General features: G+C 57.1%; 3 protein-coding genes across 7 annotated transcripts; 2 read left to right on the plus strand and 1 right to left on the minus strand.

Moving 5' to 3' along the window:
* Window positions 1–4,693: 4,693 nt before the first annotated feature.
* On the plus strand, window positions 4,694–22,596 carry ERCC2 (ERCC excision repair 2, TFIIH core complex helicase subunit). 4 transcript variants are annotated; one of them, XM_023244940.2, is made up of 23 exons: window positions 4,694–4,829; window positions 5,149–5,248; window positions 6,580–6,657; window positions 6,742–6,804; window positions 6,976–7,089; window positions 10,190–10,306; window positions 10,400–10,516; window positions 10,737–10,860; window positions 10,943–11,039; window positions 11,226–11,359; window positions 11,440–11,608; window positions 13,294–13,412; window positions 15,687–15,756; window positions 15,840–15,909; window positions 16,003–16,104; window positions 17,645–17,708; window positions 18,335–18,456; window positions 19,576–19,668; window positions 19,769–19,841; window positions 20,080–20,150; window positions 20,266–20,409; window positions 20,540–20,683; window positions 21,025–22,596. In XM_023244940.2, exons 1-23 carry the CDS (start codon window positions 4,825–4,827, stop codon window positions 21,115–21,117), a joined length of 2,283 nt encoding a protein of 760 aa, XP_023100708.1. In that variant the 5' UTR covers window positions 4,694–4,824; the 3' UTR covers window positions 21,118–22,596. The 4 variants fall into 4 exon arrangements, 3 of the variants coding, with proteins under 3 accessions (XP_023100708.1, XP_023100709.1, XP_023100710.1); XM_023244941.2 differs by lacking the exon at window positions 4,694–4,829 and adding an exon at window positions 4,917–5,053; XR_006590314.1 differs by lacking the exons at window positions 4,694–4,829; window positions 20,540–20,683; window positions 21,025–22,596 and having other exon boundaries at window positions 18,292–18,456; window positions 20,266–20,338.
* On the minus strand, window positions 21,213–29,411 carry KLC3 (kinesin light chain 3). Of its 2 annotated transcripts, none has more exons than XM_023244943.2 (13): window positions 29,284–29,411; window positions 25,723–25,988; window positions 25,000–25,230; window positions 24,626–24,695; window positions 24,026–24,245; window positions 23,595–23,682; window positions 23,420–23,521; window positions 22,809–22,982; window positions 22,194–22,284; window positions 22,078–22,118; window positions 21,888–21,994; window positions 21,635–21,698; window positions 21,213–21,450 (listed from the first exon to the last, which is right to left on the minus strand). In XM_023244943.2, the coding sequence occupies exons 2-13, from the start codon at window positions 25,978–25,980 to the stop codon at window positions 21,379–21,381; spliced, it is 1,518 nt and encodes a 505-aa protein (XP_023100711.2). In that variant the 5' UTR covers window positions 25,981–25,988; window positions 29,284–29,411; the 3' UTR covers window positions 21,213–21,378. The 2 variants fall into 2 exon arrangements, with proteins under 2 accessions (XP_023100711.2, XP_044901870.1); XM_045045935.1 differs by lacking the exon at window positions 29,284–29,411 and adding an exon at window positions 28,885–28,901.
* Window positions 29,412–39,248: 9,837 nt separating this feature from the next.
* On the plus strand, window positions 39,249–49,104 carry CKM (creatine kinase, M-type). The gene is made up of 8 exons (XM_003997644.6): window positions 39,249–39,397; window positions 41,715–41,925; window positions 42,687–42,841; window positions 43,225–43,357; window positions 45,708–45,879; window positions 46,891–47,014; window positions 47,918–48,107; window positions 48,624–49,104. Exons 2-8 carry the CDS (start codon window positions 41,733–41,735, stop codon window positions 48,800–48,802), a joined length of 1,146 nt encoding a protein of 381 aa, XP_003997693.1. The 5' UTR covers window positions 39,249–39,397; window positions 41,715–41,732; the 3' UTR covers window positions 48,803–49,104.
* Window positions 49,105–51,638: the final 2,534 nt, after the last annotated feature.

Here is a 51,638-nt window from a genome sequence, read left to right on the forward strand (position 1 = left end):
TATGGAAAAAAACTGAGTCAGGAGAGGCGGATATATTGCACCTGCTTGGGTGATATATTCATTTCCTGTGGCTGCCTGCAACAACTCAGTGGCTTAAAGCAACACACATTTATTTTCTTACAGTTCTGAAGGTGGGAAACCCAAACAAAAATCAGTTTCACCGACTGAAATCAACCATTGGCAGGGCTGCCGTTCCCTGAGGCTCTGGGGGAGAATCAGTTTCCTTGCCTCTTTCAGCTTCTGGAGCTGTGTTCCTTGTTTTCTTTGGCTCTGCCCCTTTCCTCCTGCAGTGTAGCCTACATTCTGTGTTACATTGTCTCTGTTTCTGTCCTGCTGTTGGATCTCCTTCTTGTAAGGACGTTTGTGATTATCCTTGGGGCACACCTCGGTATCTCAAGTGCCTTAACTTCATCACACTTGCAAAGTGTGTTGAACCCAGAGATCAAGGGCTCAGAGGTCTTTGCAGACCATTTTCCAGCCTATCCAAGGAGTGTTGCCAATTTAAGTTTTATTTTTTTACTTATTTTTGAGAGAGAGAGAGAGACAGCATGGGAGGGGCAGAGAGAGGGGGAAAGGGAGAATACCAAGTGGGCTCCACACTGCCAGTGTGGAGCCCGACATGGGGCTCAAACCCAGGAACCATGAGATCAACCTGATGCTGATCAAGAGAGATGCTTGGGGCGCCTGGGTGGCTCAGTCGGTTAGGCGTCCGACTTCAGCCCAGGTCATGATCTCACGGTCCGTGAGTTTGAGCCCCGCGTTGGTCTCTGTGCTGACAGCTCGGAGCCTGGAACCTGCTTCAGATTCTGTGTCTCCCTTTCTCTCTGCCCCACTCCTGCTCATGCTCTCTTTCTACCTCAAAAATAAATAAAACATTAAAAAAATTTTTTTTTTTTAAAAAGTGAGATGCTTAACCAACAGAGCCACCCAGGTGCCCGGGGAGTATTGCAGTTTGAATCGATGAAAGGAACTTTATGGAAGGTTTGAGGGAGAGGAGGGAGGAAGCCACACAGAGATCTGGGGGGAGAGCCTTCCAGACAGAGGGAGCAGTGACCAGTGACCGCAGGGGCTGAGGAGGCTGGAGGAAGTCATTCTGAGGTGGGACCTAATTATCCCTGCCTCCTGGTGTTCAGCCCCTTGAGTAACCCCCTCTCCTTGACCGTGGGCTGGATGTAGGGATGTATTTTAAGGGATGGAGTCCAGCAAAAGTGATGGACTGTCCCTTCTGACACCAGATTACAAAAAGACAGTGACTTCTATCTTCTCTGCACCTCAATCCGGCGCCTCATGCTTCTCCCGATGAAGCCAGCTGCCTTCAGAGACGCCCGTGTGGCCGGGACCTGAAGGTGGTCCCCGCCACCAGCCCCCAGAGAAGTGAATCTTGGCGACAACCACCTGGTGAGCTTAGCGGTGGGTTGCTTCCGAAAGAGGAACTGGGCTATCTGCAGCTGCTTGCAATTCCTGACCACAGAACCCGTGAGACGAGGCTGTTGTCGCCCGTTACATTTGGGGGTGATTTGTTGTACGCATTGGCCAACAAGTGCAGGTCCGGCACCTGCACGGAAAAGCCAGGAAGCCAAAGTGTGTCTGGGAGGGGCGCTCGGCGGGAGGGGGCGGGGTGCAGGGGGAACAGTGGGAAATGACGTCAGGCAGGTTAGCAGAACACTTAGTAGGATGCCTGGCTCATGTCGGTCTGGTACTCAATTTCCTTTCATCATAATCTCAGTTTCATCATATTCTTGGGTGGCTCGGTTGGTTAAGTGTCCCTGTCTGATTTCAGCTCAGGTCATGCTCTCACGGTTCATGGGTTCAAGCCTGCTTGGGATTCTCTTTCTCTCTGCCTCTCCCCCATTTGCGCGCGCTCTCTCTCTCTCTCTCAAAATAAATAAATAAATAAATAAATAAATAAACATTAAAAAAGAGGTATTTTATTAAAAAAATAAGATGTCCTTCCTCCTTTCCCCCCACTTGAATAAAGTAACCAGGGATAGCATGGGGGAGGCCAGAGATGGGGTCTGACCCAGTTGTTGGGGGGGGGGGGAGTCAGGGAGAGCTTCCTGGAGGAGGGGATGTCTCTGAGACCTGGAGGTGTGTTGAGGAATAGGAATGAGCAAGGGTAGGGTGGGGGAGATGGCATTGTAGGCAGAGGACATCGCTGGAGACAAATAGGAAGCAGGGGAGTAAGCAGCGAGATGGGGCCAGTTGCTGCGTGGAAAGGCACAAGCCTCTCGGAAATGGAAATGGAAGGTGATGAGGGAGGTGGGGCAAGCTAAGGGCAAAATACAGGCTGGCACCCCCCCCCCCCCGCAGGTGGAAAATGTGTGATATTCCCCAGACCTCCTGGCTCCCCATGAACAAAGGAAAGGGGTTTAAGTGCTTGCCGCGGTGATTGTGGGGAACTAAGGCAAATGAAAACTTAAATTCCCTTACTGCCTCCAGCCCATTGGCACGTCCTTGAAACCGACAGAGTGACCTCCCTCCAGGAGCTCAGCTGCCTGGATGATGACACTTTGCTGGGGGCAAAAGGGAATCTTGGCTTAACATTATCCTGACCCCCCAGGATCCTGTAAATGTATTTCTTTTATCTCAACTGCCCCCAAAATATGCTGGCAATCCTACTCCAAGTTTATGCCCCCCCCCATATACATCTGAAGGGTCTCATGACTGAGTTTTGTTGTTGTTGTTGTTGTTGTTTACAAAAGGTAATACATGGCGTTTCCCTAGCAACAGCTAGCCCCTCAAGGTCCCGGAAACCTTGCTTCCGGGATTCCTTTAGAGATGTACTATCCCTGACCCCCTCCCCAACCTGAGGGTAAATAATGAGTTACCCCTCACTTCACGACCCCAGTGCAGCTCTTCCTGCCCACGGGTCTTGTCCCGGCGCTTTAATAAAATCACCTTTTTGCACCAAAGACGTCTTTAAGGATTCTTTCTTGGCTGTCAGACGCTTAACCGACTGAGCCACCCAGGCACCCCGCTTCCCCAGCCTTAGCCACTGACTGGCTCTGTTTGCCAGTCTCAAGGCACCCCCACGTGACTTATGGGTTCAGAACGCACATTTGACCGTTTCCCTCCCCCCTGCTTATTTACTCTTTCCACAAATATTTATCGATGTCCTACTTTGTGCCAGGCACAGTAGCAAGGACTGCAGTATGGGAGTGAACAAAATGGACAAAAGTCCCTGTCCTTATGGATCTGACCTAAACGAAATAAATAAGTCAAATATTTAGCATGTCGGGTGGTTACATGGGCTCCGAAGAAAAATAAAGCAGGAAAGGCAGATATGGTGGGTAGTGTGTGAGGTGTGTGTGTGTGTGTGTGTGTGTGTGTGTGTGTGTAAGGGGTTAAGTTTAATTTGGTGCCACCGAGAGCAAGGACCTGAAGAACGTGAGGACGTCCAGACATATCAGGGGAAAGAACATTCTAGGCAGAGGAAAGAGCAGGTGCAAAGGCCCTAAGGTGGGATGTGCCTGGAGTGTTCTGGAAACAGCAAGGAGGATAATGTGGCTGAAATAGAATGAGCTAGGTGGGAGAGGAGGGGATTAGAGAGGGAAGGTGGGTTGGTGTGGGGGTGACCGGGGGGGGGTACAATCGTTACAGTTCTGTAGGCTGCTATCAAGATGTTTGGCCTGGCCCTGCCCCCTCCCTCCAGCTGCATTCTCTCTACTCTCTCTCTTTGCTTCTCTCCTTCCAGCACGCAAGCTTCCAGTGCTTTCTTCTGGCCACAGAGATTTTGTGTACAATATTCCCTCTGGTTGGAGCACCAATACCGTTTCCACTTCTCTCACGTATCCCCTTTAGTACTTTCTCGTACTTCCTGTCTCTATTCAAACCTCATTTCCTCCACAAAGGCTTTTCTGACCACTCCACACCCCGTTGTCAACAGCCCATTTTCTGTATGTAGCCCCTATGGTTTCCAGAATGTTTCCATCACAGCGCTTGTCATACTTGTAACCATATATTCCCTTGTAGGTTTAATCTTTGTTCTTTGAGGACAGGAACAGGGGCTGTCTTGGCCACCTTTGGGTTTCCAGGCCCTAGCACAGTAGAGGCCCCATTTCTATTTGTTGAATAATCACACAAAAGCTGCTAGCATTTACTGAATGCTTAGTATGAGCTAAACCCAGTTTTAACTGCCTTATGTGGGTTTATTTAAGCATGATCTACATTGTAGATAATCTAATTGTTCCTACTTTGCGGGTGAGAAGTTAATTTGACCAAGGTCACACAGCTAATAGACAGTGGAGCCAGGATTTGGACCCGGGCATTCTGATTCCAGAGTCCACACCTTAGCCGACAAGCCACAGTGCCTTTGCATTACTGCCTGATGGCAAACAGTAGGCGGTCACTAAATGGGAGGAGTTATTTCTCCCCAGAAAAATCTAGGGCACAGCAGGGATTTTATAGATGCATGTTTTGTCTCGTGCGGCGAAGACATTCCTTAACCGTGGGGTCTGTAGGGGTCCCCAATTTTCCTGTCATTTCCTTTCGACTATTTGCTAGATGAACTACGTAGATGCAGAGAGACCAAACAGTAATGAATGGGATCGATTATCTCGGTTCTCTCCCTTCATGTTTTGTTCTTGGCACTCTGCGATCCTCAGCGACGCCTCCGACACCTCCTCTCCCCGGGTCCGCCCCCCTCCGTCCCCGCATTGCAGTGCGCACGCGCATTATCCCCCGCCCCAGTAGAGTGACGGGCGGCCTCAGCCAATGGCGTCGTGAGAAAGGTGGAGCGACACCTCGTGGACTCCCCACGGATCCCGGTCTCTGAATATTTATGAGGGAGGCGGGCCAACGCCGCTTCTCGCCGAGGCCGGCGCCATGAAGTGAGAGCGGGGTCGGGGTTCGCTGCTCGCCGGGGTCTAAAAGATGGGGGGGACCAGTGGGTGCGCCCGGGGCCCGGGCGGGGTGCGGGGGTGCGGGAGGAGTGGGGTGAAGTTAGCCGCGGGGCCCCACGGGGCGGTAACGAGGACGGTCAGCGAGGAGATGCCGAAGGGACCCGCGGGTCCTGGGGAAGCGGGGGATGCTCGGGGGGACCGGCTCCCGGCAGGTAACTCCTCTCGGCCGGACGACAGGGGAGTGCGGGGGCTGGAGAGGGGCCCAGGGGGCGGGGGACTGACCCTGCCCCCCACCCCCCGCCGCCAGGCTCAACGTGGACGGGCTGCTCGTCTACTTCCCCTACGACTACATCTACCCGGAGCAGTTCTCTTACATGCTGGAGCTCAAACGCACACTGGACGCCAAGGTGGGGGGGCCCGGCCCTCGGCTTCCCACCTGACAAGTGGGACGGCCACGCGTGCCTCTAAGACTGAACTTTCTGGACGTCTAGGTTTTAGGAATCTGAGGTCCTTGGGAGGCCAGCGCTCCCCAAACTCCTGGCATCTAAAATAATAGTTCACAAAAGCAGCACCTAACATTTATCAGAGGCTGCGCTGCTTTAGAGCCGGCTCTCGGGTGGGAAGCCTGGACCCACAGCCGTGTGCAGTTGGGTGAATCACTTAATCTCCCTGTTGCACGCTTTTCACGTGTGAGAAACGGGCTTCGTTAAGACTGCCTACCCTCAGAGGTTAGTGTGCAGGTTGTTAGGAGTTAATTCGGTAAGTAAGGCAGCAGTTCTTAACTGGGGATGATTTTGACCCCCCGAGGCAGTGTCCGGAGACATTCCTGGTTGTCCTACTAGTGGAGGGGGGCGGGTGCTACCGGCATCTAGCAGGTAGAGGCCATGGACTCTGCTAAACATCCTGTAGTGGGTAGGACAGGCCCCCTCACCCCACAGCCAAGTAGTATCTGATCCCCAAATGTCCAGAGAGCCTAGGTTGAGAGATTCTGATGGAAGACCCTTAGAAGCAGTGCCAAGGGCTCCTGGGTGGCTCAATTGGTTGAACTTTCCACTTTGGCTCAGGTCGTGATCTCCGGACTCCTGATTTCTAGCCTCACATCTGCTCGCTGCTGTCAGCATGGAGCCTGCTTTGGATCCTCTGTCCCCCTTTCTCTCTGCCCCTTTCCCCCTTTGTGCGAGCACCCGCGCGCTCGTTCTCTGCCTCTCTCTCAAAAATAAATAAACGTTAAAAAAAAAAATAGTGTCAGGCACAGAGTAAGTGCTGTAAAAGGGTTTGCTAAATTAAAAGAAAAGGCAGGTCACTACCTGTCAGTTACCATGCTAAACGTATAACCCTCACTTCATAGTCCTCACAGTAATTCTGTAAGGAAGTGCTTAGTAGGCCCATTTTATTTATTTACTTATTTTTAAAAAATTTATTTGCTTTTTAAAGTAATCTCTATACCCAGTGTGGGGCTCCAACTCACAACCCCGAGATCAAGAGTCTCATGCTTTTCCGACTGAGCCAGCCAGGCGCCCCTGGCCTGTTTTAGAGATGAGAATACCAAAGTCAGATGGGTGAAGGCACTTGCTATGACCACTCAACAACAAAGAGGTGGCCAAAGTGGGGTTCAAATCCACTGTCCCTGGGGCCTAGACTTTTAACTGCTGTTGTCCCTCTTATTTCAAGATGGTGGCATTCTGGGGGCAGTCCCCAGAGTTTGTGTCCCTGAAGTTCTGTCTGTCTCCACATGCAGGGTCATGGAGTCCTGGAGATGCCCTCAGGCACTGGGAAGACCGTGTCCCTGTTGGCCCTGATCATGGCATACCAGAGGGTAGGTCACCTACCCCCCTGGGCCCGTGGAGGGGGAGGCAGAGGGAAGGGATCCAGCAGGGGCTGAGCCCGTTGTCATCGGCAGGCATATCCACTGGAGGTGACTAAACTCATCTACTGCTCGAGGACTGTGCCTGAGATTGAGAAGGTGAGCCAGGGCCAATCCCCGGCCAAGGCCAAGTTCCATAGGATTTGTTGGTCCCTCTGGTGGTTGCTCCTGTAGCTGGGGGGTGTCGCCTTTGAGAGGCTGGGGGAGGGGCGGGGCCAGGCTGGGCAGGGACTTGTGCTGGAGTCCTCCCTCCCTCCTTCACGGGAACAGGTGATCGAAGAGCTTCGAAAGTTGCTCCATTTCTATGAGAAGCAGGAGGGTGAGAAGCTGCCGTTTTTGGGGCTGGCTCTGAGCTCCCGGAAGAACCTGTGCATTCATCCCGAGGTGAGTGCCCTTTCCTCTCCTTTCCCCACGCCTCAGGGTTAGACCGCCATCCAACCAGGAACCCTAGATCCCTAGACCATACCTCTCAGGGTGATAGGCAGGGACCACACGCAGAATTCCCTCCTCACTCGTCAAATTCTGAGTCCTCATTCGCGGCCCAAACGCACATCCTCCCTAGCCTGAGAGAGGTTAAAAAAGGCACTTCCTGGAATCCAGCAGGCCTGGTTTCCTGGCTCTGAAACTTAATAGTCCTGTATTCTCGGGTAGGTGGTTTCTATAGTCAGACTTCAGTCTCCCTTTCTGTAAAGTGGGGGTAATTAGTTACCTGCTTCATATAGCTGTTGATAAGATTGGGCAAGGGGGCAGGGGGGTGGGTGAAATGGGCGAAGGGGGTCAGAACGTACAAACTTCCAGTTATAAAACACATAGGTCACGGGGTTGTAACGTATAGCATATGTTTGAAGGTTGATGAGAGAGTAGATCTTAAAAATTCTCATCGTAAGAAAAAATTGTGGGGTGCCTGGCTGGCTCGCTCAGTGGAGCATGCAACTCTTGATCGGGGTCGTAAGTTTCAAGCCCCGCATTGGGCATAGAGCTTCCTTTAAAAAAAAAAAAAGAAAAAAGAAAAGGAAAAGAATTGTAACTATGTGGTGACAGATATTAGCTGACTTGTGGTGGTGGTCATTTTGCAGTATATACAGGCATCGAGTCCTTACATTGTACAGCCTGAAATGTAGTGTTGTACGTCCATTATATCTCAATAATTAAAAAAAAAAAAAGATTAAGGGGTGCCTGGGTGGTTCAGTCGGTTAAACTCAGGTCACGATCTCACAGTTCGTGGGTTCGAGCCCCGCGTCGGGCTCTGTGCTGACAGCTCAGAGCCTGGAGCCTGCGTCAGATTCTGTGTCTTCCCTCTCTGCCCCTCCCCTGCTGGCACTGTGTCTCTGAAAAATGAATAAATGTTATACATAAATAAGTAACTGACCAACCGAGGTAATGTACGTATAGCCCTTAGCATGTGCAAAAATCTAAAACATGATAAGTGACCATGCTATTTATATAATAATCTGTGACACGTAGAATATTACTTATTGTTAAGTTACGCTACAAAACCATCGGGGCTCACGGCCAAGCAGTGTTCTAAGCACTTTACGTGTGGTAAACGCGTGGAATATATATCATGACGTTATTATTTAAAAAAATTTTTTTAATGTTTATTTATTTTTGAGATAGAGACAGAGCATGAATGGGGGAGGGTCAGAGAGAGAGGGAGACACAGAATCCGAAGTAGGCTCCAGGCTCTGAGCTGTCAGCACAGAGCCCGACGCGGGGCTCGAACTCACGGACCTCGAGATCGTGACCTGAGCCGAAGTCGGACGCTTAGCCGACTGAGCCACCCAGGCGCCCCTCGTGACATTGTTTATGAGAACACGAGACATGATAGATGAGGTGGGTGATCATTAGAAGTAGCTCCAGCCTTGGGGTGCCTGGGTGGCTCAGTCGGCTAAGCGTCCGACTTCAGCTCAGGTCATGATCTCGCAGTTCATGGGTTCAAGCCCCGCGTCGGGGCTCGGTGCTGACAGCTCAGAGCCTGGAGCCTGCTTCGGATTCTGTGTCTCCCTCTCTCTGACCCTCCCCTGTTCATGCTGTATCTCTCTCTGTCTCAAAAATAAAAAAATAAAAACGTTAAAAAAAATTTTTTTTAATAAAAAAAAAAAAAAGAAAGTAGCTCCAGCCTTGACAACTGATGAAATGGGAAGGGTGGGGGGAGGGTCAGCAGCCTCAGACGCTTCCCTTTGGTGAAGGAACAGGTTTTGTTGTGGGAAAACACAGCCCGGGGGGGCTGTGCTGGTGCCACCCGCAGAGGCTCAGAGGCTAGGCAAGGCCAGTTCTCAAGGCCGTCCGAACTCCTCTGATTCTTAGATTTGCTAAGGTTCTGGTTATTTTAGTATTTGTAAAGATAAAGCCGTTATCCTTAACCCACGCGCTAAAGATTCTTCAAAGCTTGATTTTTTTTTAAAAAATTGAGGTGTCATTGACATGCAATGTTAGTTTCAGGTGGGCAGCGTAAAGATTTGGTACTTGTATAGTGTGCAAAATGATCGCCATGGTTAAGTCTAGTTATATGTATCACTTTATATAATTCCAAAAAATGTTTTTTGTCTCGTAATGAGAACTTTTCAGATCTCCCTTAGAACTTGCAATAATGCAGTACGGTATTATGAACTATAGTCTCCGTGCTGTGTGTTACATCCCTAGAACTCAATTATTTCAAAACTGGAAGTTTGCTGTTTTTCATCCCCTTCACCCGTTTCTCACTCCCCTCCCCTGGCAACCACCAATCTGTTCTTTTTTTTTTCTTATAAAGATTTTTTTTTAAGTTTATTTATTTTGAGAGAGAGTGCATACAAGTGTGTGAATGGGGGAGGGGCAGAGAGAGAGAGGGAGAGAGAATCCCAAGCAGGCTCTGAGCTCTGCCAGCACAGAGCCCAACGTGGGGCTCCCATCTCACGAATCGCGAGATCATGACCTGAGCCAAGATCAAGAGCCGGACGCTTGCCCAACTGAGCCATCCAGGTGCCCCTAAAGATTTTATTTTATCACTGTTATCGTATTTAAGTTTATTGGTGAGAGAAAGAGAGAGAGTGCACACGAATGTACAAGTGGGGGTGGGGCAGAGAGAGAGGGAAAGAGAATCCCAGGCAGACTCCACACTGACAGAGCAGAGCCCAGTGTGGGGCTTGAACTCGTGAACTGTGAGATCATGACCTTAGCTGAAGTTGGGATGCTTAACCGACTTAGCCACCCCGGTGCCCCAAGATTTTATGTTTTAAGTAATTTCTATACCCAGCATTGGGCTCGAGCTCACAATCCCAAGATCAGTGTAGGAGTCTAGCAGTTGCTCTCCTCTGATACCTCCTCGGTTAAGTTCGCAAGCGTCTTAACTGTTTAATAACGAAACAAGTTGAGGTTCAAGTTTCCCCACAATTCCCGATTCTCACCCCAGACAGCCCCCCATCCCACCTAGCTGGTAGGTGTAGAGCCCCAGGGTCGAGGAATGCTTGAGCTTCTCGGTGCTAAGATGCCCCCCGGCCGCCAGGTGATGCCCCTGCGCTTTGGGAAAGACGTCGACGGGAAATGCCACAGCCTCACGGCCTCCTACGTGCGCGCACAGTACCAGCAGGACCCCAGCCTGCCCCACTGCCGCTTCTATGAGGTGCCTGCCGAATGGGCTGAGGGAGGGAGGGCAGGAGTTGGTAAGCCGGCTGCGACAGCCGACCTCCTTGACCCCCGCTCCCCCCCCCCCCAGGAGTTTGACGTCCATGGGCGCCAGGTGCCCCTCCCTGCTGGCATCTACAACCTGGATGACCTGAAGGCCCTGGGGCGGCGCCAGGGCTGGTGCCCCTACTTCCTTGCCCGCTATTCGGTGAGAAGGCTGGGGGGCTGGGCAGAGGGGCGGGGGTGTGCGTTACGGCCTGCCTGCCTGTTTGTCGGTCTGTCTATCCATCAGCTCGTGTTTGTACCTTGCCCAGGTCTGGCCTGGCAAGACCTGGCCTTGCGTCTACGAGCCCGTGAGGGAGGCGGGTGCCGGGTGGGGGAGGGGCGGGGGGCAGGGCCGGGGTAACCATGCCCTCCTTGGCCCCTAGATCTTGCACGCCAACGTGGTGGTTTACAGCTACCACTACCTCTTGGACCCCAAGATCGCGGAGCTGGTCTCCAAGGAGCTGGCCCGGAAAGCTGTCGTGGTCTTCGACGAGGCCCACAACATCGGTGAGGCGGGAGGCAGAGGAGGGAGAGACTCAGCCCCTCCGGCCGCCCGCCTGAGCCCGGCTCTCCCCCGTCTCCTCTCTAGACAACGTCTGCATCGACTCCATGAGCGTCAACATCACCCGCCGGACCCTCGACCGGTGCCAGGGCAACCTGGAGACCTTGCAGAAGACGGTGCTCAGGTGGGGCCTCGGGTGGCTGCCGGACCTGAACGCCCACCCTGCGCCCTGCCGTCTGGTTCCCAGCTTCTCCCGGGCCCCGCTTTCTGCCCGATTTACTCGTGGGGACACCGGGCCTATCCAGTGCCCCACCCCACCCCGCAGACGTCCCCGACTCTTCCCACACCCGATCCCCCCTCCCCCGCCCAGGATCAAGGAGACCGATGAGCAGCGTCTGCGGGAGGAGTACCGCCGCCTGGTGGAGGGGCTGCGCGAGGCTAGTGCGGCCCGGGAGACCGACGCCCACCTGGCCAACCCCGTGCTTCCCGACGAGGTGCTCCAGGGTGAGCTGCCGCTCCCTGCTGCCACCTGCCCCCGGTCCCGCTCTCCCCCCGTGGTGGCGGCTGATTGCGTCTCCCCGCAGAGGCGGTTCCCGGCTCCATCCGCACGGCCGAGCACTTCCTGGGCTTCCTCCGGCGGCTGCTGGAGTACGTCAAGTGGCGGCTGCGGGTACAGCACGTGGTGCAGGAGAGCCCCCCCGCCTTCCTGAGCGGCCTGGCCCAGCGTGTGTGCATCCAGCGCAAGCCCCTCAGGTACGGCCCCCCACGGCTGGGGGCGTCCGGTCCCCGCGGGGGTTCGGGGCCTCCCTGAGCCCCGTCCTCTGTGCCCGGGGCTGCCGCGTGGCCGGTGTCAGGAGTGAGTGACGGGCGCAGAGCGAGCGTGTGCACTGACTCGGCAGACAGGGCAGATTTCCGGGGAGGTTGGAGCTGGCTCCGTGTCCCTGTGTGTGTTGGGTGGGAAACCGGCAGGCAACGCGTGGCTTAACCAGAGAGCTTGATGGAGGCGTGACTGACAGAGGCGGGCAGGACAGGAGGTCCGATGGGTCCTGGACCCTCGTCCGGCTCAGGTATTTCCGCCTGAGGCCACGGTGGCAGGGGAGGGATGGCCCCGGAGGGGGCTCCTGACAAGCTCCAGCAGGGTGGGAGCTGGGGGGAAATGCTGTAGGTCCCCTAGACCGCTGTCGCCTCCTACCAGTGCTTCTCTTTGTCCCCAGGAAGCCTGTCGGCAGGGACCCCCCCCCCCCCAAGCCGGGCAGTCTGGCAAGGATGATCCCTAGCACGGAACAAGCGGAGGGTGGACCTGGGAGAGGGGTGGGGCCTCCTGTACTTTCCTTGGGCTGTTTTGCATAAGTCATTGGTCTTCTCTGAACCTCAGTTTCCTCTTTTGTTCCAATGGGTAGGAGGGCCGTCACGTTCACTCCCGGGTTTCTGGGGTGGTGAAATGAGAAAGTACTGACAGAAGTAACTTACTTGCCCTGTCTTGAGCACTGGTGATGAGCTAAGCACTTCACGCTCTGCATCTTGTGGGAGCTCAGGAGGGCGCTCCTGTGCCGCAGAGGAGGACGGTGTGGCCTAGAGAGGGGAAGCCACTGCCCGGGGTCACCCGGCACTTTGTGGGCCAGTTGTGCGAAGCCAGGTCCTTAGGGCTCCAGAGCCACTCACTGCCCTGCCTCTGAGGGGCTGGGGCGGCCCTCGGGGTGGCTCTGTCTGTCCCCAGACCAGGATGACCAGGGTGAGCATGGCTGGGATGGGGGAGCGCAAAGGGGGCGCCTGATCCAGCCAGGGTGGGGACGTACAGATGACAGACTTGAAGCGGTGGCATTCGGAGGCAGGTTCTAAAGCTCTGAGCATCCACCGAGCTCTGAAACCAGGCGTTCTCGCTCCATGACCTGCCCTTGAGGGGCGACAGCCTCAAGCCTGACCATCGGTCAGGTGACTGGGTGGCCTTGTGTGTGAGGGCTGGTGACACGGCGTATGTGAGATTGTCCTCTGTGAGTATGCGGGGCTCCGATGCTTGGATGTGCCACCACGGTGGCCAGGTGTGACCGACACGGTGTGACAGGTCGTGGGTGTGAGTGCGTGCAGCCGTGCGGGATTCGGGCTGTGACTGGGATTCTGGGTGTGCTCGTGGGTCTCCTCTTTTGACCAAGAGCCTGCACGGGGTGGTGCGGCCGTGTGTGACGTATGATCGCGGGACTCTGGACGTATGACGTGTGACTTCTCTGCGTGCGTTGTCCTACAGCTGTGGCTCTGCGTGATGGGCAGTTGTACGGTGTGGGGACGCGGGGGTGACTGAAACAGCCCCGGTCTCAGCCCTCACGGAGCACCCGGTCACCCGGGGAGACCGATGTGTGACCGAGTGCTGGCGAGGGCGGAGGAGGTCGCTGGTCCTGTTGGCTCTCTGCCGCCACCCTGACCCCGTCCGGCCTTCGCACCAGATTCTGTGCCGAACGCCTCCGCTCCCTGCTGCACACCCTGGAGATCGCCGACCTCGCTGACTTCTCTCCCCTCACCCTCCTCGCTAACTTCGCCACCCTCGTCAGCACCTACGCCAAGGGTAAGCTCGTCTTCTCCTACCTCTGCCAGGCCCCCCGGCAGCTGGAATCGGGAGCCCGGCAGAGTCCAGAGAGTTGTCAGTGAGACTTAGACTTTCAGGACCTTGTAGGGCTGGGCTCGGGAGTTTGGGCTTTATTTCAAGCGCAGTGAGGACCCACAGATAGTTCTTGGGTTAGCGCAAGCCTCGTGCTCAGATTTGTATTTTCTAGCTTCAAAGTGGAGTAGGATGGGGGACGAGGCCAGAGAAACTCTGTGGGTCCCTCACGCTGTTGGGTGTGGTAAGGAGTGGGCCTTTCTACTGCCGGGAAGTAGGGAGCCGTGGCAGGTTCTGAGCAAGGGAGGGGTAGGGGCCTGGGGAAGGATGGGAGGACGGGAGGGGCTGGAGAGAGATGTGGGACCTGGTGTCTGGGGTGGGGGGGCAGGGAGGCAGGGGGGGTGGGGAGCCAGGAGCTGAGTGCACGGCCCAGGTTTCCAGCTTGCCAGGGAGGGGGGATGTGTTCCCGTTCCCGAGGCTTTACTGATCAGCACGTGTTAAGCTGGCCAAGGGCTCAGTCTGATCCCCAGGGATTACTGCTCTGTCCCGGAAACCAGGTCAGACTTCCCGACACCCTGCAGCAGGATGGAGAGTCTGTCCCCCCCACCCCGGCGCACATCAGTAGCAAGTCCCACTACAAGCTTCCTTCTGTATCCCTCTCTCCTGCCCCAGCCCACCTTCTTCCGGGGCTGGCTTTCTCGTCTCTTCCCGTCCACTAGCGCCTCCCGTTCTTTGACCTGGAACATCTTGCCCGATACTCCTCAGCCCCTAGCTACCTCCTACTCATCCTTCAGTTTAGCTGGTTAAAGATGGCCCCTGTTCGAGGAAGCCCTTCCTGACCCCAGGCTGCGCCAGGCTCCCCTCCTCTTGGCTCCCCCGTCCCAACCCTGTCTGGTCACCTGGTCACTCACTGGGGAGAGGACTGTGTCCCCATCATTAGACTGCGAGCCCTGAGAGGGCAGGGCCAGAGCTGTCTTGGTTCCCACTGTGTCCCCAGTACAGAGCTGGGCGTAGAGAACTTGATTTTTTTTTTTTTTTTTTTAAACTAGGTGAAATTGAGTATGTGAGTTCATTCATTCACCTATTTTTTTTTTTTTTTGATGTTTGTCTTAGTGTGTGTGCAGGCACACACAAGAGAGAAGGAGGGAAAGAGAGAGCAAGAATCCCAAGCAGGCTCTGCACTGCCGGTGCAAAGCCCTACACGGGGCACAAACCCCCAAACTGTGAGATCATGACCTGAACCGAAACCAAGGGTCAGTGGCTCAACCAACTGAGACACCCAGACGACCCCATTCACCTGTTTTTTTTTTTTTTTTTCAACAAACAGGCCAGGCCCTGCACTGGGGAAGTGACAGGAATCAAGAGGGACCTGATTTCTGATCTCCTGGAACTTATATTGTAGAAAGGAAGACAGGTAGCAAAGACTCAGATAAGAAAGAAAATTCTAAAAAGGGATCGTTTTCTAAAAAGGGAGAAACAAAAACATTGCCGTGTTGGAGCATGCCTGCGGTGGCTGGGGTGGCCAGGGGAGGCCTGAGGCGTGGACACTTAAGCGGAGTCCCAAATGACCAAATGGAACCAGCTGCCTTGGGAATCTTTTCGGACTGTGGGTCCAGCAAGTGCAAAGGCCCTGGGGTGGAGTGAGCCCGGTGGGTTTTGAAAGTTAGGAGGCCTGTGAGTGAGGAAATGGAGTCAGCGTGGCAGGGTCCTGGATGATTTTGCACCTTGAGAGGGGTGTGGGGAGCTATACCGGGCTTCTGAGCAGGGCAGGGATATGACCTGACTTAGGATTTCACAGGGTCTCTCTGGCTGCTGGGAAGGGAGCGGGGGTGGGAGCTGGAAGCCCAGTGAGGTGGTGACTGCAGTGGTCCGGGCCAGAGGTGATGGTCTTGGGAAGGGGGTTGGAGGAGTGGTCAGGTTGCAGATGGGCTTTGGAGGCAGAGCTGACCAGCCTGATGGGTTGGATAGATCTAGGGGAAAGGCTCCAGGCTTTGGCTGGAGTGGCGGGGTGGGTTCTCATGGCTCTAGGAGAGTCAGGAGTAAACCTTTGGTGCTCTCTGTTCGTGATGCTGAGTGGGTGTCGGCTCTGGGAGAAGCGGACAGGTTGGGGCGTATGTTGGACTCTGGATGCCTGGGTCTAAAGCTGGGGCCAAGGGTTGGTGGTCCCGGTCACTAATGGAGGAGGGTGTGGCCGGGTGGGCGTGGCTCTGACTGGTGACCTGGAATCTCCCTGGCTCGAAGGTTTCACCATCATCATCGAGCCCTTTGATGACAGGACCCCCACCATTGCCAACCCCATCCTGCACTTCAGGTGAGACCCCACCCCAGCGGGGGGTGTGAACGGACCACAGGGGCCCCAGCGTGGCCCTCGACACCCTCTTCTGCTTCCTGCAGCTGCATGGACGCTTCCCTGGCCATCAAACCCGTGTTCGAGCGCTTCCAGTCTGTCATCATCACATCTGGGGTGAGGACCCTTTTCTGCCCCCAGTCCCCAGCCCCCCACTGTGGGGTTCCTGGCCCAGTCCTGCTGAGGTCCCGCCTGCTGTCTCTGCTACAGACGCTGTCCCCACTGGACATCTACCCCAAGATTCTGGACTTCCATCCTGTCACCATGGCAACCTTCACCATGACGCTGGCCCGGGTGTGCCTCTGCCCGATGGTGCGTGGGAGAGGGTGGGTGCTGGGGCAGGGGAGATGGGAATGGGGGCCGCCTTTCCTCCCTCTGTGCTGTTGCTCAGGCAGGAGAGTTTTACAGCTGAGGGCACAGACTGGATTCAGAGACAGACCTGGGGTTGATGTTACTTCTCCCGGTAGGGAGGACTTTCCAAGCCTCAGTTTCTAATCTGTAAGATGGGAATGCATCCTCTCTGACGTCCCAGGCTGCTTGAGGGGGTAGTGAGATAAGGGGCATAAAACGCTTCTGCAGCCCAGGGCCTGCCAGTAGGCACTCAGTCAACATCTCGGTTAACGTGGCTTTGCCTGGTTCGTCATCGGGCTGTAACGTTGGCGAGTGACCTTTCTGCTTTGCCTCAGTTTCCTTTGTAAACAGGTATCAAAACATGGGCCCTCCGTCCTTTATCTGAATCCCTTGGGCCAGACGTATTTTATTTTTTTAAAGCTTATTTTGTGAGAGAGAGCGTGCGAGCGGGGCGGGGGGGGGGCGGCAGAGAGGGGGAGAGAGAGAATCTCAAGCAGGCTCTGCACTGCCAGCACAGAGCCCAGCGTGGGGCTTGAACTCCCGAACCGTGAGATCATGACCTGAGCTGAGATCAAGAGTCAGACGCTTAACCAACTGAGCCACCCAGGTGCCCTGGCCAGGTGTATGTTAGAATTGAGACTTTTCCTGGGGCACCTGGGTGGCTCAGTTGGTTGACTTCGGCTCAGGTCATGATCTCACTGCTTGTGAGTTCGAGCCCCGCGTCGGGCTCTGTGCCGACAGCTCAGAGCCTGGAGCCTGCTTCGGAGTCTGTGTCTCCGGCTTTCTACCCCTCCCCCGCTACCGCGCGCTCGCTCGCTCTCAAAAATAAACGTTAAAAAAAAAAATTGAGAATTGAGACTTTTCCAGACTTTAAAAACAAAGCACGTGCCGTGTGGTGTGTCAACATGGCCAGCGGGGTCTGGGCAGCTCCCTCCAGGGCAAGTCGTGTTTTAGCAGGAAGAGGTTTTAAGACGTCAAAGGGAGGCAAGCCGGGACTCTGAACAGACTCCGGTCGGAGCAGATTCTGCTGTCGTACGTGTTTGTGCCAAATTCAAATAGCTGGAGTTTCTGGAGTTTTTTGGCTCTTGGAATTGCCCTTGGGGGTCGTGGACCGGTGGTGACCGCGTACTGCGTTGCGGTTTTGTGGAGGTGCCCCGGGAGGGACGCGCCAGGGGCTGGTGGCTGTCGAGGTCGGGGTGACACGTTCTCCTGGAGCCGCCTGACCTCGAGGCTGGGGCCGGTGGAATACACTTGCTGGTTAGCGACACGGACAGACGGGTTCAGTCCTGCCTCTGCCGTTCTTTGCCGTGTGACCTTGGGCAGGCAACTCACCTTCTCAGAGCCTTAGGTCATTCATCTGTGCTGGGCAGATAACAGTGTAGTTGAGGGTTCGTTCAGTGACATTGCGTCTATAAAAAGCTGAGCACAGGACTAGCTGGCAGCTAACGCATTAGAGTGGTGACTGCCGGTTGCTTACCGTGATGGCTCTCGCTCTCTCCAGATCATCGGTCGGGGCAATGACCAGGTGGCCATCAGCTCCAAATTTGAGACCCGGGAAGATATTGGTATGCTGCTCGCGGGGCTGGGTGCATGGGTTGCGAGAGGGGAGGTGTGTCAATGGGCTGAGTCATGCCGCAGTAACAAATAGCCCCGAATCAGAGTGGCTTAACACGGAGGGTGCTTCTTGCTTCTTGCTCGTGGTGTGTGCCATTGTGGGTTGGGCGGGGGGGCCTCCCCAGGTGTCCCCTCCCTCTGGGCACCTTCACTGTTGGACACATCGTGGCGGTGGGGAGATGTGACGGGAGGGATCCTGGTGATCGTGCTGTGCCTCCTAAAGGCGTTCGGCCCCCAGAAGTGACTCCCAGCCACTCATTTCATTGGTCAAGACGAGTCACGTGGCCACACCTAACCTGAGGGTTCCGCCCACGGGGCTGGAAAGAGAAGTGGAGTGTGTGTGAACAGCCCTGCAGCTGGCCTCAGTGGGGTTTCTGGGGACCCCGAGTTGAAGATAGGGCACTAGAGGGGCGCCTGAGTAGCTCATTCTCAGCTCAGGTCTTGAGCTCAGGGTCGTGAGTTCAAGTGGAGCCTACTTTAAAAAAAAAACCCAAAAAGCCAAAACCAGGGCATTAGATAGAAGCGCTCTGACAGGGAGTGGGGAGGAGGACCGAGGACGCCCTCCGACCCCTCCCAGCGGTGATCCGGAACTACGGGAACCTCCTGCTGGAGATGTCCGCCGTGGTCCCCGACGGCATCGTGGCCTTCTTCACCAGTTACCAGTACATGGAGAGCACCGTGGCCTCCTGGTACGAGCAGGTACGCCCAGCCGCCCCCTCCCCGGAAGTCCCCTCTCCCCTCAGCGTGTTGGTTTCCTTTGTCTTGCGTTCTGAGTGGCGCCGGGCACCACAGGTGACGGGACAGCATGTGGAACACAGCGAACAGTTCGAAGAATACACAGTGTGTACCCTTGCACGTGCCTCTCCCCCCTCCCCCCCCCAGGTTAAAAACTCGAGCCCCTGCTAGGCAGTGTGTGGGTGAGGTCATGGGCCTTCTGGAAAAGGGGCTCAGCACAGCTGGGCACCGGGTGGCTGCTGTGACCTCTCTCCTAGTGCACCATGGCCCAGCTCTCGGGGGGGGGGGGGGGAAGCGGGCACTTCCTGAGGGCGAGATGAGAGAACGTGGCTGATCCAAGCACCCAGGAACAGAGCAGGGGGGTGGGGGGGGGCCTCATCCTCTCGGCCAAGACCTTCGTCTTGTCCTCACGTGGGCGCTTCCCACGTGGTGGGGAAGGTGGCTTCCGGCCACCTGAATCCACATCCTGAGTGGTGTCCTCTTTAAGAAGACTTCGCCTGGCCCAGGGTCACGAAGGTGGTCTCGTGTGTGTCTTCTAGAAGCCTTGTAGTTCTGGCTTTCACATCTGGGTCTGTGAGTTACCTCAGATTCGTCCTTGTGTAGGGGGTAAGGTCAGGGCCCAGGTTCTTTTTTCTCCGTGTGGAGAACTGGAAAGCACTCTCCCCACTGGAGACGGACACAGGTACGGATGACCTGTGTGGGGGTGCGTTTCTGGACCCTCTGGTCTGTCCCCGTGTCCGTCCTTGATCTCACCCAGTTAAACGCAGTGTCACAGGAAATCCTTGGGCAGCCTCTGTTTGGCTCTGCCTGACCTACATCAGCCTCTCTACTAACCACCAGCCGGGGTCGGAGTGTCCCAATGGGCCACCTCGGGCCATATGGCTGCCCCACTTGTCCGAAGGATGGCGTGCGGGGGTTGCCCCCCACCCGCCGCAGATCACAGAGCTTCCCACAGGAAGGCTGAAGGAAGGTGCAAGGCTGGCGCACAGGAGCTGGGGCAGAGCTGGGTTTAGCCAGGATGCCTGTGCCCTTAGTCCACTTCCGGCCCACCCGCAGCCCGACCCGCCTGGTGTCCTTCCCTAGGGCATTCTCGAAAACATCCAGAGGAACAAGCTGCTCTTCATCGAGACACAAGACGGGGCCGAGACCAGTGTCGCCCTGGAGAAGTACCAGGAGGTGGGTAGGGGCGTGGGGGATGCCAGGAGACTGCGTGCAGAGGGCCTGAAGGAGGCGGCTCCGAGGGCACGCAGCTCCTGTCTCGGCCTCCCCTCCCCAGGCCTGCGAGAACGGCCGCGGAGCCATCCTGCTGTCAGTGGCCCGAGGCAAAGTGTCCGAGGGAATTGACTTCGGTGAGTGGACTAGCTCTCCCCCCGCCCCCGTGTCTGCGTGGAGCTCTGGCCCCCCGGCGACAGCACCCTCCCCCCTCGCCTGGGCACACACCGGGATCTCCCCTTCCTGAGTCCCGAGTACCCGGTGGGGCCCTCGGAGCGTAGCCGCACTCTTCCCATTGAGACAGCACAACCTCCTGGCCCCTGCGAGGTCAGGCCACCCCGGTAACCCCGTGCCCCTCCTGTGCTCGCCCCCCAGTGCACCACTACGGGAGGGCCGTCATCATGTTTGGTGTTCCCTACGTCTACACCCAGAGCCGCATTCTCAAGGTGAGCAGCCTCCGGGGGCGCTAGGATGTTAGGGCCCCTCGGGCCATCCCCTGGAATGGGGGCCGGGGGGGGGGAGGGGGCCGGAGGGACCGCTCTGCCACCTTCTCACCGGCAGGCGCGGCTGGAGTACCTGCGGGACCAGTTCCAGATCCGAGAGAACGACTTTCTCACCTTCGATGCCATGCGCCACGCAGCCCAGTGTGTGGGTCGGGCCATCAGGGGCAAGACGGACTATGGCCTCATGGTCTTTGCCGATAAGGTGGGGGTCCGGGGGCCTCTGGCTGCCAGGGTGCTCCCCCCTTTTCCAGAGGGTGAGGGAGGCCTGGGCTCCCCGCCACACCCCCAGGGTCCTGATGTCTATCCTCTCTCCCTTGCCTGCCTGTCGAAAGCGGTTCGCCCGGGCAGACAAGCGCGGGAAGCTTCCCCGCTGGATCCAGGAGCACCTCACTGACGCCAACCTCAACCTGACGGTGGATGAGGGGGTCCAGGTCGCCAAGTACTTCCTGAGGCAGATGGCTCAGCCCTTCCACCGGGTGAGCTGGACGTGGCTAAGCCCCTCGTCCAGGAAGGTCCCTTGACTTTCTCAACCCTAGCCTGCCCCCCACAGAGAGGCCTTTGGAATGGGGGCCCCGTGGGGCGTCTGTAGTGATCGGGCAGGGGTGTGGGAGTCCGGCCGGCTCCCCTCTCCCTCCCTCAGGCCTGTTCCGGCCTGCCAGGGATGGTATGTTCCCCATCGGACGGGTGTTTCTAAAGCCCCAGTAGGCCCGATGCAGGCCACTTCCTGTCACTACTGGTGTTCAAGTCTTGGATCCCTGAGTCCCGTGGGGAAGCGCTACACCGCCTGCCCCTGACCTGATCGCTCCGTCCCCTCCAGGAGGACCAGCTGGGCCTGTCCCTGCTCAGCCTGGAGCAGCTGGAATCGGAGGAGACGCTGCGGAGGATAGAGCAGATTGCTCAGCAGCTGTAGCTCAGGGCGGGGACTCCAGAGTCCTACCTGGCCCTGGGTCCCATCAGCCCGGAAGTCGCCCCGGGTCCTTGCACGAAGCCGCAGGCAGACGTTCCTGGCTTCCGAATCTACAGCCTTTAATCGCAGGAGGAGAGCGGGGCACAGTGAAGCCCGATACCCCGGGGGCCCCCCCAGGGGAGAGGTCATCCGGGAGCTGAAAGGCCAACCTCCACCCCTTCCCCACTCTTCCTGAGAAGCTGGAGCCGTGTGGTCCTGTCAACTTCAGCGGGGGCCCAGGTCCTGGGTGCTGGCGCTGAGGGTCCGAGCAGCCTCGCTCAGGTGCTGGTTGGTGAACTGCGGACAGGCACGTGGGCAGGACGAGGCCGGGCTCCAGTCGCCGTGAGGGCCGCCCCCCAGCGTGCTCACTAGCTGGTCCATCCCTGTCTCTGTCCCCCCTCTAGCCTGACCGGACCCAGCCTTGCCTCTGGGTCTCCCAGCGTGGCCCCTACTCCATCCTTGACCCGAGTGCCCCCCTCACCTGGGTCCCTGCAGCCTTTGGACCATCCACGTTCAGCATATTGAGCGACATGGCTCTCTTCATTCTGTAAGAAGAGGGGGAGTCGCGGAGGGTCCGGCTCCTGCTCTGGGGAAGACTGGCCCAGCACCTGATCTGACTGTTTGGGTCCCAGAGCAGATGGGAACCATAGACGGTTCTCGAGCAGGACAGGGGGTGGGGTGGGTTGCAGAGGCTGCAGCCGTTGGGCTCTGTGCCGACCCCGTGGACCACTCACCCTGCTGCCCCAGCCACCCCCTCGCCTCGGAGGCGGGAGACCAGCTTCTCGCTTCCACGCCGGAGGGACTCGCGGAACTTGGAGAATGAGCTGCTCCGACGCAGGGGCTGGGGAGGACACCGGGGAAGGGGTCAGTCCCCGCTTCTCAGCCAGGCCCCACCCCTGTGACGGAAGCGAAGCCCATCCTCACCTGCTGTTCTGCGTCCCCAGCCGTGCCTGTCGGGGGGGCTCCTAAGAACAGATGGGGGACAGTGCAGTGGGGACACTGAGAAGTCACCTGGGGGGGGGGCAGGGGAGGGGGCTCACCCAGAGGGGCAGGCAGGTCTTCCCGGCTGAGGATCTCTTTGTACAGCTCTTCTGCCTGCTGGTACTTGTTCTGTTTCAGGTAGGCCGAGGCCTGCGGGGAGGGGAGGGCCTGGGTGATCTTGGCTCCGATCTACCTCCCTGGGCCCGGTGTTACAGGAGGAGCCAGACGCGTCCGCCCCCAACCTCCCACCTAGTGACCAAGGGCAGGTGACTGGTTCCTGCTCTGCCTTGGGCTAGTGACACCACCTCTTTGTGCCTCAATTTCCTCGTTTGCAAAATGGGACGGTAACAGCACCTCCCTCCTAGGGCCCTTTAAGAAGTGGAGGGTACCGGGAAGGTACTAAAAAAGGGGGGGGGGGTGGCTAGAGCTCAATAAATAGGACACTGACATCTTGGCCCCAGCGATGCGCGTGGTTTCCTGATGTTTCCATGTCCTTCCTGTGCTGAGCGATCTCGAGCTGAGGCCAGGTCGGAGAGGACCCCTCCTCCAGGGGCTCAGCAGAGGAGGGGGGATCCTGGCCTCCAGCCTGTCCCACCCTTGAGCCAATGGGGTTCCCTCCTGAGGGACCCTGGCAGTCCGCCCCAGGTTGTACCTGTGCTCCGCAATGCCCTCACCAGGTTGTTCTTGGTCTTGGCCACGTTCGGGTCGTGGGGCCCCCCCAGGGCCTCGTAAATGCTCAGGGCTCGGGCGTAGTGCTGTTCCACCTCCTCGAACTTGCCCTGGTTCTGGCAGAGCAGGGCCAGGTTGTTGAGCTGCTTGGCCACGTCCGGGTGGTCGGCGCCCAGGACCTAGGGGTCAGTGGGATTGGTGGGCCACGTGATGCCAGCAGCCGTGATGGGGGCCAGGAGTTAAGGTTTATAAGATCAATGGGGAGAGTTGTGGGAGGGTAGAAGTCACACAAATGCCATTTTTCAGGTCACAAAGTCACGGGGGCGGGGGCGGGGGTGCCCGATGGGGTTGGAAGGTCAGGACCGGGTTGGAGGGCACATGAGGGGATTTCTAAGGAGGATCAGAGTCAGGAGTCAAGATCAGGTGGAGCTCACCGAAGGTCAAGGGTAGTGAGTCACGCGATGGGGTAATTCAGGCTCAGACTGGGTGCTCGTGATATCAGATGGCAAGGACATCATGGGATCAGGGTTCCGACGCAAGAGCCACTGATTTGAGCGCATCAGGATCGAGTGGGGAGGGGCAGGGGACTGTGCTGGGCAGGGGGTGGTGGCAATACCTTCTCGCGGATCTCCAGGGCACGCTGGCACAGCGGCTCGGCCTCCCGGTAACGCCCGCGCTTCCCATAGAGCACAGCCAGGTTGTTGAGGGTGGCGGCCACCTGCGGAGCGGGGGAGGCAGGTCAGGGGTGGGAGGCACGGCCCCGCAGCCCTCACTCCTCGTCCCTTCCTCACCGCGGGGTGCTCGGGGCCCAGCGTCTGCTCCCGGATCTGCAGGGCATCGTGGAGAAGGTCTGTGGCCTCTTTGTACTTGTTCTGGTCCCTGTGGGGTGGCCCAGGGACGGAGCGGGGAGGTCAGCTGTGCTGGGTAGTACTTGGCTGAACCAAGCGGGGTGGCACTACCCTTCTGAGGTCCCTTCTGGGTCTCCGCACCTCCCAAGTCTAGCACAGGGTCCCTTTACCCACAGATTGCCTCCAACCCTCCAACCACCCCAACGTCTCTTCCCTGTCTGTTGGGGTCTGTTACCCACATTCTCGGATTCCTCTTTGCCTGGGTTACAGTGGCTTCCCCAGATCCCTCTCGACGCCCCCACCCACCAGTCCAGGTGTCCCATGCTGGCTCCCCTGCCCCCAGCAACGGGTCCACGGCCGACGGCGGCCCTCACCGGTACACCAGCGCCAGGATGTTGAGCATGGTGGCCACGTCAGGGTGGCAGTGGCCTGAGCTCCGCTCGAGGTCCTCTAAGGCCTGGCGGCACAGTGGCACGGCGACCTCGTAGCGGCCCTGCCCTGCGTACTGGATCACGAGGTTGTGCAGGGTCCGAAGGCGGGCGGGGATCTCATAGCCCCCCTGCTGAGCGGCTGCGGCCCCCACTGCCTCGGGACCTGCAGGTGGGAGGCATCGAGTCACTGCAGGTCTCCTACCCCTCCTACCCCATGAAAGGGAACACACGCACCCCCAGAACTATAGCTGCCTCGCAGCCCTACTGGCCGCTGGGCTGACGTCTGAGATCGGGATCGCAGGCGTCTAACTGGTCCAAGGGCTGTGAACATGGGGTCTACCCGGGATGGGGGGGAAGGCAAGGGTGGAGGGCTGGCTTCACGGCTACCAGCCCCCCCTGCCAGCTGCCACCCGCCCTGGCCCAGCCACTTACTCCCGATACCCGGCCCCGATGCCCACATCCCTGCCCGGAGACCTTGGGGGCTCACGGCCCCTCCTCCTCCGAGGCTGAGTGCCCCACCATCGCGTGCTCCCCCACACCCACCTTTCCTCTCTTCCTCCTCACTGGGGAACAGGGAGGCCAGGCTGTCCCGGCGAGGCGGGGATTCAGGCCGCTGCAGAAGACAGGAAAGCAGGGAGTCATGAGGGCTGGGAAGTCTGTTTTAGAGACCGGGGTCCTGGATCTCAGGGTTTGAGGGAGGTAGCGTTCAGGAGCCTCGGGAAGTTTCCGGAGGGCTCGGGGAGGATCTGGAGAGGGGTGTGGAAGCTGCGGGGGTCTGTGGAAATTCAAGGGGGTTCTTTGAAGGGTCTACAGCACTGGGGGCTCCGTGGAGAGTGCAGGTCTGGGGGGTACCTAGGAGGGCCAGTGGGGGGGGGGGCAGCGCATCGTGGCCCTGGTCCCCGCTGGCCCTGCAGCACCTGGTTCTCCGCGGGCGGGTCATACTGCCTCAGCTGCCCTAGGAACTCGAGGTGGCTCTTCTCCTCCTCCAGCTGGGCCACGGCCTCCTCGCTGGCCCTCAGCCGTCGCTGCGTCTCCTCCAGCTCCTCCCGCAGCCACGAGTTCTCCTGGGCCAGCCGCCGGGCCTGCGCTCGCAGCCGCTGCTTCTCGGCCTCCAGGGAGCCCACGTGCGCGGACAGGGCCAGCAGCACCTGTAGGGGGTTGGGGAGCAGGGGCCGGTCCCCACCCTGCCCGACAGCCCCTGGTCCACCCCGGGGGGCCTCCGATCGCGCCGGCGCACCCCCATTCCACCCAGGATCCCCCGGGTTCTACAGAGGCCCTTCCGTGTGACCCCCAAGGATACGCAGAGGCTCCCAGGGGCGTACCCACATCCTGCCCAGGGACCCTTCTGATTTTACCTAGGCACACAAATCATGCGCAGGGACACTTCACATTCTGCCCAGGTAACCCCCAAAGTCTCCCTAGGACAAGTTCTCCAGACGGGCACGATCTGGTTCAGGGGCCCCTGTCCCACACAAGGACCCGGTAATGCTGCCCAGGGACCCCTAAGCCTAACCCAGCCTAGGCCTTCCCTGCTCCAGGCTTCCCTCCCCCACCCCACACACCTGCCCCCTTCATCCCTGGGCCTGCTCCCAGCTCCGAGCCTCCCCGGCACCACCGCGGGATCGCCGGTCCCCTCGTACCTGGGCCTCACCCAGTCCCAGCTCGATGGCCTCCAGCGCGTGGCTCACCACCTGCTGCTTTCCTTCCAGCAGCTCCAAGCCCGCCACCAGGCCCTGCCCTGCCAGGGCCTCCGCCAGGTGCCTGGCCAGGCCACGGTGCTCGGCCCGCAGGGCCTCCAGCCCCTGGACCACCTGCCGCGTCTGGCGCACCAGCTCCTCGGGGCTCAGGCGCTCCGGGCCCAGCGCCGCGCTTCCGGGGGCCGCCACCTGCAAGGACATCGCCGCTCCTGGGGGCGGCAGGGATTGGGGGATCGTTGTTGCCGGAGCCAGGCAAGCCAGCCCGCCAGCCGCGGCGTCATTCCAGCCAGCCGGACCCTTCCCGACTCTCTCCCCAGCCAGCCAGCCCTCTGCCTCCGTGCCCTCCCCACGCCAGCCGGCTCCCTGTCCCACACCCATTCCAGCAACTGGAAACGTTCTAGTCTAGCTTTGCCTGTCCTCAGCCCAGGGCCCTGCCCTGAGGGCAACTCCAAACCCCGTGTGCAACTAACCAAAAGAGGGCAAACGGTGGTCTTGTGGCCTCTCCCCTGCCCTGAGCTCACCTGGCCAGCCCCCTCCACCCCAAGGGCCCCAGGTACCCTGGCCCAGCACTCCGGGCTATGTGACCTGGGACTGGAGGCGCCCTCCTCGGCTGGGCGTGTGGGGCGGGGCGTGTGGAGGCAGCAGCCTCTCCGTGAGCTCATTCTTAGGGTGTTTTTGTTGGGAACCAGTCAGACCACTGGGGGTGGGGTGGGGCCCGGAGGAGAGGGCCAAGGGGCTGGGGCACCAGAAGCAGAGGAGCCCTCTGGAATTGGGGGGTCAGGAAAGGGGGGGGCCCATGTGTCAGCTCCCGGGGCCTGAGATGCCGACAGATCCCAAGGGAACAGGGGCTCCGCCCTCCACGGCAGACGGGCTCCGCCAGCCCAAGGCATGTTGGTACACACGTGTGGCAGGCACGGCCCATGGATGTCACATTGGCCATGTGACAGCTCAGAGTCCGAGGCCTAGAGGGTGACGCGTGGGGGTCTCACGTGTGGCGCTTCAGGTGGTTGTATGTGGGTGACAAAGTCAGTGACACAGCTGGTGGGGCCTCTGGAGCCCTCATACACACACACAAGCGCACAAACGCACTCCCATCCCAGAAATAGACCCCAAGACACGCACAACCTCCCTTCTTAATTACACAGGGCGGCACACGCATTCTCCTCTCGGAAACAGAATACACGCTCTTTTTTCAAATACAGCACAACACGTACCTAGTTTCTCAGAAACACACGCACACACACACTCCCTTCTTAAAAACATAACGTGGGGTGCCTGGGTGGTTCAGTCGGTTGAGCGTCCGACTTCGGCTCAGGCCGTGATCTTATGGTTCGTGAGTTCGAGCCCCCACACTGACAGTGGGGAGCCTGCTGGGGTTTCTAACTGCCCTGACCTAGTCATGCTCTCTCAAAATAAATACATTAAAAAAAAAAAAAAAACCACAAAAACCTAATGCAACATACTAACTCGGGCACACACACATACACTCTTTCAGAAATAACACATGTACGCTTTCCTCGTGGAACTCCAACCCAGCACAAGAGTATATTTTCCTCTCAGAAGTAAAAGCCAACAGGGGCGCCCGGGGGGCTCAGTTGGTTAAACGCCCGACTTGGCTCAGGTCATGACCTCGCGGTCCGTGAGTTCGAGCCCTGCGTCGGGCTCTGTGCTGACGGCTCAGAGCCTGGAGCCTGCTTCCGATTCTGTGTCTCCCTCTCTCTCTACCCCTCCTCTGCTTGTGTTCTCTCTCTCTCTCTCTCTCTCTCTCTCTCTCTCTCTCTCTCTCAAAAATAAACAAACAATAATAAAACGAAATAAAAGCCAACACACACAGAAACTCTGTGCCCCCTCACTAGTGAAAATACCATCAAATCCCAAATTACATTCAGCCTCTTCTCGTGCACCTTTACCCATGACATCTCTCTCCCACGCTCATATGGTCCTGCAAGGAGCTAACTCTCCATTATATGCCCATCGTCTCCTCCAGGGGTACGAGTGCGCGTGCGGGCGCGCACACACAAAATCCGGATTCACTGTGCACCTTCCTCCTTCCTCCAGCACCCCCCACCCCCTGCCGGGCCAGCCAGGGATTCACACACCCACGCAGCACACACACGGACACACGGACACACAGAGCTTCAAGCGTGGACGTGCAAACGACCCCTGAACTCAGACTCCCTTGTGCCGTCACAAGCAGGCGCCCACTGTGGGCACAGACAGCGGCGGAGACCCGCAGAGGCGGTTCCGCGGCTTGGACACACACCCTCTCACGCACACGTCACTTAAGCGGCCGGTCCGTCGGAAGCAGCCGCGCGGTTTGGGCACCTACACACGTGCTCCCAAACCTGTGCACTAAGACACACAGTCAGGGGGTCGCGGAATCATGGATTTTATACACCGTCGGCTCTCACTCGCCAGCCATCGCTACGGATACGCGTGTCTCTCGCTATACGTACATACGTGCGCGCAGGCCACGCCATACTGAGCGTCACGCCTCCCACACGAGCCCCGTAAGACAAAGTCACCGTCCCCCAAGTTCACGGAGAGGCAGCCTGACGACCCCAACCACCGTCCCCACCATTTTGCCCGCGTGGACCTCCGCCGAGCCGAACGCTCTTGCTGGCGCCACCCACCAGCTTGACCACAGCCACACGCCACGTGGCCCGCCGCCTCGACGCACACCGGTTCCCGCACTCGGTACCCGCCCCCCCCAAACAACAAACTCCCTTTCGCACGCTCAGCCCCGTGCGCACACGCTCACGGCCGACGGGGAGAATCACACAGCCACCCTGCACGTCCGCGTGGGTCCCCCAGCACCCACCCCTCCTCCACCCCGCCCGCACCCTCACACCTAATCCTATAAACAGTGCAACTGCCTCCCACACCCGCAGCGCCCCCCGCCCCCCCGTATGAGACACACCGTCCGAGGTGTCGCCCACGTTCCCATCTCTCGGAAGCCGTTCCCCGTCATCCACCCGGTCCCTCCGCGCCCCTCCCAGGGCGACCCCGCCCGTCCGTCGCCCTTTCTCACCCACACCCACGGCCTGACACCACCGCGCCCACACCGGAGCTTCGCACACCGTCTCTCCACACACACACACACACCTGCATCAGGCGGCCCCATCATGGCCAGCCCCCCAAACCGCACACCTTACCCCTGGCCGTCTGGCCCTTCCGACCCCGCGCACCCGGGCTTACCCCCGGCGCCCGGGCGTCACAAGGGCCACCCCCCCCCCCCACCGCCCTTCCCCAGGCCCCGCCCCGTCTTCGCTCCTGTTTACCTGCGCACGGGGGAGGGGGCGAGGCCCCAGCTGGGCCTCCAGACCCGGGGAGCTGGGGGGGGGGAGCCCCAGGGCGGGGCAAGGGGGGTCCAGGTGCCCCAAGGCCCGTCCCCGTCCCCAGGCCGGCGGGCCCAAGGGTGCGCCGGGCCCCGGCCCTCACCCTCCGTCCCCGCCCCCATCCTCGAAGGCCCCGGGACCCCCCGCCCGGCACCTCGGCGCCCACCTGAGTGCGGACGGCTCCGGGACCCGCTCCGCCGCTACGCGTCCGGCCGCGTCCGGCACGCCGCGCTCGCCCCGCCGCTCCCGGCGGCGCCCCGGGTCTCCGGCCGCGGGCGGCTCCTCCGAGGGGCGGGGCGGCCTGGAGCCCCGCCCCCGCAGGTGAGGCCGGCCCCGCCCCCCGCCCGGCTCCACCGGAGCCCCTGCGGTCCGGGCCCTGCGGGAGCAGCACCACCGCGCAGGCCGAACCCGCAGGCCGCGGGGCCCGTCGAATCTGAGGATGTTTCCGGCGCGCTGGAGTCCGGCCAGCCGCTGGGTCTCAGAGAAGCTGGAATGTTGGAAACTTTGGATCCCAGACCGATGGCTTTCTTGCAGGGCCGGCCGCTCTCGGCCCCCTCTGCCCCCGGATCCCATCCGTCCGTCTGGTAGCTTCTCAAAGGCCGCTTCGTCCCAGAAGCCTTCCCCGACTGCCTCTTCTAAATGACACTGTCCCACCAAAACACTCCCGCACTCCCCGGCTTGATCTGGTTCGCAAAACTTCTCAGGGCCTAAAATGATTTTAGGTAACGTTATGTCCTATTGCCGTGTCTCATCACATGGTTGGCGAGGTGATGTAATGGCTAAAGCTCGGGTTCTGTGTTCAAAGTTGACTTCGGCACCTACTGGCTGCGAAGCCCTTGGGCAAGTAACTTAAACTCTGTGTGTGTGTCCAACGTGCTGAGTCTGTAAAATGGGGCTAGTCAAAGGCTGCGAGGGTTGAATGAGGTCATATATAGATGGGACTCTATTGTCAGCATCGGATCTTCAACACTAGAGCAGATCCTGGTGCCAAGTATGTGCTCAATAAGCAATTTGCCGAGCAGTTGACTGAGTGAAGTCAGGTCTTAGAAACGTAAATCGGCCACAGCTGGGCGCACAGGATTTTCACATCGTGGAATTCGGTTCCACTGGAGGCTTTTCCGTACTCCTGCCGTACCCCAGTCCCTGCACTACAGGATGCTTCCAGCAGAGAGCGCTGCGGGCCCGTGATCCAGGCCCCAGACCACAGCGCAGATCCGCACCTTCCCTCCGAGCCTCAGCCAACCTGCCTTCTGCTCCCTTGTTCTCTGAGCCCCAGTGCAGATGTTCCCTCCTCCCGGAAGCCCTCTGGGGACCCCAAGGCCGGGGTCTGGATCCGGTAGCCTTCTGGGCTCCCACATCTCAGTCGTGCCCGTTCTGGGTCATCACTGTCTTGAAGACAGGTCTATCCCCAATATTCGAATGTAGTCCCAAGAGGGGACTGCTGGGCCAAGGCGTCTCAGTCACCATTGTGTCCCCAGTGCCACCCAGCACAGGCTGAACACAGAGAAGTCGCTTGGGCGAATAACTGTTGGTTGAATAATGGAAAATACACCTCAAATTCACGCTCTGACTTCTCCAGGTATTTCTAAGGAACACCCCCTTCCCCTCACCGGGTTGGCCTCAGGGGACTGGACATCACGCTCTGGATCTGCCACATGCTTACGGAGAGGCAGTGCAGGACCTGCACATCATTTGCTGGCTGTGTGACCCCCGAGCCAGGAACTGACGTCTCTGGGCCTAAGGTTCCTGGTCTGCAGAAGAGGACTCGCAGGAAACCTACTTTTCGAGGTTGTTGTGGGATTAGTGAGTAATCCCTGTAAAAGGCTTAGTACAGGGTAGCACGTGGTAAACACAGTGTGTGTGTGTGTGTGTGTGTGTGTGTGTGTGTGTGTGTGTGTGTGTGTCTGCGCTGGGGGGTGGGGGGAGGGAGCTGGAGCCAGGTAGATCTGAGTTCAAAACCCGGGGCAAGCGATGTTTCTAAGCGCCCATTTCCTCATCTATAAAACCTGAACGATCATGCTGTCCATAGACCATAGTGGTGAGGATTAAGTGAGATCAAGACTGAAAGACGAAATTATTAACCAAGACGCCATTTCTTTAGGCTGGCCCTGTGCCACGCACTTTTGCACAAACCCACGAGGGCTGGGGTTTCTGAGTCCTGGCCCAGGATGGGCCCTATGCCAAATCCTGTAAACGAACTGTGAATCGACACCAACCTGACAGAGGAGGTGCCACGATTAACGCATTCCGCAGGTGAAGACGGTGAAACACAGAGAGGCCAAGTGACCTGTCCAAGATCACACAGCCAAGGAGTGACAAAGCCCCTGAATCCACACGGCCGCCGTAGGCATTGTTACTAGCCTTATCTTTAAAAAAAAAAGTTTTTTTTAAAAAATATCTATTTGTTTCGAGAGAGAGAGCGAGAGAGCGGCAGAGAGAGAGAGGGAAACACAGAATCTGAAGCAGGCTTCAGGCTCTGAGTTGTCAGCATGGATCCTGACACTGGGCTTGAACTCACAAACTGCAAGATCATGACCTGAGTGGAAGCTGAACGCTTAACCAACTGAGCCACCCAGGCACCCCATTACTAGCCTTATCTAAAGATGAGGAAACTGAGGCTCAGAGAGGAGAAATCCACTGCCCAAGATCATCGCCAAGACGGCACCGAACAAAACCTCTATCCTATCACTGAAGGCCTCAGTTTGCCATGCCGGGAAAATGGGCACATGAGCTGCGGGCTTTTCTATTTTCGCCTCTTGGCTACAGTTTTTATTTTTATTATTTTTTTAAGATTTTATTTTTAAGGAATCTCTACGCCCAACATGGGGCTCGAACTTACAACCCTGAGATCAAGCGTTGCATGTTCTACCGACTGAGCCAGCCACATGCCCCTCCCTCTTAGCCATGGTTTTTTGTTTTTTTTTTTAACTCACCAGTTTCTCTTTAATTTAAAAAGTTCACCAATGTTGGGGCATTGCTGGGAGGCTCAGTCGGTTGAGCATCCAACTTCAGGTTATGATCTCATGGCTCGTGAGTTTGAGCCCCGCATTGGGCTGGCTGCTGTCAGGGCAAAGCCTGTTCGGATCCTCTGTCCCCCGAAAGGTCTGGGCTTAGACCTTAAGAGGCTGAGAGTGTTTCCGTTTGCAACCGACAGAGGTGTGAGAAAGGCTTCCCTCGTGTGGCTGCCCCCCCTTTGGCCCACACCCCACAATGCTAAAATGTAACCTGAGGCACGTTACAAAGTTTACAAGTTTTTTGGAGCAAAAATCAATTTGAACCCGTCCCAACCCAGCAGATGGAAAGGGGTTCCCAGGAGCTGTTCAAAATCAAAGACCTTTAAGGCGAAGGGAGCAGGAACAAGGAATTTAAAGGATGCAAAAAAGTGGGTTGATTACTGCGAGGTTACTTTTTCCTTTACGGGATGGCAGAGATCTATCAGGAGAATGACCTTCCTAGTGTTGATCAGGTGACTCCTGACTGACCGGGTTAACATTCCATTTCCAGGAGAGCTGAAACCGTCTTAAGTCCCAGTTTGGTGACATGGGGCTTAGCATAAATGGCTCTATTTGGGGCCTGCCTCTTGCTTTTAACAGTATTGGGCAGACCTTCCCAGCTGAGCCCAGCCCAGATCAGCCACCTCTCAGCCAAACGCACATCTGTTTTAAAGTGACTGCATTTAGGGAGGCACCTGGGAGGCTCAGTGAGTTAAGCATCTGACTTCGGCTCGAGTCATGATCTCGCAGTTTGTGGGTTCGAGCCCCGCGCCGGGCTCTGTGCTGACAGCTCGGAGCCTGGAGCCTGCTTCGGATTCTGGGTCTCCCTCTCTCTCTGCCCTTCGCCGCTTGTTCTCTCTCTCTCTCTCTCTCTCCCTCTCTCTCTCTCCCAAAAATAAATAAACATTAAAAAATTAAAAAAAAAAATAAAGTGACTGCATTTTGGGGCACCTGGGTGGCTCAGTCGGTTGAGCGTCCGACTTTGGCTCAGGTCATGATCTCACGGTTCATGAGTTCGAGCCCCGCATCGGGCTCTCTGTTGTCACCACTGAGTTCGCCTGGGATGCTCTGTCCCGGGCTCTCTCTGTCGCTCCCCCACTCGTGCCCTTTGTCTCTCAAAAATAGACATTAAAAAAAAATAAAGTGACTGCGTTTTGGTGTGGTGTGTTTCATGGCATTTTTGGGGCAATAGATACATATTCCATCCCCCCCCAACCGATATATCTTGGTGCTATGGTCTGAATGTCTGTATTCCCTCCAGATGCACATGTTGAAGTCCTAACCCTCAAAGGTGATGATATTAGGATTCATCCTTCCTCCCACGAGAGGATACAACCAGTCTGTGTTCTAGAAGAGGACCTTCACCTGACCAGCTGGCACCCTGATCTCAGACTTCCAGCTTCCAGGACCATGAGCAATAAATTTCTGTGGTTTAGTAGCCATCCAGTCTGTAATACAGCATCCTGAATGGATTAAGACATTTGGCAATTGTTCCAAAGCGGTACCTATAGATCAGCTTTATTATTATTTTTTTAATGTTTATTTTTGAGAGAGAGAGAGACAGAACACAAGCAGGGGAGGGGCAGAGAGAGAGGGAGACACAGAATCGGAAGCAGGCTCCAGGCTCTGAGCTGTCAGCACAGAGCCCGACGCGGGGCTCGAATTCACAGACCGCGAGATCACGACCTGAGCTGAAGTTGGATGCTCAACCGACGGAGCCACCCAGCTGCCCCTGGATTACCTTTATTCTTTTTAACAGCTGCTAAGTTTTTCTTTCTTTTAACTTAAAAAAATGTTTAGTTTTGAGAGAGAGAGAGAGAGAGAGAGAGAGAGTGTGTGTGAACGAGTGGGGCAGAGAGAGAGGGGGGACAGAGGACCCAAAGCGGGCTCTGCACCGACAGCAAAGAGCCCGATGTGGGGCTCGAACTCGCGAATGACGAGATCATGACCTGAACTGAAGTCCGATGCTTAACTGACTGAGCCACCCAGGCCCCATCAGCTGCATATTAGCATATTATTTCATTAAGTGATGTCTCATCTTTTATCCATTTATATATATATATATATATATATATATATATATATGATATATTATATATATAAGATATATAAGATATATAAGATATATATATGATTTTTTTAAAAAGCCATTCACAAGACAAAGAAGAAATCATAACAAATGAGGAAATATTTACAAATGACCAATAATCAAACGACTCTATAACAAAACTTGCTAAAGGACAATCTATTGCCGAGGGCACCCGGGTGGCTCAGCCGGTTAAGCTTTGACTTTGGCTCGGGTCATGATCTCACTGGTCTTGACTTCAAGCCCCTCATCGGGCTCTCTGCTGTCATCACAGAGCCCACTTTGGATCCTCCGTCCCCCTCTCTCTCTGCCTCTCCTCTGCTTGGGCTCTCTCTCTCTCTGTTTGTCTCAACATACATTTAAAAAAGGACAATCTATTGCTGCATGTGACAATACGAGTGAATCTCAACAGACAGAACGTTGAGCAAAAGAAACTCAATAAAAGAATATATGTTTATATTACATGAAGTTCAATTAACAGGCAAAGCTAAACTAGGGTTTTAAAAGCCAGGGTAGTGGTTCCGCTGGAGAAAAGAGGGGACTCTGATGGGGAGGGGGAATGGGAGAGCTTTTTGGAGGACTTTATCTTGGTGCTGGTGACTCAGATATACATATACATAAAAGGTCATCAATCTTAAGATTAGGGCGCTTTGTGGTATACAAGTTATACCTTAACACAGAGGTAAATTTAAGAGACTAAAATATTAATAAATGTGACCGTCCATACACTCCACATATAACATTTTCAAAGTAAAGAACACATTCGAAATAGTAGAATGTAAAAACAACCAAAAAACAACAGCAAAAAACTAAGATGCAGCTAAAGCAACCCCTAGAGGAAAATGTATAGCCTTGTTGATAAAGATGGGTTTGGAGGGACTGGAGTAGGGCTGGTGGGGAGTCATGAAAGACTATCTTGTTTGCCTGTCTTTCTGCCACCACCTCCACCACCGGGGGGTCTGACATCCAGTGGATCGCAGGGATTCTTGGGGAGCAAGGAGCGGACACGTCCTTAACTCTCTGGTTCTTCAGTTCTGGGACCGGCTTGGATTTATGTCTTGTCTTCCCTGAACCGTTGGGTTCATGGACTGCCAGGATTGGGAGAGGCATTTTGGAGTTGGGTGAGGAGAGCATTCTGGGGTGATGGCTCATGGGGGTGAAGTGCTGCTTCTTGGAGCCTCTCCTGGAGGTGGCAGCCTCATCCCTAGGGGAGGGGTGGGGACAGAGGAGGTGGTAGATAAAAGGGAGGGTTTGGGAGCAGGGATGTTCTGTAATGCCAGGGCTTAGGGGTGAAAGGAAAATTCTAAAATTTTAGAATCCTGAAATTCTAGTATGCTGGCTGTTGCCTTGGGCAAATCCATCCCCCCCCCTTTAAAATTATTTTAGAGACAGAGGGAACGAGTTGGGGAGAGGGACAGAGGGAAAAGAGAGAGGATCTCAAGCAAGCCCCACACTCAGCATGGAGCCCAATGTGGGACTCGATCCCACGACCCTGGAATCATGACCTGAGCTGAAATCAAGAGTCAGAGGCTCAATGGACGAGCCACCCAGGCACCCCCTCCTGGCCCTCTTTGCAGCCTCAGTGTCCGTCTTCTGTAAAACGGAGCCTCGGCATGAAGAGGTGGGATTAGGGAGGGATAAGAAATACAAACTCAGGGACTAACTACCTGGGCCAGTTTGGTTCTGTTATTTCCCAGCTGTGTTACTTTGGGCAAGTAACCCGACCTCTCTGGGCTTCACTTTTCTGATTTGTAAAATCTGCAATACACACCTCTTAGGATGGTCAGGGAATTAAATTGGTTAAAACACATACAATGCTTGGGCCCTGAAGCCAGACGGCCGGGGTGATGAAGGGGGCATGGGAAGGAGGTCCAAATTACCAGGGCCCGAAGGTCCCCCAGGAAAGGGACTCTGGGATGACAATGTGACTTTGCTGAGAGGCCTGTACATTGTCTTCATCAAAGCCTGAACCTACTCTCGGCAGCTTTGTGCCTGTTTGATTCCCAGCCCCGCCCCTTCTCAGGCTGCGCGACCCTGGGCAAGTCATTTCACCTTTCTGAGCTTTACTGTTGGGAGTGTTAAGTGAGTTAATATATATAATGCACTTAGCGTTACACTTGACATACAGGAGTGCTCCCTAAGACTTAACGGTTAGGGTGGGGACGGTGGAGTGGCCACTCAACATCCATGCTAACCTCTTTCTAGCGTGTCCGGCGTTCTGAAGGGAGCGTGGTTCTGGGGGGGGGGGGCGGCGAGAGATGTTCCTTCAATCCTTTCAATGACTTTTGTAAGCACCTAATATTTGGTAGTCAGGCCCTTTTCTGCATAAGCTGGGTAGAGTGGTTTCCAATGGACCGATAAGGCTACTGTTATTTCCAGAGTCAACATACTCATGTAGGCTGAGGGTACTGGGGAGCCATGGCAAGTTCTATGCAGAAGCAAGCTGCAGGTAGAGAGTAGGTGGGAGGGGGCAGCTTGGGGCAGGAGATCAGGGAAGAGGTGAGGGCAGAAAGGAAGAACATGAAGGAGGTCTTGAGCTAGGGTAGGAGGAGGCCTGGGAGACTGACGGGCTTTGGGAGGTTGGAGCCTGGGATGAATATACCGGGGGGGGGGGGTCTTGGTTCCCCAGGGCCGACTGTTTCTATGAGACTCAAAGAAAGTAAAGGAATAGAGCTCATGACCCAAGTCCCTGTGTTTGAGCCACCCAGCCCAGGTCACACGACTGGAATAGTGCTGCAAAGGATTCTGGGAAACCGAGTTTCTGCCAGTTTTGGCTTCTCTAAAGGAGGCTGTCATAGGGCGGCAACCTCCCCAAACACAGAAAGTGCTTCTTATGCTGTATGGCCAAAAGGAATGTCAAATGTCCCCATAAGTGGTTATTAGGGCTCCAGGGGGCTGGGCTGGGCTGGGCTGAATCCTGTGTGTGTGTGTGTGTGTGTGTGTGCGTGCACGTGTGTGTGATGTGTCCGGATCCTGTCTCTCCCTTGTTCACAGCCCTCAGGGGCTCCCATCCACTCACAGCGTGCTGGAAACTCCTCCATGGTCCCTAGGGTCCCATGGGTCTGCTCCTATCCCCTCATCTTCTTCCTCCCACTCTCCCCTCTGCTCCAGCCCTCCAGCCTCTTCCTTGTCTCTCAGATACTCCAAGCCACTCCCACCTCAGGGCCTTTGCACCTGCTGTTCCGCTTCCAGATCCTCACATGGCTGGCTCCCTTCTCCCCCTCAGGTCGCTGCTCAGATGTCACTTCCCCTGACATGCCTGACCTGACCTCCTCTGCTGTGCCATCGCTCTCACCTCTTACCCTCTTTGATTTTCTGTCAGAGCCCTGTGGCCCCTGACATTACAGCATATGTTTACTTTTCACGCTCACTAAAATGTCACCTCCATGAGGGCAGTGGTTTTGGTCGTTTTCTGCTGTCTCCCCAGTAAGTGCTTAATAAAGAATTGTTGAGGGGCGCCTGCGTGGCTCAGTGGATTAAGCGTCCGACTCTTGGTTTCGGCTCAGGTCATGTTCTCACGGTTTGTGGGTTCGAGCCCCAGGGCCCGGCTCTGTGCTGCCGGGGCAGAGCCTGCTTCGGATTCTCTCTCTTCCTCTCTCTGCCTCCCCTGCTCTTGCGTGCTCTCTCTCTCTCTCCCGCCCTCTCTCAAAATAAATAGACTTAAAAAATATTGTTGACATGATAAATGCCTCACTATTGCAGTGTAGTTCCTTTTGGTTCTCTGGGCCTCAGTTTCCCTAGCCATGCAGGAGAGCTTTGCCACTCTGACCTTGGTGGGAAGGGACAGTGGGTGGAGAGACCAGGGGCTGGGCCCCAAGGAAAAGTTTTCTAAGCACCCCCTCCCCACCAGGAATCTGGGGAAAGGCAGAGAGGCCCCCCTTTCCCTAGGTCAGTCCCCACCTGCCTGGGAAGAAATGGGGGACACCTGGGAGGAGGGAGGAACCCCAGAGGGAAAAAGGACGGTCTCTTCTTGGTTGTAATCCTGGGTGATCCCTGGACTCCTCCTGGCCCCTGGACTCGCCTCGCCTGCCCAGCAATCTTGGCGCCCTCTAGGCAGAGGAAGCAGCTTCCTCCAGCCACCCCTGCGTCCACAGAATGTGCTCCTCAGCCCTTCAGGTCCCTGTCACGGTGGAGTGTCCCTGCTCCGCCCAGATCTGGCGGGAAGGAGCAGGCGGGTGCTCTGCTCTGACCCAAGTGGCTGCCCAGCCCCCTTCGCCTGCGGCGGGGGCGGCCTCCCGGGTCAGCGGCTGCCCTTGTAAGGAGGTGACACCCCGGACACCCGACACGCCGGGTTATAATTAACTCAGACACGTGGCGACCCCACCCCCCCCAACACCTGTCCCTGTGTCCCCCCAGCCCCAGCGCCTGGGGTCTAGGTCTTTGCAGAGGCGACAGCGAAGCGCCCTCTAAAAATAAGCTCCCTTCCAGGATGAGTCCCTCCCTGTCCCCTCCCCACCAGCCCAGCGGAAATCTCCCAGTGTCAGCCCGGCGGCTGGGGTGGGGGGGGCAACCCCTTCCCCCAACTAGCCTCGAGTTCCAATCCTCTCGACTCAGGAGAGCCTCAGTTTCCCTCCTGCTCACTGTGCACCCAAGCACAGGCTTCTGGGCTTACACTGCCCTGCGTTCAGGCCTGGGCTTTGGCCAAGTGCTCCCCATAGCTGGGTGACAACGGGCAAGTCTCCACAAAACCAGAAACCGGGCCTCCCGGGGAGCTATTGCAAGGCTTCCCCAGGTGCAGGGCTCAGGACCCGCTGTTTACCCAGGTCAAGGCCACTGGGGGCTGGAGGAGAGGTCTGGGCATAGGAGGGGCTGGCGGCCCAGTGCAGGGCCAGGGGAGGGTGGCTTCTACGTGCCTGGGACGTCCCCTGCCACGGTCCCGTGTCCTGGGCGGGGGGCCAGCTGTCCCTGCCAGCCCGACTCAGCACTTGGTCAGGGAATCAGCTTGATGTGACGCTCAGCCCCTGGGGCAGCCCATACAAGGCCATGGGGCTGGGCACAAGGCATGCCTGGGTTCAGGGTGGGCACGGTGCCCGGGCAGCGAGGTGAGAGGCTCGGCCGCCCTCCAGCTCCCTTCCCCGGGGGGCAGCCCCTCCCAGCTGCACAGCCCGGCCCCCCTATATAAGGCCAGGGCTACAGGCCCTTCCTTTGGGTCAGTGTCGCCTCCAGGATACAGACAGCCCCTTTCAGCACAGCCCAGCCAGGTACCGCTGGGGGTGGGAATCAGGGTGGGGTCCAGAATGGGGACCCCCCCCCGGTGCCAGCAGCCGATCTGGTCCTACACACAGGAGGGTTGGTGTGTGGGGAGACTGGCCCTGCGTCTGGAAGTCACCTCCACCTGTGACACCCCCCCCCCGCCACCGCCCGCAGGGTCCGTGTCGCAGGGCCACGGGGAGGGATCTTGGAGACAAAGGGAGTCCTGCCAGCTGCCAGCTGTCACCCCTGCAAGGGGCTGAGGGGCTGCAGGGCCTGTGATTGTGATGGTTTGTCACCAGAACGGCGGGGGGGGGGGGTGATGGCACGAGCCGCGGGGAGTGTCCGTGTGTCCACCGACAGGGTCTGCAAGAGCAGGCTCCACGGGGTCTTGGCATTTGTGATTCTGTGGGTCCCCGTGGTGTCCCACAACAGTGTGACCTTGTGTTCTGGACTTTCTGTGGCTCCCACACGGATGCCTGCACCCCGGGTGTGTCCCTGAGCTTGGAGGGGTGTGTGTGTGTGTGTGTGTGTGTGTGTGTGTGTGTGTGTGTGTGTGATTCTGTTCCCGGTGTGTGTGGTGCTGGGGCTATTTCTGTCTGTGTCTCTGGGCCTCCCCCGCCTTGCCTCCGTGCCCTCTGCTGACATGTCTCTTGCAGGGTGGGGGTGGGAGAGCATGAAGGGGGGTTTCTGGGCTGGAAGCCCTTGAGGCCCGAGGCCTGGACGCGTGTCCTCCCGGCCTCCTTGGCCCACCTGTCTCCGGCCTGCTGACTTGGCGCAAGCCGAGCCCCTGGAATGTGTGGGGTGGGGGTGAGGGGACAGCAGCTGGGGGGGGGGGGGAGGAGGAGGAGGAGTCTGCCAGAGTCTATAAATAATCCCCAACCCTGGACGGCAGCTCCGTGGTGAATTCCACCCGCCCCTGGCCTGATGCCGCAGCCTTCGGCTCCCCCCTGGTCCTGATTCCCTTCCCACGTCCTACCTGCCTCCCACTCCTGGAGCCGGGAGCGAGCTCCCAGTCCCGCCACGGCCACTGAAGAGTCCCTCCTCCTTCCTGGCTCTTACGGATAAACGCTAAACGCGACAGTAACCACAGCAGCCCGCCCTCCAGGTAGCAGGCCCCAGCTCCACGGGAGGGCATGTGATCAGCTGGCCTCATGATGGAGTCTGAAGAGTCCTCTTGGCCACCCCCTGGGCAAGGCGCAGCCCACAGGAGACAGAGGCTCAGAGAGGCTGAGCAACCGGCTTGGGGGTCACACAGCAGGGAAGTGGCACAGGTGGCATTTGAACCCAGCTCTGACGACTCCCGCAGCTGAGCTCTTCTCAACTGAGCCCTGAGGGAGGGTTGCCAGCAGACAGGGGTGGGGACGGCCACCCAGCCTTCCCTTCCACCCTGCCCCTCATCCCTTGAACCCAGGAACCTCCGTAGGCAGGATGTCCCTTCTCTGCTCACACGCTCATTCTCCGCAACACCCTCCACCTTCCCTGAGACTCCTCACGCAGACCTTTAAAATAATAACAACAGGGGCACCCGGGGGGCTCAGTCGGTTAAGCGGCCGACTTCGGCTCAGGTCATGATCTCGCGGTCTGTGAGTTCGAGCCCCGCGTCGGGCTCTGGGCTGACAGCTCAGAGCCTGGAGCCTGCTTCGGATTCTGTATCTCTCTCTCTCTCTCTCTCTCTCTCTCTCTCTCTCTCTGCCCCTCCCCCGCTTGTGCTCTGTCTCTCCCTCTCAAAAATAAACATTAAAAAAATTTTTTAAAAAATGACAGCAATAATTATAATAATGGCCAAGCAAAATAATGCTTATTGTGAGCCAGGACTATTCCAGGTGCTTTACATAGTTTGGCTCCTTTCGTGCTCCCAATAGCCCCATGGGATGAGTGCTATTATGACCCCCCCATTCTACACACGAGTAATCTGGAAGCACAGAGAAGTTAAGCAAGGTGCCCAAGGTCACACAGCGTCTTGTACGTGGCAGACCTGGAATTTAAACCCGGGCTGTCTGATTCTGGAAACTACGCTCTTATCCATGCCAGCATTGCTGTTCCATCCCAAAGGCCCCCCCCCCCGCTTCATTTCCCAGCTGGAGAAACTGTCTCTAGCAAGATTATTAGTCTGGGGTCACCTGTCAGGGTGTGACCGAGCTGGGATCTTAGCCGTAGAGTTCGGATGCATCCTGTGAAGGCGCAGGGGCTCAGAGAGGGCGCCCTTCTTGTCCCCAGTCACACAGCCGTCGGGCCCGTTCGGCCCCCAGACCTTGCTCTGGCCCCTTGCTGGGGCCGGTCTCTGCTGGACGCGAGCTAACCTCCTCCACCTTCCCTGCCCACCAGGCCCCCCACGCCGCCACCATGCCGTTCGGTAACACCCACAACAAGTTCAAGCTGAACTACAAGCCTGAGGAGGAGTACCCTGACCTCAGCAAGCACAACAACCACATGGCCAAGGCGCTGACCCTTGAGATTTACAAGAAGCTGCGGGACAAGGAGACTCCCTCCGGGTTCACTCTGGACGACGTCATCCAGACAGGTGTGGACAACCCAGGTAAGCCTCCTTGGCGGAGCGGGGACAGGGATCAGAATGGCGGGGGGGGGGGCGGGGGGAGGGGGGCTCTGGAGCTGCCTGCCAGGCCTCGATCCCACCTCCCCGGGCCTCAGTGTCCCCATCCGAAAAATGGGCACCCATGTTGCGAAACCATCGGAGTCGGCGCACACAAGGGCTTAGAGCAGCCCCTGGTACGGGGCCAGCACTCGGGATCTGAGGGGAGATGTCGTTGGTGCTGTGGTCCTTTCTCCCCTTGGAGAAAGGGGACCCTGCGAGGGTCAGCAAAAAAGCACGTCCTAGCCTCCAACTCACTGTGCCATTGAGGAGGGAGGGCCCCTCCTTCCAGACCCCTGTTTTCCCCTCTGGGAACACGAGGGCTGTTCAGGTCTCTTATCATCTGTGGGAGCCGATCGTCTAATAAGCTTTTGAAAATGTTTAGGTAAAGGAAGAGTATGTGATTTGGGGACTCTGAAGTGGTCATATTTTTAGTACCTTGTAACTGGCCCCCCAAGACTCTCCTCTCTCCGTTGCCCTGCCCCCAGCACCTTGCCCTCACCCCAGATGCTGCCTAGACCTCTCCTAACCTTCCCTCCCCATCCACATACCCTCAGCCTCTGCAGTTCTGAAACACACACACTCACAGGCACACACACACACACACACACACACACACACACACACACACAGTCTACGCTGGACCCAGGAGCCCGGGCCTTCCTTGCTAGGGGACAGGCAGCTCTGACCTCACCCTGAACCCCCAGGTCACCCCTTCATCATGACCGTGGGCTGTGTGGCTGGCGACGAGGAGTCCTACCAGGTTTTCAAGGATCTCTTCGACCCCATCATCCAGGACCGGCACGGGGGCTACAAACCCACCGACAAGCACAAGACCGATCTCAACCATGAGAACCTCAAGGTCAGCCACCCCCTCCCACCCGCCACCAGAGGGGAGGGATGGGGGAGGGAGGGAGGCAGACAGAGGGACAGAGGGGCAGAGAGGCACAGAAGACAGACCAGGAGGCTGGGGTCAGATGGGAGGCGAGCCAGGGAGGGAGATGAAGAGACACAGGAAGTGGGGAAAGAGATGCTTGGAGAGAAAAACGGGGACGCATGAGGGGCGGGGAGAGAGACAGATGGAGGGACGGACAGAGAAGGGAGAACCCAGCGAGCGGGGCAAGCAGGAGCTGAAAAAAGTAGCAGAGAGTAAGAACTGGGAGCATCTGGGGGGTCACAGGCTTGCTGGGGAAGGGGCAGCCTGGGCGGCATGCCCAGCCCTGACCCCCCACTCCTGCCCTCCAGGGCGGAGACGATCTGGATCCCAACTACGTGCTCAGCAGCCGCGTCCGCACGGGCCGCAGCATCAAGGGCTACACGCTGCCCCCCCACTGCTCCCGGGGCGAGCGCCGGGCGGTGGAGAAGCTCTCCGTGGAAGGTGAGAACCCCCACCCTGCCCACCATTGGGGCCACCCAGCTCTGGCCCTGCTTCTCCATGGAAAGAGCTTGGTAAATCATAGCTGCTTGGTGAGTGATGGCTGGCAGCACTACCCCTGGTGGAAGTCTGGGGGCGCTGTCAGGGCACCCTGAGCAGATCTCTGCCTGTAGACACCAGGGACCTGACTTCCATCCATCCATCCATCCATCCATCCATCCATCCATCCATCCATCCATCTATCCAACCAGCAAACATTTACAGCTGTTATGGTCCTGAGTAGGGAGCTGGGGGGTTTCATGATGGATAGGTCGGATGAGGTCGCTGCTCCCACAGATCTGTCAGCCTGGTGAGGAGATAAGAGGGAACACAGAAACCAACAAAAGAATAATTCCCAAATGCCACGTAGCCAAGAAACGAGGGTGGGTCACAGAATGACTCGGGGGAGCTCCCTTAGAAAGGAGGAGACCTGACTGACAAGGAAGGAGCCTGAAGAATTCCAGGCCAGCAGAGCAGCAGGTGCAAAGGCCCTGAGGTGGGCAAGTGTGTGGGAGGAACAGCCAGGAGACCAGTGTGGCTAGAGCTGAGTGGAGGGGGGGAGGAGATGGGGTCCGAGGAGTACAAGTGGCCAGGTTGCACAGAGCCTTGTGTGCCCTCGGGAGGGCTTTGGCTTTGACTCTGAGGGAGATGGAAGCCATGGAGTCCTCTGGCTGTTGGGTGGGGAACAGACTGGGGGCAAAGGTAGGAGCAGAGAGACCGTGAGGGGAAGGCACAGTCGTTCAGGTGAGGGTAGGAGATAGGCAACGGGATGGGGAGAGACAGCAGAGATGTTTGGGAGGGAGAATCATCAAGGTCGGCAGGCATATTGTTCTGGTAAGTGTTAAACAACTAGCTCTCAAAAAAGAAAGAAAAAAGAAAAAGCCCCAATCTATAGCGACTGCCAATTTCTATGGTATAAATTCTCCTACCACGGCCCATTTTGAGCTATGAACGTGGTGTCCTAGAAAGACGGGAAAAGATGGGCGGTAACATATCCTTACATAGCATCCCCACCTTACAGATACAGATGAAAATAACTTCAAGGATGTAGATAATAAAAATGAAAATAACTTCCAGAATGTAGGCGGCGCCTGAGTGGCTCAGTCGGTTGAGCGCCAGACTCTTGGTTTCAGCTCAGGTCATGGTCCCCAGGTCGTGGGATCGAGCCCCGTGTCAGGCTCCACACTGAGCATGGAGTCTGCTTGAGATTTTCTCTCCCTCTCTCTCTCTCTCTCTCTCTCAAAAGTAAACAAACATTAAAAAAATTAAATATAATATATTTAATTGTAAGTTTATATAAATGATTATTATTTTTTAAAGCTTATTTATTTATTTTGAGAGAGAGAGAGAGAGAGAGAGAGAGAGAGAGCGTGAGCGGCGGAGGGGCAGAGAGAGAGGGAGAGAGAGAATCCCAATCAGGCCCTTCAGAGCAAAGCCTGATGCAGGGCTCAAACCCATGATCCCTGAGGTCATGACCTGGGCTGAAACTGAGAATTGGCCACTTAACTGACTGAGCCACCCAGGTGCCCCTATATAAGTTATTTAAAAAATTTTTTTTTCAACGTTTATTTATTTTTGGGACAGAGAGAGACAGAGCATGAACGGGGGAGGGGCAGAGAGAGAGGGAGACACAGAATCGGAAATAGGCTCCAGGCTCCGAGCCATCAGCCCAGAGCCTGACGCGGGGCTCGAACTCACGGACCGCGAGATCGTGACCTGGCTGAAGTCGGACGCTTAACCGACTGTGCCACCCAGGCGCCCCTATAAGTTATTTTTAACAATATAATATAGTAAGTATATAGTATGTGATATAGAACATTACATAGAAATGTATAGAATGTATATACATATATACATATTATAGAAATATATATTATGCATATGTGCATAATATACATTCATTCTACATATGAATGTACACAAATATTATGTATGGTATATTTTAATAATTTTTACTGATGGTTCCCCACATTCCTAAGATTTTGATCATCTGTCTGGCTGGCCGGTTGAAGGGGCCCCAGCACACCGTTGCTCCCAGGCGGATGGGATGCGAGGGTCAAGGAAAGGGAGATTCCCTGTTTCTGGGCGGAGCACATGGCATGGCTGTTCCCGGAGCCTGGGCAGGCAGGGGGGGGGAGCATGCTTCGGGGACAGGTTGCGAATTTGGGTTTCGTCCTAGTGTTCAGGCGCCGTTAGGACATCCACGGGCCCCACCCCAGGCTCGTTGGGGGCAGCAGTGTGGGGACTCCAGGGGCCTCCCCGTCCAGGTTGTGGGGGCGCAGGCTGCTGACCATTCCCTCGTGTGGCCCCTCAGCCCTCAACAGCCTGACAGGCGAGTTCAAGGGGAAGTACTACCCTCTGAAGAGCATGACCGAGCAGGAACAGCAGCAGCTTATTGACGATCACTTCCTGTTCGACAAGCCCGTGTCCCCACTGCTGCTGGCCTCAGGCATGGCCCGAGACTGGCCCGACGCCCGTGGCATCTGGTGAGGTCCCCTCCCCCCAGCCTCCTCCAGTCCCCCCACTCCCCTCCCCATTCCTCCACCAAAGCCAACACCATAAAAACAATTATGTTTCCAGGCGCCCCAGACAATGACCTCGCCTTCCCACCCCTGCCTACTTTGTGGTCTGTGAGTCACATTTTAGGAAACTTGGACCAGGGAAGTGGCAATTAGGGACTTAGACTTGAACCAGACTCCCTGGGTTCCAATCCCAGCACTGTCATTTACTAGATGTGACCTCAGGCACATTATTTAACATTTCTGTGCCGACCGAGCCCCACATTGGGCTCCACACTGAGCGTGGAGCCTGCTTAAGATTCTCTCTCTCCCACTGCTCCTCTCCCCTGCTCTTTCTCTCTCTATACACCAGTGTCTGGTATATAGTAAGTGGCCAACATCTTGGCTATTAGTTTTATCTTCGACTGTTGCTAGTTAGGTTTGTATGAATCCTTGAATCCCTGATTCTGATTAGGCAAAGATTTTCAAAGGTTTCAAAAGCCTAGGTTTCAGATGATCAGGAGAATGTGTGCGTTCTAACACACACACATTTTAAATATTTTTAGGTTCTAAGATTCCACTAATTTCAGATTCTGTGATTCCACGGTTGCAGACATTTCCAGATCTTAATGTTTTATCTGAGATGTCACAGGGTGATGGGAAGATTGGTCCTGGGACCAAAAGTAGGGTTTCCAAGATTTATCAATTCTGATTCCCAGCTTTTGTTTTTCAAAGATTCTGAAATTCTAAGAGTCTGTAATTTAACGCTGTTCAAAGACTTAAGACCCTCAAAGTCTTTGATCCTAGGACTGGCGATTTCTCAGATTCTAGGACGTTAGGGTCTACAGGTGTAAGCTTCCGCGATTTTCAGGAGCCGGTGCCACCACCTCAAACTCCTCAGGCCCGCTGCCCCCTTGCGGTGGGTACTTTTGCCAGGGGGCGGGAGTGGGGTGGCCACGCGGGACTGATCCCTTGGCCTCCTCCTGCGCCCCACCCTAGGCACAATGACAACAAGAGCTTCCTGGTGTGGGTGAACGAGGAAGACCACCTCCGAGTCATCTCCATGGAGAAGGGGGGCAACATGAAGGAGGTTTTCCGCCGCTTCTGCGTGGGGCTGCAGAAGGTGGGTAGCCTGCCTCTCACGGCCGACTTCTGACCCCCGCTGAACGCCCCACCCGCTTTCCAAGGCCCCGCCCCCCCGGGGAACCCGGCTCCACCCAGCGCCCGAGCCCCGCCCCTAATAACCCGACCCCACCCAGCGCCCTAGCCGCCCCTCAACAGACCGGGTCCAACCGATGCTTAACCCCCGCCCATAAGAGACCGGCTCCACCCAGTGCCCAAGCCCCGCCCCTAAGAGACCGACTCCACCCTATGCCTAAGCCCTGCCCCTAGGAGACGGCTCCGCCCTCGCCCAAGCCCCGCCCCTAAGAGACCGACTCCACCCTATGCCTAAGCCCTGCCCCTAGGAGACGGCTCCGCCCTCGCCCAAGCCCCGCCCCTAAGAGACCGACTCCACCCTATGCCTAAGCCCTGCCCCTAGGAGACGGCTCCGCCAGCGCCCAAGCCCCGCCCCTAAGAGACCGGGTCCACCCTATGCCTAAGCCCCGCCCCAAAGAGACGGCTCCACCAGCGCCCAAGCCCCGCCCCTAATAACCCGACTCCACCCAGCGCCCAAGCCGCCCCCAAGAGCCCAGGTCCGGCGTATGCTTAAGCCCCGCCCCTAAGAGGCCGGCTCCACCCTATGCCTAAGCCCCGCCCACAAGCACCTGGCTCCACCCACCCCTATCCTGCCCAAGCCCCGCCCCTAAGAACTCGGCTCTAAAGCGTTCTCAAGCCCTGGCTCCACCAGGGTCGTCGGGCCCCTCCCTTCAGAAGCTCACCCCTCACGGTTTTCCGGTCCCACCCTCTCGGAATCCCACCCCCTACCCACGTGCTCACGCTGTGTCCCTCCCAGCCCCGTTCGAGTTGCGGGTGTACTTGGGGGCGCCCCCTGGCGCTGACCCCAGATCCTCTCCCCTTACCTCAGATTGAGGAGATCTTCAAGAAGGCGGGCCACCCCTTCATGTGGAACGAGCACTTGGGCTACGTGCTCACCTGCCCATCCAACCTGGGCACCGGGCTGCGTGGAGGCGTGCATGTCAAGCTGGCGCACCTGAGCAAGCACCCCAAGTTCGAGGAGATCCTCACCCGTCTGCGCCTGCAGAAGCGGGGCACAGGTGCGGCTCTGCTTCCATCCCGCGCGCCGCGGCGTCGGGGGCGGACCCTTTGTGGAGGCGGAGCACCCACGCGAGTTGTGGGGTGGACGAGGGCTGCCCCTCTGTGAGCCTCAGTTTCCTCCTCTTGTAAATGGGCATCCGCACGCCTTATCCCGTAGGAATCGATATGATATCATGGGTATATAATACGCATGTGTATACCCCGTGCCCCCTAGGAACCTCGGTTTACCATCTATAAAGGAGAGGATGGCCAGGACTCAACCCCGGGGCATTCTCGCTCCAGAGCTCACGTTTGGCCATCGTGCTCTATTTTCATGTTGGAGGGTTGAGGCACGAGGTACCTAAATTAGCCGGAGGCGTGAGCCCATGAATAGACATTTAGGAGGCTCTGCATGCACGTGACCTGTTACACAGTAGGCCCTCAGTACGTGCGGCCAGCTCAGTTGGCACAGGGGCAGCAGGCCCCGCTCCTGCATCTCCGCTCGCTCCTTATGCCCCTGCCTCCTGCTCCTGCAGGTGGTGTGGACACAGCTGCTGTGGGCTCAGTATTCGACGTGTCCAACGCCGATCGGCTGGGCTCGTCCGAAGTGGAACAGGTGCAGCTGGTGGTGGATGGTGTGAAGCTCATGGTGGAGATGGAGAAGAAACTGGAAAAGGGCCAGTCCATCGACGACATGATCCCCGCCCAGAAATAGGCGTCCAGCCCACCCGCCGCCGACTGCTGGAGCCCCAGCCAAAGGGAGGACTCGGCCCATCGGAGCCCCGCCCCTCCCCCGCCCCCCCCCCCAAAGGGTTCGGTCAACCGGGGGCTCTTTCCACCATTTTCGGAATTCCATTTCCAGCCAGAGTTCCAACCAACGGGCTTCATCCTCTGAGTTGTGGCCAGTGGAAAACCTCCCCCACAGTCTCCTTTTCCCAGAGCTCCGCCCACCACCAGGAACTCTGGCTAATGGAGAGCTGTCAGGCAAAGCAACAAATAAAAGCAATGGTGGCCTTAGCTCTCGTGCGATGGCGATTGAGCAAGAGGACGAGGGACTTTTGCCATTGGCCGCTGTGCGGCTTGCCCTCCCTAGTCATGTCTTACCCCACCCCTAAAATGAGGCAAGTGCACAGTCCAATCCAAAACTATGAGGAATCTGAGACCCAGAGAGGCGTGACCCCTTCCCAGCCTCCGCTCCCAATCAGTCACTCGTGCTCGGATCTCAGAGCACCAGGGAGAGCACCAGGCTCACCAGGGAGAAACGTTAGCCAAACAAAATGTCTGAGACTCGAACTTGGCCCACGGGCCTCCGGTTTGAGACCTAACATGCATCTCTTCACATATACCCCGTTATACTTTTCACCGGCCTCTTTCTGTGTGACCTCCCTTCATCCATCCATAGCTGCTGCCAGTCCTTTACACTTCCCTTTCTTTGCTCAAGAACCTGCCATAGCTCCCCACATCTCCTAGAATGCAGTCCTATTATTTCCGATTCTTCAAACTGACGTGCGCACCTTTCCCTGAAGGCTCATCACTCCCGTTTCTCGCCCATGATTCGTCTGTACACTTTCGCTCTTGACACCCTGCAATTCCCACCTTAATGCATTTGCCCACGCGCCTTCCTCCTCCAGACTGGGGCTTGGCTCATAGCATCCCCGCGAAGCCTTCAGGGACCCACCTTTTGGAGAGCTTGGTCCCAGGAAGGAGGGTCGGGCACAGGGGGAGGGGCGGGGAAGAGAAGGCAAGAAGCAGGTCAACGTGTATTGGGTGTTGACCACGTCAATCACCTCTGCTCGACCCAATAGGCCGAGGTCTCCACTAGCAAAGGCAGAGCGGCGGCCTCAAAAAAGAGGCAAAGCTTTCAGAAGGAAACGTGAGGCAGAGTAAGGGTAGACGGAGTCCTCAGGGACCTGGAGGAGGGAATTTTTCGAACCTGAAGTCACACAGGTAAAGGGCCTTTAGAGATCAAGAAATGTACTCTGTTTTCCAGGGGAAAACTGAGGCCAGAGGAGGTCTCCAAGAATTCCCAGGGAAATTGCTGAAACAGGAAGGTTAGAAGAGAAAGGCAGGATCTGTCAGATGTCAGGGTGTCCTTTGCAACACTGTCCCCAAATGAAGATCCCATCACTAACCCCAGCTCCGTCCTCTAACCTCCCCCCCCCCGCCGCCGGGGAGCCACACAGACCACAAACATTCCAGCGGCCCGGTCTGAGCCAAATCTGCGGTCCAGGCGCCCGTTCTGCCCAGCTTGCCTCATAAGCCTCAAATCTGGCCCTTGTCTCCCCACCTTCGGTCCCACTTCGACCTCCTCCCTAATCTCCCGACCTGTCTTCTTCGCTCCCTTCACAGCATAAACCTGCCCCTGCCTCTCCCTTGCTCACAACCTTGCCGTGGCTCCCCAGTGCCCTTGGAAGAAAGCCCAAGCCCCTCTCCACGGCCTGCAGGGCCCTGCCAACATCTCCAGCCTCGTGTCTCCCGGTGACTCTGCTCACTGCCAGCCATAGGCCAGTCTAGCTAGCTGCTCATCATGCTCCCAGTTGCTGCTGGGCTGCTCCTCCTCCAGGAAGCCCTCCCTGGCTACGACAGGCACCCCCTTGGCCCTCCCCAGCCTCTGCCCACCCCCCCCCCACCCCGACCCAGGATCATCACTGAGGATGCAGCTGCCGTCTCCACTGGACTGAGCCTGATGACGGCAGGGCTGGGCATACGGGAAGCCCTCAGGGATTGAGATTTCCAGACGGGGTTGGTGGGGTCCCCACCCTACCCACTCCCACGACTCAATATATACACTTTGCAGCAGACCCCTATTCTGGCCTCGCTCTGAAGGCAGGAATGCGGTTCTGCCCCAGACCCTGAATTTTTCCACACTGACCACTCAGTCTCTACCAACCCCCCGTTTTCATTTTAGTTTCCTATCAGCCCCATGAAGAACACGAGGGCAGAATCTACCACGCCCCAAGTGGGCAATTGAGGCACAGTCAACTAAGCCTCTTCCCTACATACAATCCTCCAATGGCTCTCCAGTGCCCTTGGATGATAGCCCACCCCTCGCTCACTTTGGCCTTTTGTGAACAAGGTCCTCTGCGCCCCCCCCCCCCCCAACCTACTGCTTAACTCTACTCAGTTTCCATTTCCTTCCTCTGGCTAAGGTCACCTGGACTTTCCTCTGGGGAACCCCTCTAAGTCCAGCTCTAGGTAGGGGCCTGGCCACTCCAGAGCAACAGTGACTGGTTCAGGGATGGTCACATGACTTCTCCGGGCCAATAAGAGCCTGTCTTGGGATTTTCGACAAAAGTAGGCAATGAGCAACTTTCTGCTGCAGAAACTAGACAAAGGGATGAGAGGCTGGAACTGCTGGGTGAAACCACTAACCTCACGGTAAAATAAAACCAGAGGTGAGGTGGCCTGCTGCCTGGATCCAGCCGTACCTGAAGTCAGGCACCCCCAGACTATTAAGGAACATAAGCAAACAAATAACTTTTGCTTATGTGTAGACGGATTATTAGCCCTAACACGATATTTCTCTTGCTAATTCTCCACCAGCCCCAACA

Source organism: Felis catus, chromosome E2, assembly GCF_018350175.1.
Source record: "Felis catus isolate Fca126 chromosome E2, F.catus_Fca126_mat1.0, whole genome shotgun sequence".
In the NCBI taxonomy this organism is placed as follows: Eukaryota; Metazoa; Chordata; class Mammalia; order Carnivora; family Felidae; genus Felis; species Felis catus.

Excerpts from the sequence above, each read along its gene's own strand:
- KLC3 (XM_023244943.2), bottom strand. The coding sequence starts at position 25,980 with ATGTCCTTGCAGGTGGCGGCCCCCGGAAGCGCGGCGCTGGGCCCGGAG. Across the intron at positions 25,231-25,722 it reads TGGGACTGGGTGAGGCCCAG|GTGCTGCTGGCCCTGTCCGC; the intron begins GTACGAGGGGAC and ends AACCCCCTACAG. Across the intron at positions 21,451-21,634 it reads CAAAGGCTGCAGGGACCCAG|TTCACCAACCAGCACCTGAG; the intron begins GTGAGGGGGGCA and ends GCCTGTCCGCAG.
- ERCC2 (XM_023244940.2), top strand. Across the intron at positions 19,669-19,768 it reads CCCTGGAGAAGTACCAGGAG|GCCTGCGAGAACGGCCGCGG; the intron begins GTGGGTAGGGGC and ends TCCCCTCCCCAG. Across the intron at positions 20,684-21,024 it reads TGGCTCAGCCCTTCCACCGG|GAGGACCAGCTGGGCCTGTC; the intron begins GTGAGCTGGACG and ends CGTCCCCTCCAG.
- CKM (XM_003997644.6), top strand. The coding sequence starts at position 41,733 with ATGCCGTTCGGTAACACCCACAACAAGTTCAAGCTGAACTACAAGCCT. Across the intron at positions 41,926-42,686 it reads GACAGGTGTGGACAACCCAG|GTCACCCCTTCATCATGACC; the intron begins GTAAGCCTCCTT and ends CTGAACCCCCAG. Across the intron at positions 43,358-45,707 it reads GGAGAAGCTCTCCGTGGAAG|CCCTCAACAGCCTGACAGGC; the intron begins GTGAGAACCCCC and ends GTGGCCCCTCAG.